The 72,089-nt window shown below is 39.2% G+C and overlaps 1 long non-coding RNA gene across 1 annotated transcript; it reads right to left on the bottom strand.

Annotated features, from left to right (window-relative positions):
* Positions 1-36,481: 36,481 nt before the first annotated feature.
* Positions 36,482-59,740, bottom strand: LOC148130024 (uncharacterized). Its single transcript, XR_015750343.1, has 3 exons — positions 58,410-59,740; positions 40,026-41,380; positions 36,482-37,085 (listed from the first exon to the last, which is right to left on the bottom strand). It is a non-coding gene; the product is annotated as an uncharacterized LOC148130024 (long non-coding RNA).
* Positions 59,741-72,089: the final 12,349 nt, after the last annotated feature.

Below are 72,089 nucleotides of genomic sequence, written 5' to 3'. Positions count from 1 at the left end.
CCATAGTCTATTCTATTCTATTCTATTCTATTCTATTCTATTCTATTCTATTCTATTCTATTCTATTCTATTCTATTCCATTCCATTCCATTCCCTTTTATCTCCTTTTCATCTTTGTATCTTTGCCATTAAGCTACAACTCTTCTTTGCATCTATCCCTCATTTCATTGCAGAACAGAAATGAGATCAGAGCACTGACAACCATATAATCATTTATCAGCATGCAGAAGGCTTGCTGCATTACTGTAATATTTACCCCCTGTCAAGGAATCCTTTGTTCTCATTTTTTAAAAGAATTTAATAATTGACTGATATTTTCATTCCTGCTTCAGAAAAAAAAACCCACAATACTTTGTCAGCATTTAAAGGCAGGCATAGGGGAAATTGACTCTGCAGGAAAAGAAAGCAGAAGCATAAAGTTGAAATATTGAACTATCTGAGTGCTGATAATAAAGATAAAGGAGGCTGAAACATTTCCTTGGTGGAAATAAGAACTCAGATTATTTGAGTTAGTTTGAGACAGGATGATTTTTCTGAGTGATTTAAGCTGTAAAAGTGAGGCAGTTTGCATTTGCACCTAGCCTGTCTTTTGAAAATGCTGATTTTATCGAATGAAGAAGCTGAGTGCTGAATACCAAGCAAATGGTTAATTTCTTGAAGGCCAGAAGCCAATTAAGGAAAAGAAGAAGTGATTTTATAACACCAAGAAGATACCAAGCAGACCGCATCAATGGAATGGAATGGAATGGAATGGAATGGAATGGAATGGAATAGAATAGAATAGAATAGAATAGAATAGAATAGAATAGAATAGAATAGAATAGAATAGAATAGAATAGAATAGAATAGAATAGAATAGAAAACAACCTTTCAAAGGTCAAACAGGGAGCTTAACTTGTACAAAACCTTATAAGCATGGTGAACTGTCAATTGCTCACTTGTCAAGGAATCTACAAATCATCTTCCATTTGGCCTGTGTGAATTCTTTAGGAACGTAAGCAAGCTGCATCCAGCATAGCATTCACTTTCCTTCTTGTCAGTGTTTTGTGTGGGGTCAAGTGGGAACTTTTGCTGCAGATACCAGAGATGAAACCTGTGACCGTTTCTATTCTGCCATTCAAAATGGCAAATCCAATAGAAGGACTGCATTCATTATATTTTCATTTTTATGATCCTAATTCTGAGACGATGTTCTGTTTTGTAAACATATGCTAATGAATTCTATGGGATATCAATCCAAACAGTACATGAAAATGGAAGTTGCTTGCTCATGCCATTTTTGTATCTTATTTTTGTATATTTTTGTATCTTATTTTTGAAGCGTGAATTGCAAACTTTGGGGAAAGATGCACAATCTGGAGGTTGATTGCTTTCCTCTCAGTTTCTGCAACTCAGAATACAATTTGATTCCAAAAGTAAACCAAACTCTAAACCAACATCTTAGAAGTGGGGTGGCTCAGGGGCTTAATGAAGCTGGAGATGGTCTCTGCTTCAGCGGTTTGAGCCCTACTACTGTATGGCAGGGTGAGCTTCAGTCACTCAGCTCAGCTTGTGTTTATCTAACAGTCTGTGTGAGTAGATAAATAGGTATCACTTCAGTGTGGAGATGAGCTGGTGCTCCATAAGGCAGTCAGATTCCTGAACCTCTGAACCTTCCTGGCTTCAGGGTCCATTTGTGAGGGGGCATAGGATGACGCTTCAGGAAGAGCTCTTTCTGATGTGAAACCAGCTCACCCTCTTGCAGTGCACCTTGGGAACACGCAAACATTTCCTACAACAGAGCTGGTAACTTGGCAGCCAAACTACTACCCTGCAATAGCATTGTGGTCTCCTGACTAATGTAACAATACCATACAACAAAAACAACAACAATAATAACCAACATCTTAATTTATATTACTTTCTACTCATCTTTGCAACCCACATATATTAAATTTGGGTCAGATGGTTTGCCTAAAACTAATGGGGTGGGATTCAATTATTTTACTACCAGTTTTGTGGGTGTGGCTTGGTGGGCATGGCAGGGGTAGGATACTGTAAAATCTCCATTCCTACCCCACTCCAGAGGAAAGATATTGCAAAATCTCCATTCTCCTGTGCAGGGCAATAAAAGAAGACCCAGCCAAATTACTAAAAAAACAAGAAATATAGTGAATACTACAAAGTTTGGAACTGTTGGTATGAATGGTTAAAGAAAAAGCAACATTTGACAACTGAATAAGTTATGAAACTATGAAGGTTGTGCGTTTAATCATAAAGCATTCTGTGAAATTAAAACATTAAAAGAATGAGGAAGGTATTGTAACAAGGTAGATCACGTCAATGTTATGGGGTAAAAGAAAAAAAGAAAAGAAAAATGTAACCAATGCTCAATACCTGCTGCAAAATGTATATGTGTATATATATATATTTGTTTATATGTTTGTTTGTTTCTTTTTAAATGTTTTGAATATATGAAACTTAAATAAACTTTATTTAAAACCTAAAAAAAAAAAAAAAGAAGACCCAGCCAAACAGCAGGGACTTGGGAGGCAAAAAATAGATGGGGGCGTGGCCAGTCAGAGGCAGTATTTGCCAGTTTTCCAAACTACTCAAAATGTCCAGAACTGGTCAGAACCTGCTGAATACCACCTCTGGTTCAGTTCACTTCCTGGAATGAAGAAATATTTTGAAAATAGAGACATCAGCTCCAGTTCCTTACACAGGCATAAGGAAACACGTTCACTTGTTTTTTACAATGGAATTAATTAGTGGTGATTAGTCAACCCTGAGTCAGACATTTCTGCAGCAGCCTGGACCTAGATACTAAAAGTTAAAATTGAAGTGAAATAAAAGATTGGACTTAGAGAACAAGGTGAGAACTGGAACAACAGCAAAACACCAAGCATCTGACTATAAATAGAATTCACTGCTGTTCAGAGCATTCTCTATCTGACTCGAAGGAAAACAAATATGCATTCAGTTCATTTGATCCAGCTTGTTTGTTGCTATGCCATTTTTTTTTGCACAACTCATTTGGTAATCATAATAATCTTATAAAATAGGTTATGCTTGTACAAATAGTCCAGTGGGTTTAATTGCTGAATAGAGATTTGAAATTGATTCTTTCCAGTCCTTTTATGTAATAACTACACTAAAAATACTTCAGGGGAATGTTAGAATATATGTGTCAGGGGAAAAGAAAAGTTTATTTAAAATTATATACATTAATTTCTCTCCCCTATATGTATATATTGTGCTAGCAGATAAGCAAAAGTAACTTGTTTGCATTGTTATGGGAGATGTTATTTGCTTGATTATTTGTTTTAACTTTGCTCATCAAGTCTGATGCAAATGTATCATGTTAGAGCAAATCTATACCAGTAGAACTTGGGTCATTCTACCACCACTGCAGCAATCTTCTAACTTGTTCATATCATATATCATATTATATATCATATCATATCATATCATATCATATCATATCATATCATATCATATCATATCATATCAAGAGCTGTGGTGGCGCAGTGATTAGAATGCAGTACTTCAGGCTACTTCTGCTGACTGCCAGCTGTCTGCAATTTAGCAGTTCGAATCTCACCAGACTCATGGTTGACTCAGTGTTTTATCTTTCCAAAGTCAGTAAAATGAGGAGCCAGATTGTTTAGGGGGGCAAGATGCTGAAAACCACTTAGAGAGGCCTATAAAGCACCATTAAACGGCATATAAGTCTAAGTACTATTGCTATTTAATGATTTCCATACTTCCCAGCCAGTGGTGGGATTCAAAATTTTTTACTACCGTTTCTTTGGGCATGGCTTGGTGGGCATGGCTTGGTGGGCATGGCTTGGTGGGCATGGCAGGGGAAGAATACTGTAAAATCTCCATTCCCTCCCCACTCCTAGGGGAAGGTTACCACCAGTTCTCCGAACTACTCAAAATCTCCACTACCAGTTCTCCAGAACTGGTCAGAACCTGCTGAACACCACTTCTGTTCCCAGCTATATATTGAGTTGAATTCTTGATAATGCTGAAAATACACATTCCAATCCAGTTCCTTCTGTCCTTAAATTCTGACAGCAAAATGACCTGGCCATATTCCGATTATAGGAGAATTAAGGGTGGAGAAATAAGACTAAGAACAGTCTAGCAAATGTCTAACTTTCATGGATTATAATGCCAATGTCCTAGCACTGAATTTAATGAAGGCCAATAAGATATTCCTGCTGAGAAAGCAAATGCAAAATGATCAGTAAGGGCAATGAGCAATTTTCTGGTTTTATCAGCATGAGTAAACAGTACAGAATGATAGTAGGCTAAAATGATAATAAAGGGGAAGATTTAATCTGTGCAATCATTAATTGCACTGGAAACTAATTTTCCAAGTATTGGGAATTACAAAAGAGAAAGGATAATGTTTTTTTAACTTTAAATTTTTTTTAGCTGTCATGATAAAAATGGTTGATTAAAAAGCAGAAGGAGAATAATCTTGCAGTTGTTTAATGCTATAAAGTATCCACAAGGTCTTTCAAAAGATACCAATTTGTATATTTTATTTTTATTTAAAATTGGGGGCCACTGACTAGCTCACACAGTGATTGTAGGCAGTTCATAACAACCAATAAAAACAAAAATAGACAAATAGGTGCCAGACCACACATATGACTCAATCTCATTGAAGCCCGATGCTCGAGGCAAGAGCCAGATCTTCAAATGGGAGATTATTCCAAATAGCTGGGCTCGCTACAGAGAAAGTACATCTCTAAAATTCTACCATATTATAGTTCATGAGGAAAAGGACCTGGAACATGCCTATCCTATCTGACTTATTGGGGTGAGCAGATACCCAAAGTGAGAAGTAGTCTAGAATTTCTATTAATTATTGGACCAACAATTTGTCAGTTGTTGGACCAATAGCTTATTTTTCTTACTTTTCCAACATTTTAATTTTCTTCATTTTATTTAAAGCATTGATTCTGATGCCCTGGGTATATTCAGGGATATAAAAGGGAAATAATGGAAAATAAAAGTTTATTTATTAAATTTATATGCTGCCGAACTCACTGTCAAGCGACCCAATCAAATATAAGGACATTATTTTTACTTGAAAGATATATTTCAATATCTAGCTCAAATAGAATATGAAGGGAATATTATAAACTTTATTTGTGCTTCTTATATATTTCAGAAAGGATGAATCCCTAAATGCAACTGTGGTGTGACACTGCATTGAACACCGCAAAGAAAAAGTTCTCTTATCAACTACTTTGTTTAGTCACCGTTCAAAGTCACAACAGTGCTGAAAAGATAACTTTACAACTAGTCTTCACAATTACAACCGTCACAACATCCCATCAGTTATGGCATTACTATCTGCATGTTTCACAGTCAGGGTTTCTGACAAGTAGAGTTAATGGAAAAGCTGACAGTAAAATCACAAGTTGTAGGCACAGTCTTGCTGAATAACTGCTGCAGAAGTAAGTCATAAGCCTTCCAGTAAAAGTGGCCTGGAATTTAGATGATCATCTCCTTCTCTGCCTTCTCCTTCTCTTTCTAATTTCTCCTTTTCCTTCTAGTCTTTCCAATTAGTCCTTTTCCTTCTCCTCTCCACATTCTCCACTCCCTCCCAGTCCTGATGCTGTTCCCTAGTCTGGTCATGAAATGTCTGCAAGAAAATAACTAACCTCAGGGAGCACCAAGGTCCCCACAGTTCTCCTTCTCCTTCTCCTCCAAGTTAGTCTGAGTTGCCTGGATAGGTCCCTGTAGTTGGTAAGATTTTGGAATTGATTTGCTTTCTCTCCTTCTCAGGGTTGAGAGAGAATGACTGGCTCATGGCCACCCAGGTGGCTTTGTTCCTAAGACAGGAATGGAACTCACAGTCTCTCAATTTTTAGCCTGGTGCCTTAATCACAATTCAGAACTGGCTCTCTAGATCTTCTTGGTCTTTTTTTAACCACTGCACTACTTTCATTCATTAATAAAAGACTACAGTAAGAAAGATTGTATACCACCCAAAGGTCTAGTAATTAAAAAAAAAAACTTTGAGTGCGCGGAAATGGATAAATTGACTATAGAACTAAAAGGTAAAGAAGATTCTGAATATTATGCAATATGGGAGAAATGGTACGATTGGATAGATAATAGAAACAAGAAAAGGAAATGTATACAATAGATATAGAAAGTATAGAAACAGAATGTATAGATTGTATTGGACATGAAATGTAGTTGTATAAAAATGTCACAGTATTGTTTAATGTGTGATTGAGATATGTAATAAGGAAACATCCAATAAAAATATTTTAAAAAAAACCCACTACAGTATGCTGCTTAAAAATTGAATATATTATTGCAACATCTTTTTCTGGGGTATGGTGTTTTACAGATGTGCTCATATTAGACCATCAAACAAAGATGATAATGAAGAAAAGGATCCGGCCCACTCTTTGTTTTTCTATATGCACCTGGGCTCTATTAAACGGCCTACCCACATATCTTGATATGACCAAACATAACATTACATAGACTTGTTTTAGGGGAAGCAGCTCTTCAAAATAGTATTATTGCACATAAACACACATGCACATCTATAAAAATATAAGCAAAATAATGTTGATCTAGTTACACAGGATGCATCAAGTTTAATGTTAAGATATAGGAGATGACCAAACTGAGCCCAGGGGAGGAGACAAGTACATCACAGTCTAAAGTCCTTTCATGCCCAGAAGAGATCAAAGTCCAGCCCACCTTGATTTCCATGGACTCTTATCTACCACCAAATTGCTTTGTCTGTTAGTAGTTCAAATTCTTGTAGTGAGTTTAACTTTGCAATAAATCTATATTATATATTCACTTAAATTGCCCTAATTTCTTGATTTCCTCAGCACCCGACAGGATTAAATAATACAACATTCTAAAATCAAGAGACAAACTTGAGCAAGGAACTTTCTGGAATCTTCCTTAGGATCTTGTATGATCTCCATCAATTTGGTTTGGAGCAGGTAAAGGAGAACCAAACTATTACCATCTTGAAAATGGATATGATTCTTTTAAAATATTCTTAGGAGAATGTTTGATTTATTTATCCTAAAAATATTCTTAGGAGAGCTATTTCATTTTTAGGAGATGTGACCACAAAACATTTAGTAAAGTGCTATTGATTAAATTATCATAAAAGGATTATAGAAACATATAGTTATACACATATGGGAATTGGGACTCATCAGGGTGGCTATAACTATATAAATGTGAGGAGGGACAATTATCTCCATTGTTGCTTTATGAGTACTAAAAAGTAATAAGACTTAGAATGAAAAAAAATGAGATAACCCACAGGCCAAAATTCCAAACTGATTTAGAATTATTCTTGAGATAAAGTAGAGTAATACTGTATTTCAGATCAATCCATTTCAGGAATAATCAAGCAGAGCTATTTTATAAAATATTCCACAAAATGCTGATGTTTGCTCTTTAGCGTCACACAGTTTTGGCAGTTGAACAAAATATATTATAGATTATATTTTTACAGCTCTCCCAAGGCTGCTCCCATGGAAAAGGCATATTCATCTGTCAATGCTCAGCACTGAAGTGGCTCAGCGTACAAAAAGAAAATGCAATCAATTTGCATTAAAAGGGTTAGACACCTGCTGCCTTGAACATAAGGCCACCACAGGTCTGCTCAGGAGGTGAAATGGTGAGCCAAGAGTTAAATGTCAGCCTGGAATCAAGCAAAAAATATTTTGCACGTTGCAAAACCTGGTACAACAAACATAGGAAAAACTGTCATAGTAAAAACATTGGCACTGATTGGCTGTTCATAACTACAGTTTTGACACAATAATCTTCATATTCTGCCTGAAATTCCATAGACTAAACTTCGGTAATTTCTAGTTACAAAAGAGGTATGCTCTTGCTAAGCCATTTAGGCTTATGACCAACGGTGGATAAATCAGCTTTTTCTGTTTCTGTTTTTTTTTGTTTTAATCTGAAATGTTTTTCCTTCCATTTATATTATGTGTGTGTGTGGGGGGGGGGTTGTGTTTGTGTGTATGGGCACCTTTGAGTCAGAGTCAATTCTGGGTGACTATTTGAACACATCCCTGCAGTTTTATTGGTAAGATATTAGAAGTGGTTTGCCATTACCACCTTTCCAGGACTGAAAGAAAGTGATTGGCCAAAATCATCCATAAGCCTTCATGACTAAAACAGAACTAGAACTCATGGTCTCCTGGATTCTAACTTGATTCCTTAACCTTAACCACTTGATTCCTTAACCACTACACCAAAGTGGCTCTCATATACACATATATGCAACCTGTTAAAGAAGAAGAATTTGCCAGGAAAATAAATAATAGAATAACAGAGTTGGAAGGGATCTTGAAGGTCATCTAGTCCAACCTCCTGCTCAAGTTGGACACCTTATACCATTTCTGACAAGCCTCTGCCCAGTCTCTTCTTGAAAGTTTCCAATGATAGGGAGCCCACCACCTCTGAATGCAAGCTGTTCTACACTGGTTGATTGTTCTCACTGTCAGACAATTTCTCCTTAGTTCTAGGTTGAATCTCTCCTTGATCGATTTCCACCTATTGTTTCTTTTTAAAGAGGGTGCAGATGAAGTTGACAAGGATGAAGCAATCATTCAATACAGCTTTTCAACATGGTTAAATAAAATAAACAGAATAAGTTCCTTATTATTGGCCTAAGGTTTAAATGAGAGTTGGTGTAAAATAGAAAGAAAACATAGAAGTTGCTAGTGACTGCAATGCTTTCCACTCACACTGGACCAAGCATCACTTAGCAGCTATCCATCTATTCAATGTTAGATGTGCTTGTCACATAAACCATCACTGTTACATCCAGCTAATGAATTATTTATTTATTTATTTATTTATTTGATTTGCCAATTGTTTACAAGATAATAAGTATAAGTGTATACATAGTTGTGAATACATGAAATGGGTACATATAAGAAAAATAAAAGAAGAATAAGAGAAACAATAGGACAGGGACGGTAGGCACGTTGGTGCGCTTATGCACACCCCCTACAGACCTCTTAGGAAAGGGGTGAGGTCAATAGTAGACAGTCTAAGGTTAAAGTTTTTGGGGTTTGGGGAAGAAACTACAGAGTCGGGTAGAGTATTCCAGACATTGACCACTCTATTGCTGAAGTCGTATTTCCTGCAATCAAGTTTGGTGCGGTTTACTTTGAGTTTGTATCTATTGTGTGCTCTTGTGTTGTTATGGTTGAAGCTGAAGAATTCATTGACAGGTAGGACATTGCAATGTATGATTTTATATACCATGCTTAAGTCAGACCGAAGACGGCGTAGTTCTAGGTTTTCTAGTTCTAGAATTTCAAGTCTGGTGGCATAAGGTATTCTACAACGAGTAGAGGAGTGGAGAACTCTTCTTGTGAAATATTTCTGGACTTTCTCAATTGTGCTAATATCAGATACGTAATGTGGGTTCCAGACTGATGAACTGTATTCGAGTATTGGTCTAGCAAATGTTTTGTATGCTCTGGTTAGTAGTGTGATATTACCAGAGAAAAAGCTACGTAGGATTAGGTTAACAACTCTTAATGCCTTTTTGGCTATGTAGTTGCAGTGGGCTCTAGCACTTAGATCATTAGAGGTGAGTATTCCAAGGTCTTTTACAGAGCTTGGGTCATCAGCAAGTTCTTGACTATTCAGCTTGTATTTTATTTTCTGATTTTTTTTGCCAATATGTAAGACAGAGCATTTATTTGTTGAGATTTGAAGTTGCCATTTGTTTGACCATTCTGATACATAGTCAAGATCTTTTTGTAGGGTAGCAGTATTGTCTGTGGTATTGAACAGCTTTACATCATCAGCGAAGAGAATGCAATTGCTCTTAATATGATCACAGAGGTCGTTTATGTAGAGTATGAAGAGAGTTGGTCCTAGAACACTGCCTTGGGGGACACCACTATTGACAGGTACTGGATTTGATAGGACGCTCCCGATTTTGACCATTTGTTGTCTGTTTGACAGGAATGCTTCTATCCAGTTATTCAGTTGTCCAGAGATACCATAGGATTTTATTTTTAGGAGTAGTTTGTCGTGTACCACTGAATCAAAGGCTTTACAGAAGTCTATGTAGATTGCGTCTATTGCTTTGCCCTGGTCGAGTTGTGTCGTCCATATGTTTTTGCAGTGTAAGAGTTGTAGATTACAGGATAGTTTTTTCTGAAACCAAATTGTTTATTGGAGAGTAGGTTATTTGTCTCTAAGTGGAGGATGATGGATTGGTTAATAATTGATTCCATGACTTTACAGGTGACGCAGCATAAGGAGATTGCCCTGTAATTTTCAACTAGGCTTGGGTCTCCTTTTTGAAGATGGGGATGACTGTGGCTTGTGACCATAGGTTAGGCAAGGAGCTGGTCCTGAAAGATTTTTCAAAGATTATGCTTAGAGGTTTGGCTATGGCAGTGGATAGCTTTCTTAAGAAGTAGGCACATATTCCATCCGGTCCAATAGATAGAGATGGTTTTAGATTGCGCAGTGATTTTTCAACATTGTCTTCTGTGAAATCGATATGTATTAAATCATTATTGTTATCTGTGGTACGGCTAGGAAATACTGGGCATGATCCATTGCTGTTTACAAATACTGAGCCGAAGAATGTGTTAAAGATGTTGGCTTTAATGGCGTCGTCGTTGCAGTCTTTACCATCAGGTCCTATCAAGGGAGGGACGGACCTTGAGTCTTTTAGTTTGTTGTTTACAAAATTGTAAAAAGCACGGGTGGAATTGGTGCTTAGAAGGTTTTCCTCTTGTTTAATGTGATAATTGGTGCATTCGGTCTTTATTTGGTGGCATAAATTTTTGTATCGGTCACAAATGCTTGCACAGAAATAGATTGATTTAGTTTATGTGAATAAACCTAAATCTTGTGGGTTTATTTTCTGTAAATGCACAGCAAAGTCCTGCCCTGTTGACATTTTTAATAGATTTCTTGAAGATCTATGAAAAAAGAATGCACACCCATTCTCATTTGCAAGCTTCAGTGGCTTACTGAAAATAACTTCCCTTAATATATACAGTTTTAATGTAAATCTCTTAAATAACACATTAATACAGATTTCATAATTGTTATGTCCATTTTCCCTAAAGTAAGTGCTTTTTAATGTATAAGTTTGCATTTTTTTTATGTAGATTTCAGAAACATCAGTTTCAGAAACATCTCTCATAAATCTGTGGGTATATAGATTTTTTTTTAACCAAAGAAAGATCAATGTAAACTGGGCCATTTCATGCTGACATCAGCAAATTTGCTGTCATTTAAATCTCTAGTCAAGTTCTCCATTTCTAGTCAAGAAAAAAAAATGTAGTCTCCAAATATAGAAAACAAAATTTAGAGAGGAATCCATTCATTGTTAGATGTTTATAAGGCTAGCACCATAGAATGTCCCCAGAGCTTTGTGTTTGCTGGTTGAATAAATTAAAAAAAAGCACCATCACCATTAATCAGCTGCAAACCTGCATAAATGATTAAGAAAAGCAAACTTTGCTAGGGTTGCAATTCTCCAGTAACTTTTGCATTGCAAATAGGTGTTGTCATTCTAATTATGGCTGTAAATTTGTTTATTCTTAGAATGATAAAGTGCAGCCCTTAATACCTGGGTCTAGAAATTGACCTTATCATGTATGGGATTTCATTTCCCCTAAAAGACAGCATCAAAAGGACAATGAAGCATGGAAAGGAAACTTTGGATGCCACCAAAAATACCAGACCTTTGATACAAATTCTGTGTATCTCCTGCCCAGCACATACAAGACAGAGTAAGTTATCTAAGACCTAACAGGCTAAATGTGATGCTCAGATTGCTAAAAGAATATTTGTAGCCTAGGGTTAAACTGAGTGGTCCTTGATGCCCCCTGAGCTTGGTTGTTTTCTTGCAGATGTTTCATGTGATGACCCGTAGTCTCTCAAAATAACCCAAAACATATATTAAAATCCTGTAAAGCCTTCAACTTAACTTCACTGTTTTATTAGGCACAGTTTAAAGTCACAAAAGTAAATAATGAGGCAAACAGAAAATCAAAACAAACCGCATTGATGAGAGTTCTGAAGAAAGCCGAGATAACTAATTATAAACTCCAGGAAAATAACCGAGAAAAGTCCATGGGAAGAACGCCAGCAAAGATAAGCCTCTTTCAAGGTGAACACTAATTGACTTCAGCAATTCTAACTGCGCAGTTGCAAACTTATATACATAGCTCCCACCTGCAAGCCACGAGGAGGATCATGGTAATCTCCTCTTGAGTAGACCTCACTTTTCCATGATCCTCTCCTCCCTGCATGACCTAGGATGGATAGGGGATGGCCCTGGATCCTCCTCTGACTGCTCAGCCGGCCTCTGCCCTTCCCCAGCCTCCTCCACCACCTCTGGAGCCACACTCCCACTCCCTGTTGGCTGTTCCTCCTCTTCCTCAGAGTCAGACTCCACCAGGGGCATGACATTTCATTACCATCAATGCACTGTTAAAAGGTAAAGATTTTCCTATTAGTCATGTGTGACTCTAGGGCAGTGGTGGTTAACCTTTTTGGCACCGAGAGCTGATACAGGCACACCGAAAAGGCACCAAGTGCCAAAACACATGCCTCAAGCAGCTCCCGTCCTGCAAATGCATGCCAGCCACCTAGTCTTCCAGTTTCTAACACACATGTGCATGCGGAGACCAGCTGGCCAGCATGAGCATATGTGCCGGAGAGCTGCTCTTCTGGTTTTCGGTGCTCCCGCACATGCAAAGACCAGCATGCACGCTGGAATCTGGAAGAGCAATGGGCGATGGCATGCACAGAGAGATGGCTCTGTGTGTCCCATAGGTTCGCCATCACAGATCTACGGTTGGGGCTCTTTTCCGTTTCTTGGCTGAGGGAGCCAGCATTGTCCAGAGACAATTTCTGTGATCATGTGGCCAGCATGGCTATATGCCAAAGATGCATGGAATGCTGTTACCTTCCCATTGTTATTTAATTTGATAATGAAATATCTGCAAGAAAACAATCAAGCTCAGAGAGCACCAAGGACTTGGATATTGATACACGCCTCTGCTTGCAACAGAATACCCTATATCACCAGGCTAGAAATTTTGGGCTTGGACAATCTAGAACTACTCTGCCTATGGTTGGACTTAAGTGTATTACACAAAATTATCTGCTACAATGTCCTCTCAGTCAATGACTACTTCAGCTTCAACCACAACAATACAAGAGCACACAACAGATACAAACTCAATGTAAACCGCTCCAAACTTGATTGCAGAAAGTACGACTTCATCAACAGAGTGGTCAATTTCTGGCATGCACTACCTGACTTGGTTGTTACATCCTCAAACCCTCACTTCTTTATCCTTAAACTATCTACTATTGACCTCACCCCATTCCTAAGAGGTCTGTAAAGGGTGTGCATAAGTGCACAATCGTGCCTACCATCCCTGTCCTATTGTTCCCATTTATCTGTACCTATTTCAGAGGTGAGATTCAAATTTTTTAACAGCCGGTTCTGTGGATATGGCTAGGTGGGCCTGGCTAGGTGGGTGTGGCCATGTGATTGGGTGGGCATGGCTTTCTTTCTTTTTTTGCAGCCCCCCCCCCCAGTTTTTTTGCCTCCTGGGCCTCAAGGAAGCCTCCTGAGGGAGGTGTTTTTGCTCCCAGAAGGCTTCCTTGGGGCCCAGAAAGGCAAGAAAAGGAGCCTAGAGGGGCCATACAGCACCTCCCCACACTCCATTTTTGGGCCTTTTGGGCCTCAGGGAAGCATCCTGGGGGGCGTTTTTGCTCCCAGAAGGCTTCCCTGAAGCAAAAAAGGAGTGTGGGGTGCAGCAACCCCCTCGCTCTCCCCCCATGCCCCTTTTTGCCTCCTAGGCCTCAGGGAAGCCTCCTGGGCAAAGCAGTAAGACAGCGAGGGGGATCCTGGCACAGCTGATGTCAGAACAGCTGATCGTCGGGAAGGGGGAAAAAAAAGAAATCCCGGGCAGGGGAGAATGCAGTCAGCAATGTCAGGCATGCATGCGAAGTTGCCCATGCACGATAAGAACTGACTAGGTGGGGAGGGGCGGGTGGAAAGGGGCGGGGCCAGCCAGGGGCAGAATTTGCCGGTTCTCAAAACTGTGCAGAATCATAACAAGCGGTTCTATAGAACCAGTCCGAACCAGTAGAATCCCACCCCTGACCTATTTCCTGTATTCATACTCATGTTTATTCTTATACCTATCATTTTGCAAGTGATTGACAAATCAAATAAAAATAAATAAATAAATAAATAAATAAATAAATAAATAAATAAATAAATAAATAAATAAAATAATAGATATCAGAACCCTGGAAAGAGCTGTTTGCTCTTCCTCTGGCCGTTTTCTGTAAATCAATCAAGGACAAAAGATGACATTCTAGTCCTGTTGCCATCTATAACCATTGATTACCACTAATTACAAAGTTTTTCCATTCCTCTGGGAGTCCTTGATGGACATGTTTGCCTATCTCTATGAATCTCTTATGCTTCAATATGCTGCTGCTGCTCACCGTAGTCCATCAATGTTATAAAGCTCTTTTGTTGTGTCAGGAATGGTCAAGCTGAAAATTGACAGTTACAATATATGCACATTCTCTCTGTTCCGAGCAATGCAGACAAGCTAGGAATTGAGCAATTTCTACATTTGGGAATAACTCTAGCTGTCCATGCTAACCACGTGTTCCTTCCAGATGAGTGAGAGTCACAAACAGCTCTAAATTGGGTCAACTTCTTTCTTAAGCAGCAGAATCTTGCTATTTCTGATGCATTCTAGTATATTCCTTGGAGTATTCTTTGCTCTTAGCTTCTGATCTGTTTGCTTCCAGGATCTGGCTCCCACCTTGTCTTCAGCCCAGATGCTTTCCTTGAGGTTTCATCTATTTTTTATAGTTCTTCATCAAATTCCTTGCCATTAGCTTCCTGGCTTCTGGCTCCCAGCTCCTAGTTCATCCCATATTCCTGATACAGAGAGACATTGTAATTGTGCCAAGAGAGTACAAACTAAATTGCAGAGATCCTTCTTGCTCAACCGAGTATCCTCCAAATGTATGGGGAGTGGAAAAGGCTGGTATCAGTGATCTCAGCACATTTGGGGTATACCAGGTAAGGAAACACTGATCTAAAATGATGGAAACACTGGTCTAAAATGATGGTGAACTGAGAGAAATAAAATCATAGGGCAAGAAAGAAGGGAAAAAAGCCTTTTTCATCCAAAGACCTGAGATTGAGCAAGATCTGCTAACTGGAGGGATTTATAAATTCTTCTGGTACAAAGCAGTTGTTCCATATTTTAACAAATCTTTGAAAGGGAATCAAACTATAGACAAATGTCAGAGAAAGATGGGTGACTTATCAGAAATGGAACTTTAAAAGGTTTGATATATTGAGATGATTGGAGTCAAATGGAGTTGATTTTATTTCAGGCAACTAGATTTGATAAAGTGTATACAGGTGCTATATGTGGTTTGTTTGTGTGTATGGGCAATGGGTCCATGGGTGCCTATTTAGTGAAAGGGTGCACTAAATCAATTTAGCCGTTAGATTTTAAGGAGTATATTTTTGCCTTCAGTTAAATATTTGAAACAAAGCTTTTCAACACTGTTAATTAAACCCCAAGCTATTAAATAGTTGGTTAAAGAAATTAAAGAGTTGTTCTTCTTTACATTTTTGTATGCAATGTGAAGTACAATCTTTTTGAACTGTTCTTAGGAAACTTGTTGTTATCATTGTCTTGGATCCAAAACTCACACCAGGCAAACATTTTATTTGAGGGTTGAGTGATCAAGAGAAGTTACTTTGCCCCATTCCTATTTCTACGTTGTCTCATCTCTCTCTGAAGAGAGAATATTTCTTGAATATTATTGAATGCTTCTCAGGATTCAGGGATTGTATCCTGCAACATTCAAAAGCTTTTCAACCAATGCATTTAACTGTTCTGTATGTGCATAATACAGGTAGTCCTGACTTACAACAATTTGTTTAGTGAGTGCTTGAAGTTACAATGATACTGAAAAAAAGTGATCTATGACCAGTCCTTGCACTTATGACTATTGCAGCATCCTAATGGTCATGTGATAAAAATTTGGATGGTCGGCAACCTGCATGTGTTTATAATGGTTGCAGTTCTAGGGTAACATAAAAGTCAGTGGGGAAAACTAGATTCACTTAATGTGATTCATTTAATTGCAGTGATTCACCAACATCCATGGAAAAAGATCATGAAATTGTGTGTGATTCATATAACTGCCTTTTCAATGGAAATTCTGTTCCCAATTGTGGTCATACATCAAGTGTTATCCATGCATACCATATAAAATGTATGGTTCTTGACAATTACTATCCTCCTCCTCCTCCTCCTCCTCCTCCTCCTCCTCCTCCTCCTCCTCCTCCTCCTCCTCCTCCTCCCTCCAATAAAATGAACCCTTGTTATATTTCAGTCTTTTTTCCTAAGGTAATGCATCTAAGAGGATTCAATTTTATTAATAGCTTGAAAGTTCCATAAAATTCAGGAACTAGTTAGCTGCAATTACGCTTTCATAGGATTTACCGGAGTAGTAAGCCTGACTTTTTTGCCTGAGTCAGGACACTGTTAGTGGCTTAAATGTTATTTTCTTTGAAACTGCTACTGCCAAAAGATTGCCTAATCATTCCATTGCTTGAATGCCTTGAAATAATTCTTGCTGCTAAGTCTCCAGGATGGTTGAATCTTAGATTTTTACTAAAGACTGTAGGTTTGCAAAATTTGCACAATTGTCAATTTGCATTGCATAATAGCTTACTTTTTTCCAGGGAGCAATAGAGGGCCATTCATTATATTTCCTTCTGCCAATCTGGCAGGATAAAAATTTGCCCTTAAATAAATGATGAGCCGGGATGCGCTTCTTTTGCTAATAACAATTTTTGCTCCCCCTCCCATCCCTCTTCAACCAAAGTGGCTGACAAAAGGCAGTGACACAAAGAATCTGTAAAAGGGGATTGTGATATATGCAGGAATCCTTCCTAGACACTCAGCAACCTTATCAGCCCCAAAACCTAGAACTAAGGAGAAATTTCTTGACAGTTAGAACAATTAATCAGTGGAATGGCTTGCCTTTAGAAGTTGCAGATGCTTCAGTACTGGAGGTTTTTAAAAAGAAATTGAACAACCATTTGTCTGAAATAGTACAGCATTTCCTGCCTGAACAGGTGGTTGGACTAAAAGCTCTCCAAGTTCCCTTTCTACTCTTTTATACTGTTACGCATGCCTCATTTTGAGGAAGAATAAGGGAAAAATGGAAAACCATCACTAAATATCATGGAGTTGCTCTGCGAGTGAGATGGGTGGTCTCTAAGTCTAAATTATCAGTCAATAATTATTCCTTTGAGTCTCCAAATGTATGGTAACTGCTTTCCCCTACTTACTGTTGCAAATTGGGGAATGCCATTTTGGAAGAGCACAAATTTGAAGTCACTACAGGTATTCCAGAAACAACTTTTTTCCATAAAGAGCAAAATGCCCTAACATTTAAAAAGGAAATATGGAGATATATATATTTTTTAAAAAAAAATCTTTTATAATACAGGTAGTCTTTGACTTATAACAGTGCATTTATTAATCGTTCAAAGTTACAATGGCACTGAAAAAAGTGATTTATGACTGTTTTTCACATTTACGAATATTGCAGCATGTCCATGGTCATATGATCAATCTTAAAATGCTGAGCAACTGACTCATATTTATGACGGTGGAAGTATCCTGGACAGAGGTGGTATTCAGCAGGTTCTGACCAGTTCTGGAGAACCGGTAGTGAAAATTTTGAGTCGTTCGGAGAACCGGCAATACCACCTCTGACTGGTCCCACCCCCATCTATTCTCTGCCACCCATTGAGTCCCAGCTGATCGTCTGGGTCTTCTTTGGTTGCCCTGCACAGGAGAAGGGAGCTGGAAAGCAGGTTAGTGGGGTGGGGAGGGAATGGGAATTTTGCAGAATCCTTCCCCTGCCACGCCCACCAAGCCATGTCCACCAAGCCACGCCCACAGAACCGGTAGTAAACTTTTGAATCCCACCACTGATCCTGGGGTCATGTGATCTCTTTTGTGACCTTCTGACAAGCAAAGTCAAGGGGGAAAACCAGATTCACGTAACAACCTAGCTACCAATTTAACAACCACAGTGATTCACTTAACCACTGTGGCAAGAAAAGTTGTAAAATGGAGCAAAACTCATGTAACAAACATCTTGCTTAGCAACATACATTTTGGATTTAATTGTGATCGTAAGTCGAGGACTATCTGTATTGGAAACTCCATTATAGCATCCAAATGATGACCTTTCCCTGGACAAATGAATCTCTTTAAATTAAACAGCCATCCTTCTGGCAATCAGCTTTCAGATGTCATCTCTGTAATAAAATTAGCTCCATTTTGATGGATCAATTTCTTTCAACTTGCATACACAAAGGTATTTTATTAATAACAAAAATGTAGAATAGGCCAACAAGTTCCATATCTTGCAATCTTTCTCCTTCCATTAGGGTTCCTGTGGCTTTGTTCTTGGACATACGGCAGGGCTGGCCGAAAAGAACAGGATATTTTATTTAAACACTGCCTTAAAGGAACAGCTCATTTTCATCTGACAGCTTAATGTTTGTGAGAGGCTACACTGATTGTAAGATGAATACAATTACTATGCGGTTTGCTTCTCTCAGCCATCCTTCTGGAGTGAAGTGGACAACTGTGGTCCACGAACAGCTCTTGCAGCTCCTAAGGATGGCAGTGCTGGTTTTCAAGGGGAAACAGAAGAAAATAGGTGCGTTAAGTCTCCAGTAGAGTTTTATCCTAAAAGCAGCCCTCAGAACTAAACAAACATTGATCCTACCATACGTGATGATATTATTTCATCAGCAGAGATATAATTTCCTTTTCAACTTGTGTATCAGTTAGCATTAAGCTTTGAGCAGAATAACAGAGTTGGAAATAACCTTGGAGATCTGCTCAAGCAGGAAACCCTATGCCGTTTCAGACAAATAGTTTTCCCTGTATTTTACAACACACAGTGTTGCATGTATGAGCATGACCCTTCCTTAGAAATAGCTTGGTGAAAATTCTTGAGATCTATGGTGTAGGTTTTACATTCAACTGCAAATGTACCTCTCCAATTAAAGCTTACATATGTTACTATTAAGGACTGTTTAAGGCTTTGCTGGTTAAAGTGTTGCCATAAATATAAAGGGATAAGACGGTACCTTCACTTGTACTGCTAGAATCCCCTGCTCTTGACTCAAAGTACATCTGACATAGTTTGTGAGGGTTTTCCCCATCTAATAGACCTAGATTAAAGCTTAGAATGGGATCAACCAGGGAATTGTGGATCTTCATATGAAAGGGACAGAATCAACACCTCACATCTCTGCTATAAAGAGCTCATGACCTGCCTTTCACAGTATTTGTCATATCACACAGCAGGCAACTTACACCCACACACTTAGATATTTTGTCCTCAATGCTCTTGATGGGGAGATATTAACCAAGAGTACCTACAAATATATTCATACCCTGAAACTACAGAACATGTCTGTTGAGGGACAAGAAGCTTCAAGAGAGCAGGTGGTTCCAATTCCTTTTATTGGTGAGATTCCCATGGATGGTATTGAAGCCTCCTTAAAGAAAGGAAAGAGAAAACTAAGATAAAGAGAGAAAAGGAATTCACAATTTCTGTCTTCTCTATCTCCATTTATAATAGAAGAAGCATGTATAATTGATATCCTCCAGCATTCACTGCTGGAACAAATCCAAGCAAGTATGAGAATGGAAAGCTTGCACGCAAGTTTGGTTTGGATATTAAGGGCATTCTGCTCTCTTTCGGCTATTGTGGTCATGGGCCATACATGATTAGAAAAATAAGAAAAGTTCCTGAAATAAACATTGACAGTGCCAGAGTAGAAGTTATTATATCTTACATCGATCCTTTTTAAAACTCTTACAATGCAATTACAGGGGAAAAAATCTCTATATTTAAGTGTTCGTTTAGTCAGAATTAGATGCAAAGATACTTGATTCCTCCTCTGATTTTCTCCAGACATAAAACCACTAAGCATAATTGCAACATATCATATATTAAAGCAACTGCAGAAGGGACTAGGGACTACACAAAGTGTCTAAAATAGTGTTAAATTAATTATTGATTTGATCTATCCAAACTTTTTCCTGCTGAGCTACTAGCCCCAAGTAATTAATATACTCAAATATGGTTACATGCCAAATTATTTAAGAGGCCCTAAGGGCTGATTAAAATGGAAATAAAATGGTGTTCTTAAAATAGTGTAGGTTTGGAAAGCCATTTCACCCATCTTTGATATCACTGATATCAAAATTGATGGTGCAGTTGGAGTTCCCAGACATCTAAAAGACACCTTGTATCCTTCATTAGGAACTTGTAAATTCTCCCATCAATATGGAAATGATTTCGACTGAATCAGATTCATCATGGATTCCAAAGATCTAAAATGTTCCAATCTCACATTCATGTGGCTGAAAGAGGATTTGGGTAGGGGAGACATGATTTAAACTGATTACATGTTTGCTTTAACTCTATTTCAGTCCACTGAATGCACTGGCAAAAATGTTTTAATTGAAAAAGAATGGAGAGATATATACATTTCTTCATTATTTCTATCCTAATAATTTCTGAGAGTCAGTTTGGTATAATGGTTAAGGCGCCAGGCTGGAAACTGGAAGATTATGAGTTCTAGTTCTGGTTTAGGCAAAAAGCCAGCTGGGTGATCTTGGGCCAGTCACTCGCTATCCACCCTAGGAGGGAGGCAATGGCAAATCACTTATGAAATCTTGCCAAGAATACTTCAGGGACATGTCTAGGCTGTTGTCAGGAGTTAAGATTCAAAGACAATAAATAATTATAATTTAAAAAGATAAAACTAATACAATATAAAACAAAAGAATAAAAAGAATAATAGAACATACAGAAAATAAAAAAAAATAGAAGCAAACATATGAAAGAAAAAAAAATAAGAATGTGACTTGTTTGTCTTTCATAACGTTTTTGAACATAATCTATATACAGAGGCAGGCACTTCTGGGTCTATTGTTCACAAATGTTCTTCAGTAAGTCCAATGTTAAAATATTTTGCTTCCTTCTGTATTTGCAAGATGAGTTTATGTGTAATTTTAATCTTATTCCTTTAACTGTAATCTTTTGTTCCTTTTAAAAGTCTTATTTTATTAGGTTTTTTTTTTAATCCAAACAAAAACATTTTCCCATGGGAAGGATTTTATATATGTAGGGAATATATAGTTCTTAAACTTCTATTTGAAGCATCTTTTGCTAAAGATTGAAAAGAAACTCACCCCCAGTTCTATAAAACATTGATGGAAACATTTCTTGTACCAGAAAAGCAGTTACCAACCGATTTATGGAAATGATTAGAAAAGAAACAAAATGAATTTAGAGTGCTTTCAAGATTGCTATCCCTAGTCTCTCATTTTAGAAAAATGTAAAAATAAATAAATAAAAAGGGTAAATATGGATACTCCTTGGGTAATTAATTATTTCCCAAACAATTAAACAAAAAACAGAATTTGGCCAAAAAATGAAAGTTTTGGAGTCCATATTCAACAGTTTGAATCAGAAGCAAGTAGTGTTTGATGGCTGGTGAATTATTTGTAAAAATAATAAGGCAGGAAATAAATGTGTCAGGGAATTGCACAGTCGGTATCCAAATGGAGTCAGAAATGCTGACAAAAATTGTAGTTTTATATAAATAAATGTATTTTACAACTATATATGTAGCAAACTAGATAGTCAGGCAAATTGGGGCATCATCAAGTAAATCAACATAGCAGGAACATCATGAGGTAAATTACGAGCTCACAGGGCACACAGAAGAAGAAGACAAGCCAAAAGGGAAACACCCCCTTTTCACCCACAGCAAACAATCACAGCTCAGATTGCCTCATGAACTGGCTAGGTCTCTTCAACCAATTAGTTGTAACTGTGTGTTGTTACTCGTTGTCCAATCCTTCACTGCTCCAGCTATTAAATTAAATATCTTAACAATATATATGTATGTGTGCATGCTTGGAAACAAAACCTAGTAAATTACCACCTTACTGGGTCACTAGGAGGATCAGTTAAATATTCATACAAATATCTATTCTTCTTATACCAATAAGATTTACATACCACTTTACAGTGCTTTACAGCTCTAAGTGGTTTTACAGAGTCAGCCTATTGCCCCCAACAATCTGGGTCCTCATTTTACCCACCTCAGAAGGATGGAAAGCTGAGTCAACCTTGAGCCTGGTGAGATTCAAACTGCCAAATTGCAAGCAGCTGATAGTCAGCAGAAGTGGCCTGCAGTACAGCACTCTAACAACTGCGCCACCGAGGTTCAAAGATGCCATAAGGAAAAGCAGTAAAGCAAATAAGTTAAATTTAGGAGGCCTGGAAGATAATACTAATTTTATTTCCATCTGGTTACAGCTAAATCTAAATTCAAATTTTGTTCTTACTAGGATCCTATCTACTATTATGGGGTTGTTTGATCCTCTGTTCTGGGACCTTGCAAAGCCTGGGGGAGGAAAATTCACTTCTCACCTGAACTAATAAAGTTCTTAAAATGCTGTTCTAGGATCAAGGAGCCGGGTTTTTGAAGTCCACTTTTGGAACTTGAGTTTTGCACCTTGACTTCCTAGTGGGTGAATCAGGAAAGTTTCAGTTAAAATATGAAATTTCACCAGTGAAAGTATTTCAGAGGAGAACCTGACTCACTGAATTTCTTCTATCGGGGAAGAAATCTAAAACTATATAAGAACAATCAGCAATCTTCTTATTATTGGAGATCCTTTTCCTTTCCTTTTTTCCTTTTTTTCTTTTATTTTACAGCAGAGTAAAATAGATCCCTTCAGCCAAACTTAAAAGCTTAATAACCTGGAAAGAAAATGAGCATACTGGGGATAGATTTGACTCTGGATATCCTAGGAAACCAGGTGCTGCTTTGCATAGGGCAAATGCAGTATTGGGTTTTACCTGCTCTAGCTTGTTCTTCAAACATGCAAACCAGCTTCAGCCTCACGCTACAGATTTGGTAAGTCTACCTGTCTGGTTATGGTTGCTGAGAGCTCATTGATAGTCTGGGGCTGCATGAATATAGAAATGCAATATCAAATGTCTTAGCTAGCAATGTTTTTCCCACCTCTTTTTAATGGTAGTGCAGTTGTGCTACTTTTAAATCTCTCCTGCAATGGCAGAAGGAGTAAGAAAAAGCAGCCTTAATTACTGCAGATGAGATAAATCAGACTTGTCTTGTTAGAAATGCAGCAGCTTCCTGAGTGATTCTGCCAATAAGGACTATTAATTTTAGACTTTGAGAGGCTGTCTACCTAAACAGAGATGCACACCATAGCACTGAAATGCTAAAAGCTTTTGGATCCACAAGACTTGGAAACCTTTGAAAAAAATGTCCATATCTTGTGGGTCGACTAGCCAGGAGCTATAGAAATGACTTGCTTGAAAGTCATTTGAAGTTTTTTGAAAGTCATTTGAAATTTGAAATTGAGATGATTAATTCTTCCATATTGATGGATAGGCTTTTTGGTTAGAAAAAAGTGATTTGGACTCAGAAGGATTCTGCAGCCATTGCTAAACTGGGAAGACTTTTTAAATGGGAAATCAAATTCAAAAAGTCTATCACAATATTTAAGAGAACTATAATCTAAAAGTCTAAATACATGAAGAGTTTACTCTCAGAGGAAATAATAATGGGATGGTCTGACTAATATGTCCTTTCCTCAAAAATGTCTAGAGATACATCTACTCTGTTACTCTATATCATCTATATCTACATGCCTGTCTGTCTTCATCTATTTATATCAAATATTGCATAATCGGGTAGTCATTCCAGGAAGTACTAATGAAAAGAAAATTCCTAGGAGAGTAATTTTCCAATGGGCTCTTAGATGTTTGACATGTTTTATTTTTCTTCAGTTCCTTACTTCCTGAACTAGAGGTGGGGGTATTGTCTCTCCTAATAATGCTGCACTCAATCTCCCAGCATTCCTCATAATTGGAAATAATGTTTGATGCCACTGAAATAATGCCTATGACTCCGGGACTGCGCATCTCTTGCTGAAATAAATGAAATGTAGCTTTGCTACAGGCCTATTGTGTAACATAGTGTGGTTATGAGTAGAAAAGAAAAGGAGATTTGTGATGTTCATAATTAACTACCCATGGGCATTCCAGGAACTGCAGTTGGGTCTATCTGTTTATATTATATCACATGGAAATAATGCAGAATAATCAATAACAAGCATGTTTCCTTACTATATTGACTTGTGTATAATTTACCATATATTGGTAGTTGACCTTTCTTCCCAAGAGCTTCCAAGCACTCTCATTTCTTTTTCATAGGCTTGCAGCTGTCTATTGATAATTTTCCACCTCTTTGAGTTCTATTGATTTTTAAACAGAGCTTGAGCACAAGGTCTCCAATATGTACATATCTGTCCACCCTTCACCAAACAGTTAAAAGTAAAGATTTATGAATGTTTGCTGATATAAGCTGAAAGCAAGAGATGTTCAGTAGGCAGGAACCACACTTTCAATTTTTAAGAGAGGAACAGCCATGATCAGGAGGGTGATAATAATGTAAAATGGACGGAATCATATCTTGGAAACCTGATAGATTGTGAGAGAGTCTGCTCAATATGTTCCTGGTAGATGGCAGGACCATGGACATCCATGAATATTAGTCCTAAAAACTCTGGTAGGGCTTTTGCCCACAGAAGGAGAAGAGGCAGGTCTTTTAAACTGGCATTCTGGAGCTCCACCATACCACAAACCTATAAATGGAAGTTCTGCTCCGCCAGTATCTGTTATATTTCTCTGGTATCTGTTGTCTGGTACAGAGTCACAGGAAGCAAAGTTAAATTGTATCAGTGAATGCAATTACCCTTGGGCAGATAAACCTGGCCAGGTCTGTCTGTAACAAAACCATATCCATTCATGATTTGGGGATGGACAAATAGGTATGCTTGGTGTATATTACCAAAATTTGGCTGAACCAGGGCAGCAATCCACTTAGCAGGGGGTTTCAGCTCACACAAAAAGCTTTGAGATCAGGGCTGGAGAAGAGGTGACTTGGAGATCCCACTGGATTCACAGTTCTTGCAGGAACTGTGCAGAGTATGGTAAATGGGATCTTGCTCAAGTTCAGTTGGCACATCATGTGGGCTCTACCTCAGAGTGAGATGATATGGTGGTATTGTGGCTTATGCCCCTTTTACTTCCATCTGAGACTATTCTAAATGGAGCTGCTTGTAAAGATCACTCAAAAACTTCAGATGGTCCAATGTGCAGTGACTTCCAGTGTTAGGTGGAAGTTGCTGATGGAAGAGCATTGCACTAGTGCTCTAGTTAGCATTAGGTTTTTTGGGGGGAAATTGAAACGGCTGCTCTTGATCTCCAAGGCACTTTTATGTTATGGGACCAAGGAAGCTTCAAGATGACTACATTCTCATGCTGAAATCAGTCTGATAATTTCATCTTCCTTCCTGTGGTTCCTCACTTCAGAGAGGCTGAGGCGCCAAGATGCTGAAATTTTGGAATGGCCTCCCAATGGAATTAGGCTAATTTTCACTTTAATAGATTTTTGGAAGTAGCTGAAAATGGATTCCTCCAGATGGCGTTTGGGGCATGGTGCTATCTTGGATGGAATTTTATAAATCAATGGCTGCTGATCATGTTTTATTCAATTTTATATGTTTATAATTTTCAACTAACCACTATGTTTGGCTATTATTGTAAATCCAGTGAACCACCATAAGTCTTTTGGGATTGTGGTGGGATATACATAAAATTAAATAAATGAACTAATTAGTTAATTAGTTGAAAATCATGTATGTAGGCAGGATTGCAATTTTTCATTTCTGAAAGTTAGGTATATTTTAGGGCACATGTTATAGGTGCCCAAGGACCACAAAATCATGACTTGTACATCTCTAGTCAGGAGTGATTACAGGAGTGATTTTGAAAGTAGGGGAAAGCTTCATTTGTCAAAATCAAAGTAAATCAATGTACAATGGATTTTCCTTGTGTTGGTTTCTATTAGTGGATGAGTAGGGGTTTGTTAGGGGGGAAAAATCAAACAGGAACATTTTCGTATAGACCTGTGAACATAAAACAATAATGTAAGATAATGATGAGACTATTGAGGCTAATTTTAAATCATTCAAATATTTCACTAAGAGCTTTTTACAAAATTTTGTAAAGAGACCCTTAATTACAGATTGGGCAGACTGAAGCTAATGTGGAGACCAGCCAGTTTATTCCCAATTGTTTTGTGTTGAGAATTTCATTTGCATCTTTGTTTTGTTTTATTATTCACAAAATGATTGGCAAAAAAGAAAGGTGGGAAGAAGACAAAAAATAAATGCAAAACAAAAGGAGGGAAACATTTCAACTAGAGTCTTGGGAGATGAGGGGACTTTAAAGAAATTGATGGACTGAATTTGGTGGCATCCTTGCTTTAACATGATGTAATGCTTTAATTATAGTCCTGAAAAGAAGATTGAATTTTGTGTAATGTCTTTCTGAATATGATACCCTGCAAAGCTATGTAATGTTAAGAGTCTAAGTAGCGCAAGACTAATTTTTGAAGCAAGTCATTTATGTATGTATGTATTTATTTATTTATTTATTTATTTATTTATTTATTTATTTATTTATCTTATATGGTGCCTATTTCCCAATAAGGTGACTTTGAGAGACTTACAAAACATAAAAAGATAAATAAAAAACAATTAAAATTTTAAGAACTACAACTCCCCCCCACCCAAACTTAGGACCAAGGAGATGGATGGCACAAGGATGAGTTCTTTTGAAAAACCAAATTTTCTAAAACTGAATGGAAATTCATACTTCTTAAATCCTTATTTAGAACCCTAAACAAGGATATGCCACACATTGTAAGGTTGTTTGAACTATAGTAGTAGAGTAAGAAATGTTAAGTTGGGAACAGACTAGAAATGATTCTGAGTGATGAAGAGATTTTTAAGTTGGATTTTATTTGGATTGGGAAAAATTAGCTGGTCACAGAAAAAGATTGCTTCTTCATTTATTTATTTTGTTTATTTTTTATTTTTTATGTGATTATTATTATTTTGTATTCCTTGTTGCCTGGCCCAGTTGGTTATGGCTTTTGGTGATGAATAACATCAGTTGGACTCTGTTGTCCTCTTTGTTTAACTGTTTTGACTTGGAATGAATGAAGAAATAGTGCTTTGAATAACAACAAACAATATGTGCAATGATCCTGGATCATGGCCAGTCACATTGTGTCCTGAGGTAAGTCACCCAGTAATAACCATTCCTCAAAACATCTTTCTTTCCACTTACTTCCAAAGCCTACATTGAATTATCTCATAAACTAAGAATTCTAACAGGACTGAAATTCTGAGATCTTCTTAACATGAAGAAAATGCGTTGCTGAAGTCTACCCAAATGGAATTGAAATCTATGGGAGCCAGTCTTTGCAGACTTCTGTGTGACAAACATTTATCAAATTTAGATACCACCCATCTCATTATCAGCACCAAAGCACATTAAATAAACTGTAACTTCATACCACCATTTCTGTCTTCTCTTCAGGCTTTATCCAATTCCTTCAACAATTTCTCATAAGACTTTTTGTTTTATTGTTAACCATTTTTGTCTTCCTGAAACCTAGACCAAGCACTGGACACAATATATCCCAAAGAGCTTGGATACAATTCTTCTTGGATACAAGCCAATTGTGTTATTTTTTAATCACACTGGACTCACAAACCATGTTCAGTTTGTGATCAAATATAGTTTAGGATCTTCTTTGGCAAGTTTGACTGATATACTCCCATGCCTCTATTTTATTGCTTCTTTCAATGCCTCTGCATTTTTATATTCATAATTCCCCTTTACTAACTTGGGTGCAATTTTCCTATTAGAGATTTTCATTTTTGGATTCAGATGTGGATTCTTGTTTGTTTTACATAAAATTCATAGATTGCAAAAGTCAGCTCTTTTTCTTGCAGAGTCTTCATTTGCACTTTTTTCCCTTTTTTCTTTACTATGGATTATCCTTGGGTATTGACACTTGACCTGCAAAATGGGCTTTCTTTTTCGTAGATGTCATGCAAAAATATCCCAAGATACAATAGATGCTGGCAAAAGCAAAATGAAAGCAGGATCTAATTGTGGACATCATTCTAGGTGACACTTTCTGTCTTCTACCAGCTTTTTGCTGTGGCTTATGCAGACAGTGAATAATTTGCTCTGAAATCCAGATATGACGTAACGCCTGCAGTGGAACCCTTTGGGCCTTGAACTCAAAAGGAAAGAATACATATTCTGAATCTGTATCAGAACAAGTGGAGATTAAATGAAATGGCACATTTTATAGTGCTGAGTCACTGAGCCTTTGAGAATCAATGTTATGGTGATAGAGCATTTGAACATCTCTCCTCCTTCGGGATTTTTAACTCTTTCTTCCCTTCCTTCTAAAGATCTTCCTTTTCTCTCTGTAGTTTTGCTTCCAGGGGGATTCCAAGCCATGCTTTTAAATAGTATTCAAATCAAGACTAATTATTTTAGTGTCTGCCAGGCCAACAATGGATCATCATAACACCTTTTCTTCTGAATGTAGGCAATTTAAGCTGTTCCAATATATCAGATGAATCATTTTGGTACAAGCTAGGCTAAGCCATTGGGGTTTAACTTCCTGGATGTTTTCCAAAAGGAATTGGCAAAAATGGCTGAAATGACCATTTGGAATGAAACTGGAGAGGTTGCATCATACATAAATGCTGAGAACATAACTTTGCCTATCACTGACTTGCTGCCCTCCAAATTAGTCTTTCAGCTGATAACCCCCTCCTTTCTCTCTTCTCAGTTGCTATAATTAAAAACAAAACAAAACAAAACAAAACAGGGTGGGCAATCCATAGCCTATTGGCTGCTTGCAGCTCTACGAGCAATTCCAGATCATGCCTAGGAGAAGGAATGGCAGAATCTTCAGGCAGGGTTAAAAAAGGGATCAGCTTAGAATACATACATAGCCATAAGTATACTAAGCTCAGAACCCCCCACCCTCCAAATTCAAAGGACCCAATTAATTCCAAGCACTGCTAACCATTAGGTAAGAAGATACTTGTGCATACGCTGTTTAGCAGTAAATCAGTTTAATTGGACCTTCATGTAGTGGTGCAATTCAACCGGTGTAACAACAGCATTAAAAAAAGACCATTTTTAGCTATAATACTTACCTTTTGCTGCAGCCCTGGTGAGTAAAACAGCTGACCACTCTCCACGTGAATCAGCTGTGCTCAAAAACAAGGAAATAAAGCACAGGAAAAGGGCTGGGGTGGGTGGACAGGGCCAAATGATCACTGGAACTACAGGTTCGCCCAAACCAGTAGAATCCTACCCCTGCCTTCACGTGTGGCCCTGGTCTTTCACCCCTGACATTACTCCACTATATTTCTGCAACACCCATTTTTCAACTTCCTTTTATGCCTTCAGAAGATGCAAAATATTATAGGTATACTAAATGAGGGAGATTGGAAGGTGAATTTCCGTAGTGTGGACATATTCCAAGAAATCATAAGCTTTACTCTAGCTTGGATATTAAACCTAATTAGGAAAAAAAGCCCTGAGGATTTGAAAGCATGATTATAATTTAGGAGAGATTCATGAGGCCTTCTGGTTAATTTTATCATTGCATTGATCATGTGAATAAGATATTTACATTGCTGGCAATATAATCTCTTGGAACTCTTTCTTTTTTAAGTAGGATTTTTGTTTGGATCTACCAAGCAAATAGGGAAAAAAGGTGAAATGCTCTTGCTCTAATGAAACTGTTTTGTTTCTTCTGCATAATGGGCTGTTGTTTAAAAAAATATCTCTTTGAAAATATTGAGGTCTTTCACTGATGATGGGGAAGAGGAGATTTAAAAAAGAATGTTTGCCTCTTTAAATACCTCAGTCTTTCAGTCTGATTTTTTCCCCAAAATATCTAAAGCCCCACCCTGCTTTCTGCAGTATCTGCCGTATCGTTTTAAAAAGTCTTCTGAGTCAGGAATGAGCAGATCTGACATCAGTCTGCAGCACATGCCCACATAAAAACATGCTGCAGATATCTTGCAGAGCCACTTCCTATAGAGAAGAAAATCCCATTTTCCTTTTCTCAGTGCAATTAGAACTACAGAATGCAGTTTTCTGGAAGGATGTTCCATGCTCCAAGTTCCTATGGATTTAAGCCTCTCCCTGGGTTGGACCATTTCCAATTCCAGGGACAGAAATTCATATAATGGAATGTCCCATCTCTGCATAAATGAATAAGTAAAAAACAAAAGCAACCGAAAAAAGTTTACGAATGAAGGCAAATATACATGTCCCAGGATAATGTCGCAGGATCCAATCTGGGTCTGTCTCCAGGACCAGAGGTTTAGTCTTCTGAGCTTTTTGGACTCACACTGGAGTCCATCTCCAGGGAACGCCTCTCTCCCAGAATATACCAGATGTTCTCTGGAGATGGGCTCCAGCACAAGCACATTCTGATAGAGAGGAGTTCCCTGAGGCTTGGCTCCAGCACAAGTCTGAAAGCTTGGAAGACTAAACCTCTGGTCTCAGTGACCAACCCAAATTGCATCTTGCCAAAAAAAAAAAAAAATTAACCTAGAGAACCAAAGGTGCTTTTTCAGGAGGCAACTGGACTTTCTTGTTTTTTCCTTTGAAGACATTTCACTTCTCATCCAAGAAGCAGGAGCACTACTCAGGTGACCCTGAGGACACAGATAAACCTCCAAGTGCTTCAACGACCCTCTAAAAGGATGCAAATGACCAGGTCTCTGCAAGGAATATAAATCCTTCCATTCCCCACTATGCTGTCAGAGCTGAAGAAGCTTCTTGGATGAGAAGTGAAATGTCTTCAAAAGAAAAAACAAGACAGTCCAGTTGCATCCTGAAAAAGCACCTTTGGGACAACCATGACCTGGAGGACTGAGAATCTCTACAGACTTTTAACCTAGAGACCTTTTTTAGACCATGGAAGGGTATAGTAGCTCTAGATGTCCATGATAGAGAGGGATGGACTTTTCCCCTTCAATCGAAAAGAATGAACTTCTGAAAGCTAGGTATTTCAAAAGGAATTCTTTATTGAAAGGAAGTGATCTCAGCACTAGTCAAAGCAGAATCTAAGAGGCTTCCAGGCATACAGTAATAGATAAAGGGAGTTAGAACCCCTTCCCTTGTTTATATGTGGATTTAGTCAAACAAAGAACCAACATGTTAATTTTCCCCCTCCCCTTCTCTGGGAACTTATCTTAGAAGAGTTTCCCAGAGCTGGAATTTTTATGGTCCCTTCTCCTCTTGCTATCTCTCCAAGAGGTGACAAGTTTCTAGACATCTGGCTCCAGTCTTCTAGTTGTATATCATGTACAAGTTATACAGATTCAATATAAGATTTAATATAGTCAGGTTACATAAAAAAGGATTACTTGTACCTACTTCCCCCCTCCCTTCTTCTTCCATTGAAGAATGGTAGATACATGGATCTGACAGATGCAACTTTTGTTGTGAGAATTAACATCTAGTGAAACAAATAAAAGCAAATATGACAGAACCTTCCAAATCCTTGGTTTGAGTACTGTACAGCCTTCAGAAAATTTCCTTACATCCTTATCCATTTCCTCCTTTTGACTGTAGAGCTAAAAGCATCTCCCTCAACTCAGCAATAAAGAACATTGCGTTGCATATATGGGTATCTGGTCTGTTTTAAGGACATAGATTGGGGCAGACAGTAAGGCAAGAAGGTTTAAGAATTCATCACTGTATCCAGAACATATTTGTAGATGTGCAATTTGCAATGGAAGGGAGCAATCTCACTAAAAAAGGGTGTCAAGCCCGAAATTGTCATAAGTGAAGCCATTTTAGTTTGTCTTAGTATATATTCTTTTTCTTATTTTCCCTGTGGTAGTCATGGGGGGGAAAGTTGCAGGTTTGACACATTCCTAGGGTGGGAGGAGTGGAGATAAAGAGAGTATTAAGGCTAGGTGATCTTCTTTCCCATGGGAAATGAGCTTTCTAGGTTTGGGGGCCTGGAGGTGGAGATTTATGACATCAAGCAACGTATTACTTCTATTGGAGAATGTGACTTTTGGGGGTTGTTTCTAACTTCTAATATTGTGGGGTAATTCCGGGTTGGGTCAGATCTGGAATTACCATGGACTTTGCCAATTTGATGTTTTCCTAAATAAAAGAAATATTTTTTAAGATGAACTTTGTTATTTTTCTTTTAACATGGATTTCATTACTTGGAAACCTGACAAAGGGATCGGCAAGCAATAATGTGTTCTACACAGCCCAGTAGCACTTTGAAAAATGACCGTCAAAAGCCCCCGTCCTTCCATATTGCACTTTTAAACCAAAAGACCAACTGCTGCCTTTTATTAAAGAAAGAGCTGAACTAATGTCTACATTTTCAGTACCCTTGATGTATTTTATCAAAAAACAAATATGTGCAGAAATGTAAATCTGCACTTTGCCTTCTATGAATGCCCTTCCTGCAGCCTTTCAAGATTGGAACCCCAATGTATAGACCAGTGTCTTTCCAACTTGGCAACTTTAAGATGTGTGGATTTCAACTCCCAGAATTTCTGGCTAGGGAATCCCTGGCTAGGGAATTCTGGGAATTGAAGTTCACAGATCATAATGTTGTCAAGTTGGACAAAGACTCTGTAGAGGGACATTGGGAAATATTGATAGAGTTTCGATTATAAGACCTCCAAGATCCCTTCCAGCCCTAGGATTCTATGAGTTCAAATCCTTCTTTTTATAGCCACTTATGTTCAGTTCCCACTATGGTTGCCCATTGTCACTTTATAGGAGAGATGAAAGACATAAACATTACAATTAATTAATTAATCAATCAAATAATAAAATAAACCTTGTACTGTAGATGGAACTGTCTGAAAATACAAGGAGAATCTATTTCCCATCTTTGTATGGTCCTCCTATGGTGGGATCCTATTAATTGATAAAATGCCACATCAATTGTGTTGTCCATTGAATGGCTCTTTTCATGCAGCTCACAAGACTGAATCTATCATGACCTGAAATCAAAACTTAAATCAATTGTAATGATAAGCCTCTCTGACTGACAAGGCTATAGCAACCTTTAGTATCAGCAGACAAAACATGACTTTTTTACATGGATCATCTGTAATGACTATGTTTACTGCACTAATATGTTTCTGGGTGTTAATAATATGTTGAACAATAAGCTAACCAAATAGATATAATAGACATGGTTAAATCACTAATGGAGCCAAACCTAAGTTGTCTAAATGGTGTTTTGGATGAACTAGTTTCTCGCACATTTTTATATACAACACTATGTTTGCTCTTGATACTAAATCATAACGTTTATGTGGTTTTAGCCTGACGTTTTCCCATGACCTCCGATGGAGTGGCCTTTAGACCATGCTTATGGTTTAGGGTTATGCAAATACAATCCATTATATTTAATTCCACAATACCTGACAAAGCAAACCCTGCTCTAGACTAATGCATGAACTGCTATTGCAATTGTCATTGTAAACCTCCTTGTTTGGATACGAAGAAGCAGCTTTCCATTTATGATGTTTGAGGATTGACCGCCAGAATGCCTTTGGCAGAAACAAAATTGCTTTGTAAATGAAGCCTAAATTTCTGGAGATTTACACCTGCATCTATGAAAAAATATAACAAGGGAGGGACACTGCAGAGAATCCCCAACTCTTAATCTTCTGCTTCCTTTAAAATTTTCACAGCAACTTCCAAAGGCCTTCCTTTTCTTTTTCTTAAACATCTGTATACTGTACTTCCTTGCTGCTCAGCATAGGAGTGGCCTCAAATTTGCAAGCACGTCTGCCTGCATTGCAGCTAAAGGAAGCTGGAACTGGATAGCAAGTGAAAAAAAGTCTCTGGTGCCTGTAAAAGTGGCCAACTACTTTTGGGGGGGATGGAGGAGGGTTGTATAAATTTTATTAAAATTATAAAGAAAAGAACATAAAAACTAAAATTAATAAAGAGTAAAACAAGTGATGAAAGAAGGGAAGCAAAAGGGAAGAGTGTAAAAAAAGCACTGCAAAAAAAGATCCCAAAGAATTTTCTGATTTCTTCATCAGCAAATATACAAGTATGATTATGGTATTAATTCTTACACTATGATTACAAAACAATTTCATTTTAGTACTTTTTTTTCTAATCATCAAAACCACAAAACCTGAGTGCACATATTTTTGTTTCATGCCAAAAGTTCATAAGGGTTTGCAGTTAGCCATAAATATACATACTGGTTTTTTTTTCTCAAATCAAAGATGCTAATTTAGCCATCTTGGGAGCCTGATAATAGTATAAATTAATTAATTAAACTGGTATGGCTGCCCATCTCAACATGCTGGTTAGGAGCTGAAGTCCACCTACTATATCTTAAAGTGTTTGAAAAACTCTTATTTAGGCAATGGCTCAATGCGTTCTCATTGTGGGTTAATTTAGCAGCCACTGTCAATGTGGGGTAGAACTGCATCCATTGGAAGACAAATTTTCTGGGTTCAAGCGTTCTTTCTTTTATTTGCTCTATTTTCCATCACAACACAGTGTCTTAGCTAGTTACATAGGTTGAATATCTTTTAAGAAAGGTTTCATTTTTAAAAAATTAAATGTTTGATTCTCTAACCTTGAGGGCCAAAGTGGGACTCTTGGTGCATGTGTGTTTTAAACAAGGGAATGGATCTCTTTCCTGAAAGCCCCAGTTGCTGTGACCACAATTTGAGCAGCTTAGCAAACCATTTGCTTGAATTCTAAAAGCCTCTAATCACAGCCTTCCCTTAAAAAATGCTGATGAAATGGGCTCCACTGCAGAATAGTTTACACAAAGCTGCAGACAAGCAGTCTTGGCATGCACACCTGGCTGATATTCAGAAGAGCAATTAATAATGGGAAATGGAGATGACAGGTGCTTGCAAATAATTATTCTTTCAGACTCTTACCTCACTTTTGGAAGAGCCAATGCAAATGTTCTAAAAATGTCCTGGGATAGCTCTCTTAAGACAAACTCCTTTGGACTTCTGTAGTGATCACCATAACTGAACTACAATGACCCCTTGGGCAACAGTTTTCATTTGCTTTTGTATTCATTCTGCCCAGTGTATTCCCAATTGCCAGGAGAGAAGATGGGTGAAAAATGAAGGGTCATCAGGCTGTAGTCCAAAAAAGAATGTGTAAACAGCTGTTAAACCAGCCTGTTTTATATTAACCTTGCAGGTTATTTCTTCTCAAACAGATTAATGATCAACTTTATCATGGAATATCTTTACAACAACATATCCAGAGATAATATTCCAGTCCATTTTGGGACATGGGAGATGGTTCCTTATTTCTGTAAAGGTATTCTGGGTTTTACACTTGGTTTTTATTTTATTTTCACAGTGAAAGTTACAAAGAGTACCGTCCTTTCTGACACTTCTGGAATGATTTTGTAGTTACAAAATATCACATGTTCATTCCAGAAAGTGCTACAAGAATGAATCAGCCTGACAATGCAACACGGTTGCAGATCATTTTTATATTCATAACTGAACTGATTTGGGGGGGGGTTTTGCATGTAATTACATAGATACATATAGATATATAAATATGTACATATTTATATGTATATACATGTGTTCTATGTATAGGCATTTGTATAGTATTTGCTGTTCTACATTTATATTATACAATATATAACATTAAAATAATGTTATTTTAAATTTCTTCTTGTATATTTGTATGCTGAACAAGCCTTCTAGCATAGTTTATTTAATACTGTTTTGAATAAAATAGTTTCTTAACTGTCCTGGCATTGTCAATTTAATTTTGGATATTTTGAATATCTGAATGTCAGTTCTCTCGTGCTGGTTGATGACTGCAATAACGTTTATTTTTTAAAAGGTAAGAATGGAGAATCTGGACTGTTGGTTTTTTAAAGATAATTCCATTTCTACAGCAGGTGCATTGAAGCAGATCCATTTTGCAATTTCTTATCATAATGCCTGCTCTGACCCTAATCCAGCTGAATTTCAATGTATTAATTAGCTTTGACCTTGGCAGAGGACAACTTATGATATTGCAGATGTTGTTGGTTCATGACTTCCAGCATCCCTCACTATTATTTTGATAAAAAATGAAAGGTGAGGATGGGTGGAGGTTGCCCATCTCATCCATAGCTCAGCATTCTCTAACTTGATAGCAAATTTCCCCAAATCTTCAATTAACATATCTAGAAGGATTAGACTGGAGACAGATGCTTTTGGTATCTTAAAGCCTCTTGGCACTTTCTCTCTTCCTAAAAGTGCTTTTTGACTGACAAAGAGGCACGCACACGCGTGTGTGCGTGCATGCACACACACACACACACACAATCTGTGTAGCCAAGACACTTTTCATTCCTTATAATCAAGAGCAGACTCATTAAAGAAAAAGTAATCATGCATTCACTCCACAATTTTCTGTCCCCAAAATAATGAAGTTGGAACACTTATTTACTTATTTTGCAATGTGTGAAAAAAGAGTATTTCATGGTCACTTCAAAAGTACTTGCAGTTTCATGAGATAGTCATCTCTATCTGGAATGTGCTATTAGTACAATCTGCAAATTTAGGATACATTTTAAAACATTTTTAAAATGATGCTCATGTCTGACTTAGGAGGAATGAGTGATATCTATCATAAATGAAATCTCTAAGATGAATTATAAATTCTGGCTTTTCTTTTGCCCATACTAGGAAGTTGACTTAAATGACAAATCACAGATACTAATTTTACATTGCACCAAATGGAATGCTTTCTAAACATGTATGTAGTTTGAATAAGTCATCATAAAATTTCAGAGATTCCCTTTAGCAGATGTCTATGTCTTGGTCCAGGCTGGAGAGATTGAAGCATCTCACATTCAGATCAGTTATCCATTCCCCAAAGATGCCACAGCCTTCTGACTTTAAGAAGTGGACCTCAGATTCCTTGACTCGAAAAAAAAAAAAAAAGACCTCATGGAGTATTCTCCAGTGTGCTTAGAGAAGCCAGAATCCACATGAAAAGGACAAATATTTGTGATAGAAATTAAGATGACAGAGTTTCTAGGCAGTGGCTATTAAAAGGAGTGGCTATTAAAAGGAGCACAAGCTCCAGACTCACAAGTCTGTGCCTTCAAACCTTGGTAGAACTTCCAAAGCTAACCTCAAAGTAGTAAGATAGGAAGGGGACAGACAAAAAAAAATACTAAGGAAATTGCTTTAATTTTAATAAAAGTCTCTGTTTTAACATGCCATTTACTTAGCCTAAAAAGATTATTATTAATATCTAATGTAAACTGTCCAAGCAACAACTGACTTAGTGCTCTCTGTGGTCCTGAAGCCTTCACCTCAATACTTATAAACTGGATCACTATCTCCATGTCCAGATTTTAGTTATGACAGTAGTTATGCAACTTCTGTGTTTTTCCAAGTCCCTGCTGGTTGCATTAGAGTTATGCAAAATCACAGAGCTTGTTGTAAGGTCAAACAAGTACACTTCACAATAAAAACTACTGAAGTGTTGCCATTTTTTGAAAGTGAAAGCAGCAACTTTTATAGAGTGTAGATTCTAGTCATGGATTTTTCTCTTCATTGAAACCAGGCTTAAAAATAAGTCTACTTTGATTCTCTTCTTGTCTGGTTAGAAACCTATTCCATTTATTATTTGAAAGAAAGATGATTGCACCCTTCACCTTTTCCAAAAGGCCAATTGATAACCCTCAGTGATTAAGATACTGCCTGCCTACAAAACAGGGACAGTGTAATAGTTGATGCTGTGGACTGGCTGTGGGGAGATCCATGTTCAATTCCATTTTTAGGCTTCAAAAACACATTTCGTGGGAGAGTCACTTTCTCCCAGTCCTACAAACAGTACCTTGCAGGACTGGTCTTGTGGGGAATAATAGAAAACAGAAGCACACTAAGTGGAATTCTATTTCTGGACAAGATTTTCCAGTGATTCAATGTCATGCAACAGTATTCCATGACCAATAGTTAGCAATCAAAGAGAGTATTTATCCAACAAGCTTTATGTAGTTATTAAGTGAATACATTTTCTGGGGTTACATAATACAATGAATCATAAAATAGCCAAATAGACTGAGTTCATGTAACTTGCAAATGCAACACACTCTCTCTCTCACACACACACACTCCTATGTGATTTTACAAATGTCTAAGTACATTGTGCAATGCAATTACTATCTTTTTAATTGCATCAGTCAACTGTATTAAAAAGTATGGAAAAAGATTATTTTTTGGAAATATACTGTATAACCATGATAACTATTTTTTTGTGAGTGGAAAAAGACGGTTAGGTGATCTAACAAAATACTTGAAAATTGGTAAATCTTTTGCAGGAAGAACCTCAATATGATGATGACTTGTATAGGCATAAAATGAATCTTGGCACTTTGGGTACTATTTTAATAATCCATTAAAATGTCTATTGGCAAAGATAGGATGAATATGTGAATACATTGAGAGGGAAAATATCATTGACAAGTTAATGCCTCTTTGCTGCTGTGTACAAGGTTAAAAAATATGAGAGGGATAAACAGGATATAATTTGTATTCTGGAAGAAAACCAGCTAATTTAAAACTAGGAGAGTATTTTAGAATTTAATAATATTGTAGACTGGAAAATATAAACTAGAAGTCTGATTTAAAGTAAACACTTTCATAGGTTTATACAATGGTGTTATCTGAAGATCTTGATGCCATCTGAAAAACTGCTAGAATAAAGTTAAGGCAATATTCTACTAAAACAGCATTTTTGCATTAGCATTTAATCTGAATGAGTATCACAGACCTATCTAGGCCATTCTTATTAATTGTTGTAAAATAATCACTTATTTAACAACATAGAATGTTGCTGTTTGAATACATCTGTAGGTCACTGGGCAGGAGAAGGTGACATAAGTCATAGTCCAAACAGTTGGTTTATTGTTTCACTATTACCTTTGAGTGAAATATAGTTTTCACCCATCAAAAGGCTCAATTCTTCAATAATGTCCATTTTTGTTTGTGCTGGAAAGCTCTCTATAAAGTATGGTAATTTTAAAGCAGTATTTCTCAGCTTTGGCCCTTTTAAGATGTCTGGACTTCAACTCCCAGAATTCCCCAGCCAGCATAGCTAGGGTGATAATAGGAAGCATATTACAAAGTTTAAATCATGTGTTTATTAAAGGACAATTGGGAATTATTTTCAAACCAAAACAGCCACACCTTTAGTTTTTGTTGAAATATTTGTGAGATAGACCTGTCCCACTCATTTTTTTTAATAGTGATGTATCCTGTTCCATTAAATAAGTCTCCTATAGATAAGCAATATCTGCCCTTAATTATAATAAATATGCTAAGATTACATTTGTTCCCTTGGGTTCTTACAATCATTTTACATTAAGGCTAAGTATCTTCATTCTCAGTTGGATCTGAATTTGGAGGCTGGGCCTAAAGTAGTAGACAGTATAGAACAGCTTCATTAATTAAGCTTAATTAATAAATTAATTAAGTCCCTTGTAATAACACAAGGGACACAGTGGCTCAATGGCTAAGATGCTGAGCTTGTTGATCTGAAAGGTTGGCAGTTCGGTGGTTCGAATTCCTAGCACTGCATAACAGAGTGAGCTCCTGTTACTTATTCCAGCTTCTGCCAATCTAGTAGTTCAAAAGCATGTAAAAATGCAAGTAGAAAAATAGGGATCACTTTGGTGGGAAGGTAACAGTGTTCTGTGCACCTTTGGCATTTAGTCATGCCGGTTACATGAGGAGATGTTTTCAGACAGCACTTTGTAACAGAGATAAGCACTGCCCCCCCCCCCCCGCCCAGATCTGGAAACAACTAGCACATATGTGCAAGGGGAACCTTGACTTTTAATAGCTTACCTCACAATATCTCCCAATTTTTCCATCCATTTCCTATCAGTTCAGTTGTTGATAATGAACTGCACTCTAAATTAATACAAAGATAAAACATGCTGTAAAATATTTAATGCCCTTCAAAACACAAAGATGGTAAGTGAATCAACGAGCTCTAATAGTCATGTCATCTTGTTGAAGTCTATGAGATAATTATAAATCATATTCAATTAATACGAGCCATCTTTGGAGACGCTGTTATCAGCATGTCTGTGCATGTTCACAATTAATTCTGCTTGTACATGGTTTAGAAAACACTGATGTTGCTTCATGAGACAGTACTTAATCTTTCTGATTCTTCCATGACAGTAGCAAAATTATCTCTTGGATCAGGACAAAAAAAATATAGGAAGAAATGAATTGACATTGAGAAGCAAAGACAAACTGAATTTTTAAGGAGAAAAACTGGAAAAATTTCAGTAGTACCCCTGATCTCATCCATCTTCTATCTAAGGGGCTGCCACAAAGAGGGGGTCAACCTGTTCTCCATAGCACCTAAAGGCAGAACAAGAAGCAATAGATGGAAACCAATAAAGGACAGAACCAACCTAGAACAAAGGAGAAATTTCTGACAGTTAGAACAATTAATCAGTGGAACAACCTGCTCCAGAAGTTGTGGGCGCTCGAACACTGGAGGTTTCTAAGAGGAGATCGGACAACCATTTGCTGCTTGAGCAGGGATTTGGAATAGAAGACCATCCAACTCTGTTATATTCTGTTATTTTTCGATTTTTTCTCTTTTTCAACTTATGCCAACCTTTCCCAGGATCAACAATTTTTCTCATATGTTTTCTGCTCATGTTGCTTGCCCCAAATGCATGAACTTTTTGCTTCAACCCCTTAAGCAAAAAAAAAAAAAAAAAAAGCAATCATACATTTTTCCAAAATTCACTGATCAGTGCTTCTTGCAATAACTCTCAGCAACCATCTCCAATTTCATATTTTGAAGAGATATTCTCTCATGCTCATGTCGAGCTTTCATAGCCATACACAAAAAATCACTGCTATAGTTTGTTGTCACATAAATGTCCTGTATAGGCTTATGTAAATCTGCTATCAGCTTTCTCTGAAGGATTAATGTTATCTTTATTTTCTAGCATGCTGTTCATTACTTTATTCTTGAAAACAAGAAAACAAAGCTATCTGCCACCTTCTGTTCCTTCCCATTACCTTAATGAGAATTCGCTAAGCAGGCTGCTTCAAATTAACATTACCACATTTCTATTTCACTTTGAGGCCATCTTCTTTACTTTCATCTTGCAAAGTGGTATAACCTGCAGCATTATTTTTTGTTCAGTTGTCTTTTTATCCAAATTGCCATTCTAGATTAGACAGATGGGGAAAAAAACATACTGGTTAAACAAATATGAGGGCAATAGGTTTCTTTTTATTTTTTCTTTTCTTTTCTTTCATTTGATTTGTCAATAGCTTACAAGATAATAGAGATAAGAGTAAACATAAGTATAAATACAGGAAATAGGTATCAATAATTGGGAACAACAGGACAGGAACAGTAGCAGAGGGGGGATGCTACCAGTTCAGTCCAGTTCTGCCGAGCCGGTAGCTCCAAAGATCGTCTGAGACTAAGCTGGTTCTCTTTGATCTGCTGTTGGGCCCATCCATCCACATGGGCTGCCATACTGGGAGCCTTTATTTCCTGGTTTTGAAGCACAGCTATTTTGTGCGGCACAGCAGATTGCCCCACATTGAAGACACAAGAGAGTGCAGGAGTACAGGTGAGCAGGAAAGCCTCTGTGCGTGCACAAAGCACACATTCGGCCTGTGCATGCATGCAAAGTGTGTGCGCATGCACAAAGCGTGCCCACCAAGCCACACCTACTGAACCAGTGGTAAACCACTTTGAAACCCACCATTGGATGGTAGGCATGATTGTGTGCTTATGCCTCTTACATACATCTTAGGAATGGGGTGAGGTCAATAGGAGTGGGGGTTTGGGGATGTAACAACAGAGTCAGGTAGTGTGTTCCAGGCATTAACCACTCAGTTGCTGAAGTCATACTTTCTGCAATCAAGTTGGAAGTGGGTTACATTTACTTTACATCTGTTGTGTGCTTTAGTATTGTTGCGGTTAAAGTTGAAAAGTCATTGACGGGCAGATTATGGCAGATAATTTTATATACTATGCTTAAGTCAAATCATAGGCAGCATAGTTTTAAGAGGTTATTCTGAAATTCATTATGTTAACATCTCCAGCTCTTCCGCACATTAATTGGATAGATCTTGAGAACATCCATCAAAAGCTTTTGAGTGAACTTAGCAAATAAATGGATGGGTGTTTTTGCTGTAGAAACAATAGTGAAAATATTTAGGAGATTAAAGCCTTTTTCATATGAGGGAAAACTACAATCCTTGGGGAAGAGTGGAATATACTTGTATAATTCTATAATGAGTAGAATATTTTTTCTCTTCCTTTCTTAATCTACATTTAAATACATTGGAAACAACTCAAGTCAAGGAAGAAGCAGTCTATCACTTAATGAATATATTGGATTTGCTGGATTTAGAAGTGACAGTGCTCATATAGCTTGAAAAGAAAAAAATAGAGAAACATGATGGGTTGTCTATCAGTCAACCTTTGGCTAGTGGGGTATCTCTCATCTTCTAGTTCTGTGGGACCATTGGTGCTCTCTGAGCTTGGGTCTTTTCTTGCAGACATTTCATGAACCAACTAGGTATCATCATCAGTACTAGTAGGGAGTGGGGTTTGTTCTCCTTTTGTATTCTAGCTTTCCCTGTCAGTTTTGGTGTGAGTTGTCTTGGTGGTTTCTTGATTGGGCTGTTGTTTACTATTAGTTGATTTGACAATTCTTTGATAAGGGTATTTTTGCTTCTTTTTTAATTTATTTATTTTGTCAAATGCTTACAATATAATAGAAATAAGAATAAACATAAGTTTAAATACATGACACAGGAACTAATAATTGGGGACCATGGGACAAGGACAGTAGGCACGATTGTGCGCTTATGCACGCCCCTTACAGACCTCTTAGGAATGGGGTGAGGTCGATAGAGGTTAGTTTGAGGGTAAAGGAGTGGAGGTTTGAGCAGGTGACAACAGAATCAGGTAGTGGGTTCCAGACATTGACCACTCTGTTGCTGAAATCATACTTCCTGCAATCAAGTTTGGAGTGGTTTACATTTAGTTTATATCTGTTGTGTGTTCTTGTGTTGTTGTGGTTAAAGCTGAAATATTCATTAACTTTTAAGACATTGTAACATATGATTTTATGTACTATGCTTAAGTCCAATCTTAGCCAGTGTAGTTCAAGGTTGTTTAAGCCTAGAATCTCAAGCCTGGTGGTTTTGCGAACAGAGGAGTGTAGTACTCTTCTTGTGAAATATTTCTGGACATGCTCAATTGTATCAATGTCTGATATACAGTGTGGATTCCAGACAGCTGAGCTGTTTTCAAGTATTGGTCTAGCAAAGGTTTTGTATGCCCTAGTTAGTAATTCAGTAAAATCCTTCTCTTGCTCCAGGTCCTATTCGTAAACACCCTTCTTCCCTAAACTCAATTCTTCCTTGTTCTTCCAGAAAAGATCCTTAGCAGAATATTTGCCTTACTATTTTAACAAGTTGACATGATGCAGCCAAAAATGTTGGTGTAGCCAAATTCTCCTTTTATTCTCTTGTTCTATTCCTTATGCATCAGATTTCCTCTTCTGTTGTCTTTTCTGCAAACTGTGATTTAATTTGGCATTCCTCTGATAATGTATGCCTCTATGTTTCTTTGTAGAGTCTAAGCAAAATTTTGCTTGACTAAGGAATTAGCTTGATAATTTGCAGAAATTTTTTTCCTCTAGCCCCTTTCTTCAATATTTTTTCCACATACAGTAGCTTGGGTCATAATTCCTGACAAAGAACTGTTAACACTTTAATTGCCTCTTCAGCCTTCATTTGTGTCTGGTGTTTTTATATTTGATAATTGATTGCCTCTCGTCTTTCATTTTAATGGTGTAATTTCCTAAACAGGTTTCTATCACTCTATAATTCCATTTGTAAAGTGTCTCAGTACAGTGTTTCCATCTTCCTTCAAACTTATTTGACTCTATAATGTCCCTTCCATTATTATTTTTGAATAGTCACAACCACGCCTTTAAAAATGTATTTTATATTGTTGGAGTGGTTTTCCTCTGTTAATGATATTTTCCTTTCTCCTTTCTTGTTTGGAAATCAAAAATGTGGATTCAGGAAGCATAAATCGTTCAAGGTTTTCATCTTCACTCTGACCCTGGTTACTGTAATAGTTGGTTTTGGAAGCACTCAGAATTTTTCTCCTATGATATTTTTGGAATATTTTTTTTGCTTTCCCTTTTACCATTTGATTAGGAGACATTTATCCATCTTCCATTTCTGTTATTGAAAATGGATGTTGCCTAATATACAGTCCTTGACCTACGACTGAAGTTGAGACCCAAATTTCTGTTGCTAAATGAGACACTTGTTAAGTGAATTTAGCCCAATTTTATGACCTTCCTTGCTACAGTTGGTAAATGAATCACTCCCCTTGTAAATTTAGTAACATGGTTGAGAAGTGAATCCGGCTTCCCCATTGACTTTGCTTGTCAGAAAGTTGCAAAAGGGGATCACACAACCCTGGGAGGCTATAATTGTCATAACTATGAATCAGTTGCCAACCATTTGAATTTTGATCAGGTGACTATAAAAATGCTGCAACAGTTGTAAATATTTTTTAAAAATGGTCTTAAGTCACTTTTTTCAGTGGCTTTGTAACTTCGAATGGTCACTAAATGAATGGCTATAAGTCGAGGACTGCACAGGTCTAAATCTTCATTTACATTGTATAAGGAGAAGGTCTTTTAACCTAATCCTGGCTGTGTTGCATTTGCACAATCAAAAGGGAATTGCACAGTCCAAATAGAGATGATGACAGAAACTTGTAGTTTTATATAAATAAATGTATTTCACAAATATATATGCAGCAAACTAGATAGTTAGTCAAACAGGTAAATCAACATAGCTGGAACATCATGAGGTAAATTATGGAGCTCACAAGGCACACAGAAGAAAAAGGCGGGAAAAATAGAAACTCCCCCTCCCCCTCCCCAGCAACCAATCACAGTGCAGATTGCCTCACGCAGAAGCCAGCACTATGGTACTAACCAAACACACATCTGTGTGTTCTGGCTCACCACAGAACCCCACTGCTCTAACTACTAAATTTAAATATCTTAACAAAATAATCCTACCATTTCAAACTCTACCCTTAAAAAAAAAAACTTTGGTATTCCAATCACCTATTTCTAGTTTAATATTCTTTCTAGCGGTAGCATTTACTAGCTGCTGCACCTATGTTGGTAGTAAAAGCAGAGCCTCATGTAAGTGATATGAACTTGTCATTTGTTAGGATATAGCAATATCATTTTAAAATACCACTTTCTAGCAAATCTTATCTACTTAGATATGCCAATAAATATCACTTAAAACAAAAATTCTCTTTGAATAAAATCTCCAAAGAAGTCAACAACACTAGGTAAAAGAGCTGCTAGCTGTGATTTCACATTGTTGTGTATATAATTATAATAATAGGCTGGTGTTGCTGTTTAACCTGGGATTGAACAATAATATCCATTTATTTCAGGTCCTTAGGTAGAACTCTAAAAGTGGCTAAATTACCATATCCAATTTAAACATCTGGTGGACTGCGCACCAATCAGGTGTTTTCAATGACAGTTACAACATTGTTCAAAGAAGCTTTTATCTGCCAAATTCTAAATTGCTATTGGGTTGGATCCAACTTAGTCATGCTGAATATATGGCAACTAATGAAACTTAAATTAGCTATAACTAACAGAAGTCTTGAAATTCTAATGAATTTAGAAACAGAGAAAAATGGCCAACATGGCATCAAACTTTTTCACCCAATATTCTATGCATGTTGCCAGAGATTAAGGCAATGAATGTTCTTGCCCTATTTGGCAGAGACTGAACCTGGGACAAAATCTCTTGAATTTTGTGGCAGGTCCAAAGGTTCCTGATTGGGAGGAATCCATTCTCTTGTAACCGGGGGTGGGGGGTGGGTGGGTGGGGGATTTAAATGCACTCCATAGCTTTGTGCAGACAAACCACTGCCAATTCTTTACCAACACTGGAGTTCTATTTATTTTCAAAACATCTACAAAGCAGTGGTGAGATTCAAATTTTTTCACTACCGGTTCTGTGGACATGGGTTGGTGGGTGTGGCAGGAGAAGGATACTGTAAAATCTCCAGTCAGAGGTGGTATTTTCTGGTTCTCTGAAGTACTCAACATTTCTGCTACCGGTTCTCCAGAACTGGTCAGAACCTGCTGAATACCACCTCTGCTTTAAAGCTTTGCATTATGCATCTTTGTTAGAATCAATAACATTATTCTAGGTTTGTTAGAATCAATAACATTATTCCAGGTTTAATAACATCACCATTAAACAATTTAACAAAATTATTTATCCTGAATTCTTTTTAAAATCATAGGAATCATCAAGCACCCGCTCCCCCACCATTAAGCTGTGGTTAACAAGTGTATTAAGTGTATGAAAAAATAGGTCATTTCCATTGCCTATGTGCTCATTGACAGTTTAAAATGAGGAGCAGAGTCCCCCTTATACAAAGTAAACTTAGAAGAAGAGGATTTTTTAAAAGCTGCCAATGTACAGCCTAGCTTACTTCTGCGATTTCATGGCCAGTGACAGGAACATGGCCAATTTTTGATGCATCCCTAGTCAATATTAGAGTGAGTGACATTGCAATTTGGACATAGTAGTGGTACAAAGCAAAACTTTTTTGCATGCAAAACTTTTTTGTAGGGTTGAAAATGATCTGACAAAAAAGCAAAATGTAAAATTCTTTCATAAGATTTGGATGGTCCTCAGAAAGAAAAAAAATACAAAAGTACTGTTCAGAAGAACCCTGGACTTTTCAGCCAGTACTTGTATAACTTGGAATGGACCCTCTTGAAATCAGTAAGGTAGATTTTTGAGTAAACATATATAGGATTGTACAATGAGCTTTAGCAGACTAATCTTCTCCCATCTAATGTGTTGGACAAGAATTTTCAACTACTATAGATTCTTACCCTGCTGGTTGGAGTTCTAGAAGGTACCAGTGTACCTTGAGGCACTACTTGTAAAGGGAATAATAAGCCTTCAAAATGTCAGACATCCATTATCTTGACTATAGTTTTATATTAAAAAACTACAAAATTTGTATCCTTCTTAAGGCACACATATTCCAAAATTAATGAAAGCTGCCTAATAGAGCTAGCCTAATGAAGACTCAGGTGGCCTAAAGATCTGTGTAAATGTACGTATTCCTCCACTTACAATCACAACTGGGATCAGAATTTCTATTTGCACTGACTCTGTGAAATTATTCATTGTGAGGGTAGCAATAGCATTTAGACTTATATACTGCTTTACAGTGCTTTACAGCTCTCTTTAATCGGTTTACAGATATATTGCCCCCAACAATCTGGGTCCACATTTTACTGATCTTGGAAGGATGGAAGGATGAGTTAACGTTGAGTTGGTGAGACTCAAACTGCTGAACTGCTGGCAGCCAACAATCAGCAGAAGTAGCCTGCAGTACTGCATTCTAACCACTGTGCCACCATGGCACGAGTATCTGACCTTCCGATCAAAAGTGCATCAAGCAATAATTCATCTTTGGTAAGTGCTTGTGTGATTGCAATTTTATTTCAGAATGTCTGGTTTAAGTCACTGCAACACTTGTTTTTCAGCTGTTTTTATGGTATTTTTTTAAAAGTTTGGATACTATTTGTTAGCAGATTGTTAGTTTACATGGACTGATTGCTTGGATTTATCCACAATTATCTATGCAATTTACTAGTACTCTACACAATCTACCTTAAGTACTAGACTGGAGTTTCCTCTGGGAAGAGATTAGAGGTTGTGCAAATGTTTGGCTGCACTTGTGCAGAAATAATACTGCTATTATATATACTATCTTTTTTGAATCTTGTTGCAAGAATTAAGTATTATAGAAATTCAGTACTGTTCAGGAACAAGCCCTGACCAATTATCTATCTTCCTTGCAAGCAATCAGGAATGAATGAAGAAATTAGAAGAGAAGTAGCCATTTCTTTTCCTCTTCCTGAGGTTGCTGTTCCAGGAGATGTTGCCATTTTGACATGTCAATCAGTTACTTGTCATAGGACTTAGAGTTGACAAAGCAATTACAATTTCTAACAGAAAATGTTGACTGTTGTGATGACATTTCTTGTACCACAAGTAGAAAATACTCTGCTAAAATTGCTCTGCGTGACTGCAAGTTATCCAGCAGCTGAATCCCTTAATTTTTAATGCTGTGAGGTTTTTTTTAGTGAATTTTAGTGCACTAGTTCTGCATATTTTCCCAGCAGCAACTCCCATATTATTTAATCAAACATTTTCCCCAGCAAATATATTAAAGGATTAGTGCATAATTGTTCTAAGGATGAGGGGGGAAAATTGTAGAGAAGCAATGGATATCCTATAGGAGCAACATATTCATTTTCTTATTTTTTTCTGACTCTTTTGCTTTCTCTTGGTTTTGTACTAAAGCCATAGTTTAGTTCAGAAAAACTTAATTTTTGAAAGTCTTGTTCATGGTGAAGTATTTACCCTTATGTATATGCTTACTTGGAGGTAGGATACATTGAATTGAACATGGATATGATTTATTTTTCATCCTATAATTAGAACTGTTTGGCTTACTTTCAACAAGAATTTAAGAAAATTTACATAACTGTGACAAATGAGATTTTTCTTCTTCTTTTCAAAAAATTACCTCTAGAAGAAAGGCAATGGTCCCAAAATCATCCATGCCTTCCAACCAATTTTGCCATAGGTCAGTCACTGATTCTCAAAATAACCTGAGGACACTTTGGGGAAAAAGCATAAAGCAGGAAAAAAAGGAGAAGCTATATTTTCCAACCTGAAGGGTAGCTGTCTAGAAATGAAATAAACATATCAATGGGCTCAAGTGTTCTATTTTGGTTTCGTGTGTTTCATGTGTTCCTCAAACGAATGACTTTGGCAGTGAATCTTATTAGTGAAATCCAATCCTTCACTTGGGTCTTTAGGAAAAAGAATTTTGTCAAATCAGCTTCAGACAATCCTAGAAGGGTCTCAAGGAAGTATTTTTGTTCTGCTCTAGAGAGTAAATGACCCAGATCAAAGAGAGAAACTTTTCAATATCTCTTATTTCCCATGACAACATCCTACTTTATCGACATTTTTCATCCTACAGTGGAAAACAAACCTGTGCTGTCTAAGGGCATTGTGAGCATTTGTAATGTATCTCTTTTATAGGTTGGCCAAGAATTGTCCTGAAGGACAGTGTAGACAGTGTTCCTTGGCAGGGCTAGTGTTCCTACTGACAGCTGCATTGAATTTTAATAAAAAAAGGAGGCAAAAACATTACTCACATTTTAGCAAGGAAGAATAAGGGGCAAATAAATGTCTGAGGAGTAAGAAATAGGGAAATAATTCCCAAAGGGTATGTTTCTTTCCTCCATTATTGAGAGATACAGTGATGGTATGTTACATGGCATTTTTGCCAAATGAAAGCCCTGGCATTCATTGCCTTTGTGGCCAGGAGGAATTGAGATGTTGGTGTGTATTGAATTGTATTGTTCCCATCATGCTGTTTTATGCTGGAAACAAGCATCCTGCTTGGTCAGGTTCATTTTATTTACTGTACTTATTGATGTTGGAGAGCCATTTTGGTGTGGTAGTTAAAATATCAGGCTAGAAACTAGGTGATTGTGAGTTCTAGTCCTATCTTGGGCACAAAGCCAGCTGTATGACCTTGATACAGTCATTCCAAAGGTGCCTTTCCAAAAGGCAACTGGACTTTCCGAACTGAAAAAGATTCTTGGATAAGAAGAGAAACATTTTCAAAGAAAAGAACCCAAGAACATCCAATTGCCATTTGGAAGAAGCATCTTTGGGACAATCATGACCTGGATGATTGAGAATCTCCATTGACACTTGGTCCAGCCACTGTCTCTCAGCCCTAGGAAAGAGGCAATGGCAAACCCAATTCCTGGAAAAAAAAATCTTGTGCAGAAAACTTTAGGGAATTGTCTAGGCCAGGGGTGGGCAAACTACAGCCCGTGGGCCACATCCGGCCCGTTGGTCTGTCCAATCCGGCCCGCCCCTGAAAAAAATCGCTGTGCCGCGTGGCCCCCAAAGCTGCAAAACAGTGCAGAGCGCTCTCGGGTAGGAAAGAAAAGAACTTTGCAAAGGCCTCGGCTGGGAGTTCGAAATCACCTTCGAGTGCGACCTCTCCGAAGGTGAGTCCCCGCCGATCCCCTTTTTTTCCGGGGCTTCCAGGCTTAAACTTTGCAAAGGCAAAGTTTGCAGGCTGGAGCGTCTTCCGCTGAGGAGCGGGAAGGGTTCCGCCCGGTGGGCGGGCGGGCTGCTTAAACTTTGCTCAGGCGGCACTTTAAAAGCCTGCTCCCAGCACCCGAGCAACTTCCCAGCAACTTTCGGCTTCCTTTTTCCTCGTGGCGTCTCGCGCCTGGCCCCGAGCCACGCGGCAGAGGGGAAACCTGGAGCGCCGCCGGTCGCCTCCTCCAAGCAGCCCGCCCGCCCGCCGGGCGGAACCCTTCCCGCCCCTCGTCGGGAAGACGCTCCTCCTGCAAACTTTGCCTGTGCAAAGTTTAAGCCTGGAAGCCCCGGAAACCTGAGCAACTTCCCAGCAACTTGCGGCTTCCTTTTTCCTCACGGGCGCTCGCGCCTGGCCCCAAGCCGCGCGGCGGGATGGGAAGCCCGGCGGGCGGGTGGGCGAGCTGCTTGGAGGAGGCTCCGGGCTTCCCCTCCGCCAGGCGTGACCGCCTGCGAGTTAAAGGAAGCCGAAAGTTGCTGGGAAGTTGCTCGGGTTTCCGGGGCTTCCAGGCTTAAACTTTGCAAAGGCAAAGTTTGCAGGCTGGAGCGTCTTCCGACGAGGAGCGGGAAGGTTCCGCCCGCGGGCGGGCGGGCTGCTTAAACTTTGCTCGGGCGGCACTTTAAAAGCCTGCTCCCAGCACCCGAGCAACTTCCCAGCAACTTTCGGCTTCCTTTTACTCGCGGGCGCTCGCTTGGCCCCGAGCCGTGGCGGGAGGGAAGCCCGGCGGGCGGGTGGGCTGCTTGGAGGAGGCGACCCGCGCGTGCTCCGGCAGCAGCAACAGGCATCCGCCCGGGCTCCGCTCAGGTGTCCGGCTGGGGCTGTCAGGAGTTGCTACCGCCGGCGCAGCTCCGTGCGGCTCCAGTCCTGCGTTGCCTTGGGAAGGAAAAGGCAAAACCAGGAGCCGCTGAGCCTGAGCCTCCGGTGCTGCTGCTCCCGTTGCAAAGCACCGCCGCGGCTCTTCCTTTTTGCCTTTCTCTTCCCGAGGCAACGCGGGACTGGAGCCGTGCGAGCCGCGCGGCGGTAGCAACTCCTGACTCAGGGGGCCCAAGGGGAGGGAAGGAGAAGAAGAGGGGGAAGGGGGGTGATTCCCAAAAAATCTTGTGCTGACCTGGCCCGTCTGTCAAATTTTAAAAGTCAATGCGGCCCCGAGCCAAAAAGTTTGCCCACCCCTGGTCTAGGCACTCTGAAAATTGGACACGATTGAACAGAAGAAGAAAAAAAATGCTGTCTGAGCAATCTGACTCTGTCTCAATAAATGTAATTAAATACAGTTTTTAAATTTTGGGCAAAAAATCTGCTTACTTCTTTTAGTTTTATCCTTTCATTTTTAATTAGTCAGCCATACATAGCTTTTATAGTTCAGTATATTACTGTTTATTCTCATGGCCAACTAATGGGAATTGTATGTTTTAATTCTGAACTGATTTTGATCTGATTTGTGCTTGTAATAAACTAAACTAAATTTAACTGAACTGACTTTCGATAGGAGAGAGAGCCCCTTCCAATCCTAAAGAAGATAACTGAAACAATTTATAGACTCTGGTACCTCAGAGAATAGCTTGCTAACAGTGATGGCTGGTAGTTCCAATAAATTAGCATTAGTTTGATGTTGCAAACACAGTACAGACAGCCTGTCCAGACTTTGGCACCAGATCTGGCCTTGGCAGTCTCCATGTCTCAAGGTAGAACAGCCCAGTTTCACACTATGTATGAATAACTTCCCTACAGGAGCAAACAAGCACATAAATTATCCCACCTTCTTACAGTTCTACCTGATGGGAATCCTTCTGCTGCCAAAATTTAAATAGTCTTCCATCAGACTCCAGTTACTTCAGATTTTAATTTCTGTAAAAGTAAGTCCATTGTGTTTTTAGGCTACAACTTATCTATGCACGATAGAGCTCCAGATATTTTCAAACAATTCTTGATAAATTATCAGGGATCCTTAGCAATTTCAGGGAATTTGTCAAGTGCAAAGGAAATCAAGAGATTCAGGCAGTTAAAATGGGTGTAAAGATTTAATGCAAGCTTAAGCTCTCTACAAGAATCTGACCAACTGGCAGTCAAGATAAATGCTTGGGAGGCATTCAGGATGGCTGGACTTAGATCTCTTGAAGATGCACAGAGACTTGTGACTTATGAAATGTTTGACCCCTCCTTCAGGCTCAATCTGGTCATCTACTACAGAATTAACTCTACTTCAGGGATGTGTGTCACTCCAGATATTGCCACATTGCAGCTTCCAACATTATTTATCATTATCCTTTTGGCTAAGATATCTGGAACTGTAATTCAGCAACATTACTAGGCTCCATCTTAATTAACAACTACGTAAAAGCTACACACCCAACTAGGAACCATATAAATACAATGTGTAGAACAGTCCAGTGCACATATTCTGGAGAGAGAGAGGTTCCCTGATGATGGGCTCCAGTATGAGCCTGAAAGCTTGGAAGAATAAACCTTTAGTCCTGGTGACTGACTCAGATTGGATCCTGCAACATTATCCTGGGATATGTATATTTGCCTTCATTCACCCAGATTTTAAAAAACTTTATTCCTTTTTTTATAATAGATATATACCCCTAAATTCATACAAATTCAGGTGGATCTTCATATCAATTCTTTAGCCAGGTTACATCAGGCATAAAAATGAAGAAAGGATATGAGTATAAATGGCCACTCCAAATCTCCTCATCAGTCCCTCACTTTCCTGTTTTGAGTGAAAAGTTATGGAGAGGCACATACATGTCTCAGGGTGGTATACAAAATTGTTTTCCTCTGGATAAATGCGTAAAAATAAAACCTAATCATATTTAGGCATGAGTTGGTTCCAGAGCTTTCTGTGTATTTTGCTACCCAGTCAGTATTCACTGATTAATATTTGCACTTAACTTTTCTAGGACACAGTGATGTAAAAAAAGTTCGGACATTTTGCTGACTCTATTTCCATATATTGAGTTCCCCAAGAAAGCTTGTTCTATTCATATTAACAACTAATTATGAAAGCCCTAGCATCTTCCTTCAGTGACAACCAAAGAAAAAACCTTCCAAAATATAGTTACGGGTATTTGATTAAGATATCTTGCTGGTAGGATTGGATGAGAAACTGTTCAGAAAGACATTTTAGGTAGGAGCAAATGAGCTCCAAATCCAGAGTGTCCTATTTAGGGTGGTAAGCACAAGTTCATAGGCCATTCAAAGAGTAGCTGCCAAGGAGAGACCTAAAGATTTTAGTTTCTTGTCCTAGTCCAAGAAGAGCTAAAGAGTCCGCCTAACTGGAAATAATAACAGTTTGTACCAATAAGAAAGAATGCAAAACTAGGCAGAAGTTTCTGCTTTGGAAGGACCAACTTAATAGTGTAAGACTATGCTGGGTATGCAGTGGGGAAATCAGTCTTCAGAAATTGGAACTGAAGACTTCCTCACAGAAAGTGACCTATATGGGTCCAATTGGGCTTGGCTAAGCCCTCCCACATAAAGAGTAACATAATGAATATATGTTAAGTCCTTTTGTGGAATAGAAAGTCTAGAGAGCTGAAACATGTTTTTGAGTCTTGAGCATAACACAGCTGGGTTATGCAGAATATGTGTTTGTGTTTGTCAGGGGCATGTAGAGCAATAGCTAAATATTTCAAGGACCAAATTTGTACAATCAGATGGTTGCTGGGTCTGAGAACGTTTCGTAAAACTTAGTTTAAAAAAATGTTTTCAAGCCTTTCTTCATGGAAGTACTCAGTAAGAATATTGTAGTAAGTGCTTTCCTCAAACTGATCTCTTCCTGTGTGGGAAATATTACATCTTCTCACAATGACATGGAGGAGGATTAAAACATATCTACTATAATTATGGGGGATGAATGGATGGATATTTCAATTTGGCTAAAAGAGATTAATGAGCAAATTAAATCATGAAGATGCCAAAATGCACCCTTGTCCGATACCCTTGTCTGCCCATATGGAAAGTCATGGATGGATGTTTAAGATTAAGGAATAGAGCATTCTATGAATCCATGCAAAGCAATTTTGACATGGATGATTACAAGCTGAATGACCTTGAGAGGGGGAGTTTGATTTGTTCGCTGTTGGAAACAATTTTTTGCATCTTAGTTTATTATACAAAGGCATATTTTCCCACTAGAAAATGGAATCATAAATATTATGAAAATGTGAGTTTTGAGGTAGGAATTTGTTTCAAAAAACTTAACTTTTTAAGGAAAACTGCACAGTTATCCTGTTGCCAGAACTCAGCTTATTGCTTTAGCTTAGCCCAATATGACACAGCCATGACTTTCCAGCCCATAGGAAAGGGTGTCCCATCCTTATGTGGGATTTGATATCTCCCTTCTTAATGGAGATATCAAAGCCCAAATTATGTGCAGGGGACTGCCATTTATGAGCCAAGTCTTATTCTCTGCATCTGGGTGCAATTTCAGTTTATTAGTTTGAGAAATTGAGAAGCTGCCAATCGATCTATATTTCCCATAGGACAGAATATCTGTATCTGTACTGGTGTTTTTCTGAGCTTGGTTGTTTGCTTGCAGTGATGTTTCCCAGTCAGGGAATGAAACATCTGCAAGCAAATAACCAAAACTAGTGAGCACCAAGGACTGCAAAGATCCATGTCTTTAGGAGGATCTAAGGCAGGGGTGTCAACCTCACATTGTCACGGCGATGTCATGTGATGTATAGGCACAATTTTCCCTTTGGCTAAACTAGGTGGGGGCATGGCCAGCACATGATGCATCTGATCCAGAGGCTGTGGAGTTTGACAGCCCTGATCTAAGGTGTTAATTTTATTAGCTTGGCTTCTAGAAGTGTAACTTTCATTAGAGATATGTCTTGTTAGTTTCATTTTCCTAGCACTGTTTCATGCTCATTGTCACCTCAGAGCTTGTATGTCATACAATATATCTTTCTTGAAAAGATGCTAACAACAAGAGGCAGGAAAGAAAGCAACATCTCCTACCTCTCACCTCCCCATTGTCTCTTTGGTCAAATAAATTAACTTTCTTTCCTTGCCAATCCCATTATGTGGTTTGGCATGATGGACTTTCTTTTTTTATAAAGTGAATATTAGAGGATGTAGGTTGATAAAAGACATGTCACATTTGATCGTCGCTAATGAAGATGAAAGTTTCTGGGCTTTGATGTCCAGCCTAGAGCTTAAATGTGAAATTGCTTACTCGCCATCATTCTTAATCTTGGCTCCAGGTGTCTGAAAATTATACGAGGATTTCAGAATAGTTTATTCCAAAGCTCCTTTTATTTCCAGGACAACAATGCCATGGTATGTCTTACCCATCAATTTTTTTCCTCTATCATTAGGAGTGATAGCACAGGAACTTCTGTTTTTACAATAACAGAGTTGGGAGGGACCTTGGAGGTCATCTACTCTAACCCCCTGCTTGAGCAGGAGAATCTATTCCAAATATCCTCTACCTAGGATCGAACTCACAGCCTCCTGACTGTGAGGTGAGAGGTCCATCTCTAGAGAGAGAGAGAAAGAAAGAAAAGAAAAGAAAAGAAAAGAAAGGAAAAGAAAGAAAGAAAGGAAAGAAGGAAGGAAGGAAGGAAGGAAGGAAGGAAGGAAGGAAGGAAGGAAGGAAGGAAGGAAGGAAGGAAGGAAGGAAGAGGTTTCACTAGGTACAGGTGCAGCCTTGTATGCCTGAAAATGAAAAAGGAGATAGCAATAGCATTAGCACTTAGACTTGCATACTGCCCCGTAGAACTTTACAGCACTGTCTGAGCAGTTACAGTGTCAGCATATTGCCCCTGACAATCTGGGTCCTCTTTTACCGACTGCAGAAGGATGGAAGACCGAGTCAATCACGAGCTCTATCAAGATCAAACTCCAGGCTATGGACAGTGTTAGCTTGCAATACTGCATTCCAACCACTGCACCACCAGGGCTCCATCCTAAGTAAGGAAGGAAGCCAATTAGAGTTATTATTATGAGAAACTACATTATTTATTTGATTCCCCCATTGACTTCAAGAAGCCAGCTGAGAAGATTGCAAATGGTGTTCATATGAACCTAGGACACTGCAACCGTCATAAATACATGTTAGTCGCCAACTGCCCAAATTTTGATCACATGACCATGAAACTGCTGCAACGATTGTAAATGTGTGAATCAGTCTTAAGTCATTTTTTTCAGTGCTGCTGATAAATGAATGGTTGTAGATCAAGGACTATCTTACAACTTTCTAGATTAAAACTTACTATTGGCTTTTGAATGAGGTGCTGAGACAGGGATGGGATTCAAAAATCCCAGCAACCAGTTCTCTGCCTGGTTGCTGGGTGGGCATGGCCATGGTGGCCATGGCCTACCGGAACTTTTAGGAGGGCCATTTTTTTGCCTTCCCAAGGGTCTGGAGGCCTCTCCTGGGCTCTGGAAGCCCACTGGAAGCCAGAACCAGGCCTGGTACTTCTGGGAGGGCCATTTTTCACCCTCCCAAGGGTCAGAAGGCCTCCCCTGGGCCTCTGGGAGGATGAAAATGGCCTTCCCTGGGCTCTGGAGCCCTTCCAGAAGCCAGAAACAGGCCCGTTTCTGGAGTTCCAGAAGACATGTTTTTCCCCCTCCCGGAGCCTTTGCACAGACCCTGCACTTACCTGCATCACATAGAGACTCCTGGGAGGGGAGGGGATGGGTGGCCGGGGCCAGCCGGTTGGTTGAAATATCAGTTCGGTGAACCAGATGAAAACTTAACATCCAGTTTGCCAAAACCAGTCCAAACCAGCAGTGGCGTGCTTCAAACAGTAATAGGCAGGGTCAGGAAAAAAACCTAAATTGGATTCTGGATTGTTGCATATACTTCAGTTTGTCTAAAAATTAAATATAATTAGTATGATTTATCTCCAATATCCCCCCTTTTGTCTCATTAAATATAACAATGTTATGACTTCTAGAGGCCTCTGTGAGCCACACTCAAGGCAGCATCAAGTGTGTGTTTGTGAATATGTGTGTGCCTACAGAAGCTTTAGTTCTACATACAGTATCTATCCTGATATATTTAAGTAACTCTGCAAAAATCCCACTGAAGGCACAGTGGCTAGATAAATGATATTTTCAGTGAATGATTTACTATATTTCCAAACGAGTGGCTTGGTGGCCTAGAGGTGTGGACTCTCACCTCACACACAGGGGGTTGAGAGTTCAATCTTAGACAGTGACAGATGTTCCTCTATCTGGGCACAAAGAGGAATTATCTGTTGTAAACTCCATGTAGTCACCAGGAACGGCACCTGGTCAGTAAACACTCAGCTATATTCAGTCGCTCTGACCCCATCCCAATACAAGGGATTACAGGGACATTCAAAGGAAAAAAAATACTATATTCCCAAATATTTTCACTGGTTAATTTTAAATACTTTAAGTCCCTTAATTAATATGCTTGTGGGTCAGAGGTGGCATTCAGCAGGTTCTGTCCAGTTCTGGAGAACCTGTAGTGGAAATTTTGAGTAGTCCGGAGAACTGGCAAATCCTACCTCTGACTAGTCTCAACCCCATCTATTCTCTGCCTCCAGAGTCCCAGCTGATCAGCTGGGTCTTCTTTGGTTGCCCTGCACAGGAGAAGGGAACTAGAAAGCAGGATAATAGGGTGGGGAGGGAATGGGATTTTGCAGTATCCTTCCCCTAGAGTGGGGTGGAAATGGAGATTTTACAGTATCTTTCCCCTGCCACACCCACCAAGCCATGCCATGCCATGCCCACCAAGCCATGCACACAGAACTGGTAGTAAAATTTTTTTGAATCCCACCAGTATTGTGGGTGTCTACCCATGGATATATGCAAGGTGGAGTCATTGCTTTTCCCAATAAATATTATTTTTGTATTTCATTTTTACATGCAAACTTATGAAAAAAATCACCACTGTTAAAAACCATTTGACTATCTTAGATTTTCATTGCTAGCTTTTCTGGAAACTAGAAGCCTACCTTCAGAAAGTTATCTTTGATTTTTGCATAATATCAGTGTTCTCCCTTTTTTTCAACACAATACATTTGGGACTCTCTGCAGCATTATTTCTGACAACAATATTTGGATTGGCTCCTCCTGTCCATAAGCACAAACAAGATTTTGCACAAGCAAGCTTTAAGAAGGTTGTTACTTTGCAATAAAATGTTAATTTTCTGCTTCTTTTTCCTTTTCAAAAAATATATTGATTTCCATAAGTAAAATCTATTCATATTGTTTCCCCCCCATCTTAAGACCTTATCCAGTGGATTGAATGCCATTCAAGATGCCTTCTTTTAAGTTTGCTCAGCACAAAAAGAAACTGCAAAGAAAGTAGAATCATATTATTTAATATTTAGTCCAAATACTGGCACAGAATGCAAGTAGATTTCATGGTATCTGGGAAGGATAATTAAATTCCAACAACCAGATACATTAAATGTTTAATTTAAAAGTAAGTCTCCAAAAAAATTAACATCCATGAATTGGTCCCATTAACACTGAGTATAACTCAGAGAAGATGAGTTGTATCAATCTCATTGACTTGCCTCATTTGTTTTGAATTTTATCTAGGGTGGCTTATCACTGCTAGAGAGAAAGGACAAAATGCCATTGTTTCATTATGCAAACCGTTCAGACTTGTTCTTGATTTTCCTTTAACACAGGCGGTGCACCTACATCCTCTATTGCAGTAGCTAAGAGGTGGAAAGCTGACCATACACATAGCTTCAGTCTCCAGTGTCTGTGGCTACTATTGTGAGCATCCTTCCCCCATCTGCAGCCTTAATCTTACAGAATAACAGAGTTGGAAGGGACTTTGGAGGTTTTCTAGCCCTCAGACATCAGGCAGTTATTTCCTTGCATAAGTAATTGTTGTGGCTCCGATTCGCGAGCCTGTGCTGTTAGAGGAAGAGGACTTGGAAGATGAGGAGGAGGAACTGGGAATGCCTTCCTCCCCAGGACCTTCCTCTCTGGCAATGCCTTCCTCCCTGATAATGCCTCAGGTTTCATCAGACAACCGAGAGGAACAGCCTGAGATTAATCAGGAGGAAGGCATATCGGAGCAGCCCCTGACAGGGAGTCAAGAGGAAGAATGTTGGCTTGATCCTAGGCAGCGTCGTAGGGAGAAATGTGAGCAGCAACGTAGGAGGCGTGGGAGGGTCAGAGAGTGAGCTGAGTCATTGAGCCACACCCCACAGGGGATAAAAGTGGGTGTGTTGTCGGCTGGAACTTTGTACGGGACAAAGTTTGATCTTACTTCAGGTTTTCTTTGTGAACGATTTTTGTGGTCTGCCTTGTAATTCTCTGTGAGTAACTTTTTACTTGTTATCAATTCGGACTTGGTAGGAGAGCATGTTGGAATGCCAAGGACGTTATCAGTTCCAAAGAATTAACTCTGTGAAGTCCGAGCCAGCCTGCCTGCCTGTGTTTGTGTGAGTTTGTACTCTTTCATCTTTTGAGAAAGAAGAAAGGTGAGACAGAACAAGTAATAAGCCCTAGCAACTGAAAAATAATACATATCCCCACTGACATTTGCTGTAAGAAATGTTCTGTACACCAATGTCTCAGTCATCCAGGTCATAGTTATCTCAAAGGTACTTTTTCAAAAGACAATTGGGCTGTTTTTTTCCTTAAGGAAGAAGAATTGTTTTGCTTCTCATCCAAGAAGCTTCATCAGTTCAACATCTTCTTTTTTTTTCCTCAGGGAAAAAACAGTCCACTTGTCTTTTGAGTTCTATTCATCACTGTGGTGAATCCTTATTTGCAGGAAATTTTATTATTCTATATTCATGTTTTATCTTCCTCTCCTCTCCTCTCCTCTCCCAATCCTTTGCATGGGACAATCTCAGTAGAATATATCATTCTGAAAGTTGAACACTGTTCTCTAGAGGCAGTGTGTGGAAAGCACATGGTTATTTTATAATAAACTCTTGCTGCACTCAGTGGTGTGAATGAGGCCTGAAGTTTTCAACCCAATACAGGTGTTAGCTGAGCAGGAGAAAACTATCTTTCAGGTTTCAAAGTGTGCATATATGTTAATATTGCACAACCTTTTCTCAGTTGTAATTTAAGAGTACAAAAGATTGTGATCAAACATTGTTAGGAGTCCCAAGAGAACCTGAGAAATCAGGAATGGGAAATTTGATGCCACAATTTCTGAAAGTTGGAATTTCAGTTTAGCAATATTCTGAAAACCACACAAGTCCCCCAAGCCCTGTCATAAATAATGACTCAATAACCATCATAGAAGAAATACTGAATAGAAGCAAGTTTCAGTAATTATATTCTTACTAGTCTTCTTGACATGAACATATGCAAAATAATAATTTCAAGCAATTAAAAATATTCAAGGTTTTTGTAATCCATTGGAGGTAGCAAGGATGAAAGCAAAGAGCTTCTTAAAAATTTTAGAGGTATCTTCCATAGTCAAGGCTGAGAAATTAATGCAAGAAATCCATTTATCACACAAGATCAAGTGAAATAATGAAAACTGATATAAATGTGGATTGATTCCTAGACCCTACCATAGCTGATTTCTGTTGATTGACTTACCTTCTGATCAATTGACTTACCTTCTTTAGCTTAATGAGAACATCAGATTTTTCATAAAAGTTATGATTAGTAATTATTACTTCTACTACTCTATCATCTCTCACAAATCTTGACAGAGGTGCTCATTGTTGGAGGAGGTGGGTACATGAAGAAGCTGTCCTCATATTGATCATAGGCTGAAAAAGCAACTTATTTCTCCAAGCTTTCTGTCAGCCTTCAAGGATCCTCCTTCTGCTTATCTTTCCGGCTGCCATAGAAATGGAGGGGGGGAGGGAAGATTAATTGGGCTATGTGAGGGAGGGGAGAGTGCTGGAGGCTTGAGAGGGTGAACTGTAAAACTTGGGAAAACTGCCTTGAATATGCTTATTTGCTTACTGCTCAGCTGCAACTTCTTATCTATCCAGGCCAAGGTCAACCGCCATGGCAAGCCAGATGTTTGAAGCACCACCTGAAGATGCCCCACATGACATTATGCACACATCAGACTGGATGGCCATTTTGAATTATTATGGCCATTGGCATAACTTTCTATATGTGATTTTTGCGCCTATTGCCTCAGATCTTGTATTCCTCTGATGCTACCATATCAATTTTCAGTGAAAGCCCTTTTCTCTAAAACAATGGAGTCTAAGGTTTTCTTTCTTGGATTTTGAATGGAGCCTCACCTGACATTATACAAGATCTCTGTTTTACCAGCTCACCTGGAGATTAATTTCTTTTATCTTCCGAGGGGGTCTGAAAACAATGTCTAACTCAGCCAGCGATCAAGAAGATCTGGGGGCTGCTGGACACACCACCTCATTGCTTCTCGATGCAGAGGAAGAGGCCAAACTGCTTGGAGGGCTGCAGATCAGAGAGAAACAAAATATTAAATAATCGGAGAGAAACTATCCATCTGACCCAAATGGTCAGATGGAAAGTACTGGAAGAAACCCCTTCGGGGTGATGACTACCAGACACCATCAGGGAGAGAAGGCTTGGCAGGAAGAAAACCGAAAAGATCTTCTGCTAGCACAAGCTTTGCATCTCTTAAATGAGGTTATGGAGGAACACAGACTTGAAGAAAGGTATGAATTGCTGACCCGTGAAGAAGCTGAGAGAGAGAGGAGGGAGTCAGAAGCAATGGACATTCAGTCAGCCATCCCCTTAACTCAGCCCTGGCCAGTTCAAATGGCAGCTGCCACCAAGCCCCCACCCCCACCCCCGTGGGGAAGCAGCCCCATGGAGGTGTCGAATTCCAAAGGTTCTTCCACTGGAACCAAAATACAGGGGAGATCCCAAAGAGTTAGGATTCTTCCTAGCCCAAATTTGGAACCATATGGAGGAATATGGTGATGATTTTGCGTCAGCTAAAGTGAGATGTATCACCAGGGCTTTAGAAGGAACTGCTGCAAAGTGGATGGTGACATTACATAATGATAATGCCCCTCAATTGATGAACTATAACCTGTTTATGGCAACCTTGCGCACCCACTTTGAAGATCCTCTTACTGAATGCAAGGCTAGAAATTATAAACCAGGGGTGGAGGTTGGTGGCTGAATACACTCAAGAATTTAGAGAGCTGGTATGCCATATTCAAGGGTGGTCTCAAGAAACCCTGATAGAAGCTTTCAAGGATGGGCTGAATCAGAGGTGGTATTCAGCAGGTTCTGACCAGTTCTGGAGAACTGGTAGTGGAAATTTTGAGTAGTTCAGAGAACCGGCAAATACCACCTCTGAATGGAGATTTTACAGTATCCTTCCTCTGCCATGCCCACCAAGCCATGCTCACAGAACCGGTAGTAAAAAAATTTGAATCCCACCACTGGGCTGAATGAAGATGTTTATCTGTAAGGACCAGACTCTTTCCTCTTCAACTGATAAGAATGAACTTCTGAAAGCTAGGTACTTCAAAAGTAATTCTTTATTGAAAGGAAGTGATCCAGGTACTAGCCAGAGCAGGGTTTAATATGCCTCCAGGCGTACAGCATAGATAAAGGGGATTAGAACCCCTCCCCTATTCTGATGTGGATTTAGTCAATACAAAGAAGGGACATATTAATCCCCCTCTTTTTTTCTGGGAACGTAACTTAGAAAGTTTCCCAGGAAGTTTCTTTCGGAGCTGGAATTTTTATGGCCCCTTCTCCTCTTGCTATCTGTCCAAGAGGTGACAAGTTTCCAGGCATCTGGTCTCCAGTCCCCAGTTGTATATCATATGCAAGTTATATAGATTCAATACAAGAATTAAGATATTCCAGTTACATCAAAAAGGATTACTTGTATCAACTCCCCCCACCCCCGCTTTCTTCTTCCATTGAAGAATGGCAGATACATGGATCTGACATATTGCCCTCCTCAAAAAATTGAGAAATCCACCTGGAAAACATAAAACATGTGTTATACTTACAACTTAGGATGGTTTGTGAGGGTATTTCAGGTGGAACTTCCATAGTAATGTGGGTGCTTTTACATGTCATTTGGCTACCCACTCATTTTCTGAGGAGGGAAAGTGTTTCCAAGCTACTAAATATTGTGTGGATCCATGGTGAGTGCACAAATCAAGGATATCTTTAATTTCAAAATATTGTTCCCTGTGTACCATAATGGGAGTTGGAGTTGTGGGAAGGCGGGGTCTACGTTTTGAAATGATCTCTGGTTTGAGTAGGCTGCAGTGAAATACTGGATGAACCTGTCTAAGTGTTTTGGGAAGTAGAAGCTCTACAGTAACAGGGTTGATAATTCTGGAGATGGAAAAATGGGCCAATGAATTTTGGTCCCAGTTTCTTAGAGGGTTGCAATGATTTTAGGAACTTTGTAGACAAATACACGCAATCCCCAACTTTGAATGGTTTAGGATCACAGTGTTTTTTTGTCTGCTTGAGCTTTAAAAGCTGCTCTAGCCTCTTGTAAGGCTAGTCTGACCACTGGCCAAGAGGTTTGCAAGTTATTTAATGGAAGGTTTGGGCATTTTGCTTTTAAATTTGCTGCATTGGACATAAATGTGTACAGAACTTCTTTAATTCCTGGTGAACAACCTCACTCATAAAAATTGCAGCTTGCAAATTAGGCTTTTGAGGTGGGAGATCTTCCTTCCCAAGCACATTCATTCAAATTGTCTCACCGCAACAATGAGAATAGGGAAGAGATTCCCACATATCTAAGAAGAGAAGATGGGATCCATTTCAGATTGTATGGAATAGGAATAAAACACTATTTTCATTGCTTTCCTAAGGAAATTTTATAGCTCAAGGGCTAAAATGTACCCAGAAGCCAGCCAGCCAAACAAACGGAAACAAAATTGGCTTCTACCCTTTCAATTAGTAATCAAGAACATTCCATGGCATGTACGGATCCAAGCATTTCTTCCAAAGCAGGCTTAAAAACAAGTTTTTATATTGGAACTGAAGGGTAGGAAAAGGGAGAACAAGAAAATGAAGAAGTTTGCCAAACCCATGAAAATACTGTGCTTGGAAAAACTGTTCACAATTAATTTATATTACTTCATTTTATTATGGTGTATATTATGACCACTTCTTATTCCTCACTTTAAATCAAACCCATAATTTGTAACTGTAGGATTAATGCTTTCATTCCTTTGTGGCTGTCTCCTTCATTTTCCTTCCTAAATAATTCATACTTATTTCTTCAAGTTTATATATGCCTAATATTTCTGCTGATAAACTTAAGGAAGTAATTCTATCCACTAAGCATCACTCAATGGGCAAGAAAGTTCTGCAGTCAGAATTGGCTATCTAGTAGTCATATGGAGAAGAAGCAAAGTCACTGAGATTGTGGACAAACAATGGGGTGGCAATGAATAAGCCAATAATTTCATTTGGATTTTCCTAATTAAATTTCCCCTCTTCTGTCTCTGTCTCATCTTTGTAGTGTATTTTACAGTATTGTGTGATGAAGTATAGTTACAAAAAATACATTCTGGTTCTAAAAAAGCAAATACTTGTAACACAACACATTTCTCCTCACCCCTTACCCCCCCCCCAAAAAAAAAAAAAGAATAGGGGGCAAAAAAGGGATTGATGAATGATGAAATGATGAATGGTAAATATTATTTGTTTATTTATTATTTTGCAATACTTATCACCTTGTCCAGACCCAAATATATTTGTCAGTACAAAGACAAATACATTATAATAACTACAGAAAGAATAATGTCACAACCCAAGCATAATCATAAAAAGTAAAAATAAATTCCCATTTAGAGATAATTCAACCTGTTTCATGAATAGCAGAAAAGAGGTATGTTTATGTGTGTCTGTGTTTGTGTTGAATGGACTGCAGTATCTACACTGCTCAAAAAAATAAAGGGAACACAAAAATAAGACATCCTAGAACTGAATGAATGAAATATTCTTATTAAATACTTTGTTCATTACATAGTTGAATGTGCTGACAACAAAATCACACAAAAATTATCAATGGAAGTCAAATTTAGCAACCCATGAAGGTCTGGATTTGGAGTTACACCCAAAATTAAAGTGGAAAAAAACACTACAGGCTGATCCAACTTTGATGTAATGTCCTTAAAACAAGTCAAAATGAGGCTCAGTAGTGTGTGTGGCCTCCACGTGCCTGTATGACCTCCCTACAACGCCTGGGCATGCTCCTGATGAGGTGGCGGATGGTCTCCTGAGGGATCTCCTCCCACACCTGGACTGCAGCATCCCCCAACTCCTGGACAGTCTGTGGTGCAACGTGGCGTTGGTGAATGAAGCGAGACATGATGTCCCAGATGTGCTCAATTGGATTCAGGTCTGGGGAATGGGCGGGCCAGTCCATAGCATCAATGCCTTCGTCTTGCAGGAACTGCTGACACACTCCGGCCACATGGGGTCTAGCATTGTCATGCATTAGTAGGAACCCAGGGCCAACCGCACCAGTATATGGTCTCACAAGGGGTCTGAGGATCTCATCTCGGTACCTAATGGCAGTCAGGCTACCTCTGGCGAGCACATGGAGGGCTGTGCGGCCTCCTAAAGAAATGCCACCCCACACCATTATTGATCCACTGCCAAAGTGGTCATGCTGGAGGATGTTGCAGGCAGCAGAACGTTCTCCACGGCGTCTCCAGACCCTGTCACGACTGTCACATGTGCTCAGTGTGAACCTGCTTTCATCTGTGAAGAGCACAGGGTGCCAGTGGCGAATTTGCCAATCTTGGTGTTCTCTGGCAAATGCCAAACATCCTGCATGGTGTTGGGCTGTAAGCACAACCCCCACCTATGGATGTTGGACCCTCATACCACCCTCATGGAGTCTGTTTCTGACCGTTTGAGCAGCCACATGCACATTTGTGACCCACTGGAGGTCATTTTGCAGGGCTCTGGCAGTGCTCCTGTCCCTCCTTGCACAAAGGCGGAGGTAGCGGTCCTGATGCTGGGTTGTTGCCCTCCTACGGCCTCCTCCACATCTCCTGATGTACTGGCCTGTCTCCTGGTAGCGCCTCCATGCTCTGGACACTACGCTGACAGACACAGCAAACCTTCTTGCCACAGCTCGCATTGATGTGCCATCCTGGATGAGCTGCACTACCGGAGCCACTTGTGTGGGTTGTAGACTCCGTCTCATGCTGCCACTAGAGTGAAAGCACCGCCAGCATTCAAAAGTGACCAAATCATCAGCCAGAAAGCATAGGAACTGAGAAGTGGTCTGTGGTCACCGCCTGCAGAACCACTCCTTTATTGGGGATGTCTTGCTAACTGCCTATGCTTTCCACCTGTTGTCTATTCCATTTGCACAACAGCATGTGAAATTGATTGTCAATCAGTGTTGCTACCTAAGTGGACAGTTTGATTTCACAGAAGTGTGATTGACTTGGAGTTACATTGTGTTGTTTAAGTGTTCCCTTTATTTTTTTGAGCAGTGTATAATGGAATATGAGAATGACCTTGGGAGTGGGGGTTGGGGAGGAGAGATGCTGCATAGGGAATGATCAGAGAAAAGGAATAGGAAACCACAATTGAATAACAGCAGAGAAAGAAACTTATCAGTTTATCAGGTAGTAAAAGGAGACAATGGAAGATTTGTATTTTCAGACTTTCAAGATGCTGTTAATGTAGCCTTGCAATAAAGTAGAATTAGCTCATTTGATTGTGTTTCCTGTCTGGTCTATCTGGGAAGTTGACGGTATCCCATAAGGTAGAGGCCCTTATAGAGAAGTCCTGCTGCTTGATTCATGTAGTATGTGGAGGTAATATTAGCAAATCTTTAGCCAATCACTAGACTGGATAAGCAGATTCAACATTGAAAGGTGTTGTCTGACTTATCTCAGAGCAGCACTGTCTGGATTTTAACATTAAAGAACTGGACCTCATAGCCTACTAGCAACTAATAGGGTAGCTTTAGCATGAATAGATGGTACTGTTTAATATATAGTACCAGGACCATGTCCACCTTGTCAGAAACAATTGGAAAAAGGCAGCCCCACAAACAGAAGTCATCCGTAGAAGTCTTTATGAAAGCAAATATAAGGAATTGGAGTTCAGTAGAGAAATCCAAACTAATGCATCTCTGAGAGCTGCCTACATAAAGAAGCATACTGCAATGCTAAGAAACTTGCAAAATTTATGATTTCTTTAATTTTATTATGTGCTTCATTTAAAATAATCCAAGCATTAAAAGAAGAGTTGAGGGAGGCTCAACTGCAGAGAATATGAGTGGTAAGATTTTATCCATAAAAGTAAATTACAGGAGCAAATTGGATCACTGGAAATTTGGCTTACACACCTCTTATTAGCTATTTTGTAAGGCCTAATTTCTCAGCCATTAAGATTTTTTTAGAAATCCTCCCCTACAAATCTACAGTTGCTATCATATAGATTTTATATTTGTTTTTTCCCCAAACTATATTTTCTATACAATTTTCATGATTCTTCTAATGCATTAGACATTACATTTAATGTCTATCTAATTTTCCTAATTGACCTTATTTCTCTCCAATTTTTCTCCAATACGGGCTTTATTAAATGCATTTTACCTCTAATGTATTAAAATCATTTCCTAAAACAGATCTTGATTTTTTTCCCCAATTTTCATTATTTTCTATGAACTTTTAAAAAGCCAGAGTGACAATCAAGAAAGGTTGCTTTTCACTAATATTCTCTGTGATAGAGTCGTTAAGGTCACATGTTTCAGAGGAAAAAAACATGAAGGGTTTCTTTTTTTGTCTTAAGCTTCCATTCCTGTTTTTAGGTTCTTTCTTCTTGCCAGTGGTGGACCAAGTTTGGGTGGCTTGTAGTTGCAATGAACATGAGAAGAACAACTTTTTTGCATTAAATATATAGAAGAGAGTTAATAAGCTGTTTTAAGAATTATACTCTAGGGGGTCATGCATTTCTCCATTAAGTTGGTAGAAAAATATACTTCTGATATTTTCAGTGGCACAATGCAAAGTGTTCTAGAGACTGCATAAAAGGGAGGTTCAGGGGCCATATATTGTCCTGGCATACAAGATGTCCACTCCTTTTCCTAGCCAAGAAATCTTGCCATATTTGCAATCTGAGAAACCCCCCACCCTTGTTTCAAGAAAATCCAGGGAACTAAAGAAACGTCACACAATACAGACTGAAGAACAGTCGAAGGGTAGAGTTCAGATTGAACTATTTTGACTCCGAAGCATACTGAGGGTTTTTCTCTGGATTAACCCATAATTTTGGGGCTGCAATATGTTACTATTGTACCTGTCACATTTCCTAATGGATCAGTGGAAGATCAAAAAAGTCTGATTTTTCAGAGCAGAAGAGAGAGACAAAGAGACAGAAATCCTATCAGAACATAGATGGCTTTTTCTCTCTCCAAAAGCAATTACAAATACATTCATCCTTGTCCCAACCTATGGTTTCCTCCCTCTAGACTCTTAGATCACTGAGGTCATGCATATCTGGGGAATTTTTTTATGGTTCTAATCTCAAGTAGAATATGTCAGTATGCTAGTCTTTGTTCTGAAGATTGGTCTAAGCATATGTGTGGTTCCATCACTGTTCTTCACATTTCTGCCTTTGATTGCAAAAGCAGTTCCTAGAATGCAAGAGAGACATTGCATGAAGCAACCTGAGGGAACCTGTCAATCAGCAATCCAATCATCTCCTTTTCATACTAATAATGCAAAGGTGTGGGCTGAGATGAGTGTGTGTGTGTGTGTGTGTGTGTGGAGAGAGAGGGGGGAGGGAGGGATATGCACGCACACACACCATGTTTTCCTGAAAATAAGACCCACCCTGAAAACAAGCCCTAGCCTGATTTTTAGGGAGGGTCTAATATAAGCCCTACCCTGAAAATAAGTCTGGGAGGTATGGGCATGGCCAGCATGTTTCTATGTATGTATTTATTTATTTATTTATTTATTTATTATTTAATTTAATTTGTCAAACATGTAAATGATAACAAGTATAGGTATGAACATAAACATCAACTAAGTAAGTAAATACAGATAGATGGGGACAATAAGACAGGGACAGTAGACAAGCTGGTGTACTTATGGACCTCTTTAAGGACCTCTTAAGAATGGGATGAGGTTCATGGTAGACAGCTTGAGAGTGAAGCTGTGAGGGTTTGAGACTGTAACAACAGAGTTGGGTAGAGCATTCCAGGCATTGACCACTCTGTTGCTGAGGTCATATTCTCCACCATGCTGCTTCGAGAGTCTAGTATTGGGATATGACTCCACACTCTGATGTCATAGAGCTGAGTCTGCCTCTATAAAAAGCCAGCCTCTGCTGAGAGCCCCAGCTTTTTGACTCAGCTCTTTTGATATAAAGAGCTATTGTCTCTGGAGCTAATAGTAGAGCGATCTTCTTCTTAGCTACAAAAAAAAAGGGAAAAAGTGAACAAGATAACATCAGCACAGCTCCCGGGGACCCGGTAGAGCTACGCTCACAGGGAGAGTAGGGACACACTCTCCTGCGCTGGTCAGCTGTCCCAGCAGGGTGCTGACCATTAACAGCAAGTGCGGCCTGGGAGAGAGCCACGGAGGCTCCCACATTGCTTCTATGAAGCGCGTCACTTGCTGCAGAGCCTCGCCTCCCACGCCATTCTTTGATGTGCAGCTCACATACAAGTCTCCAAGCCAGGAGACCAACCATATGGGTATTCTGAGGTGTACGTCTCCCAGTGTGCAATTTGGGCCTCAGGAAGGAGGAGGAACCGACAGGTCTCCCATGCGGTCCCTCAGCGAGCTAAGCCCGATTCCTATCGTGCCTCCCAGCTGACATTCGGGAAGCTGAGGGGCAAATCCCCAACATGAAGGCAGACTAAGGCCTGCAACTGCCAGCCCTCAAGTTAACTAGCCTGACAGCTACCCCTCAGAGTGGGGCCTCAAGATCCAGGCCTGCAACTGTCATTCCTCAAAAGCCTCCTACCTCGTGGCTGGTGGCCATTTTAGGATCAAATTCTTTTGGGCATCATTTTGATTGGGCCTCAAAGCAGTGACCCATTCAGCCTGGCCTCCATCTCAGAAGACACCCTATTGAGGAGCTGACAGCACCTTTGGTGTACTTTCTTGAGAAATGGAAAATGATTGAGCCCAGCCAGGACCATCAGGCTTGCAGGCTACCCAAGGCCCTGAGGTGTCAAGAAGGCCTCTCAAGAGAAGGCGTCCAAGAGTCTTTTCAGCCAATAGGGGAGCAGCAGCGAAGATCAGGGCCAAGGCCTGTTGTGAATCAATAAAAGTTAATAACTTAAATGCAAATCAGGGTTTGAAAACCTGCACACTTGATTGGTCCTTATACAACAACTTTGGATTGGGCCAGAACTAGTCCCTGATTGGCCACTATTTGGACTATTCTTATTGGTTATTAGTTTAAACTTGTTGCTCATCTCATTGGGTAATAAGGTAGCAGCTAACCCTATAAAAGGGTTACTGCTACCCATAGCCTTGCTCTGTTCTGTTCTATTTACTGTTATTAAAGAGTTGAAGTCACTGGTCAGATGTCTGGTCTCCATTATTCTCCATACTTAACACTGGCGACGAGGATGGGATACGGAGACCGAAGAGCTGACTAACCTACAGAGCAACCAACAGAGCACGTGGTCGAACACGCACCATCAACGGCAACATGGCCAGCGGTGCCGTACCACCCGCTCCATTCAACCCAGAAACCGAAGACTGGGAGGCATACATGGATCGGTTCCAGATGTTTCTGGAGACCAACAATTTGAAAGATGCGACAACTGGCAAAAAAAGAGCTATCTTTCTAACTCACTGCGGGCCTACCGTGTTTAAAATGGCAAAGTCACTTGCCAAGCCAGCAGAGGTAAAAGAGATGGACTGGGACGTCCTCGAGCCTTTACTACGGGCTCACTACGCGCCCACCGTGCCAACCTTAGTCAGAAGACACGAATATTACCAGAGGGATCAACAGAAAGGCGAAAGCCTTGCCAATTACATCGTGGACCTCCGCAACCTTGGAGGCCTCTGCGGATTCGCAGACTTAGAAGAAGCCCTCCGGGACCGCCTGGTTCTGGGCCTAGAAGACGGCACGATCCAGAGCAAAATCATGGCTAAGGGGGACATCAGCCTCACCGATGCCCTTAAAGAAGCCTCAGCAGCGGAAGCGACCAAGGTCGGCAGCCCGAATGCGCCGCACCAACGCACCGCTACGCAAACTCGCCACTGATACCTCGCCTCGCTCAGAGAGACACCCGGTATCAACTCACCACGAAGACCTAGAGTCCCCGTCCGACAGCGATGAGGAAGAGGTCAACCGACTTCGAACGGAGCGAGACCAGTCCACACAACACTCATTTCGACCGTGTGCCGGCTGTGGAGCCAATCACCCACGATCCGGCTGCAAATTCCTCGACGCACTCTGCCGCAATTGCGGGAGACGAGGTCACATCGCAAAGGTTTGCAGAAGCAAACAGAACTCCAAACCCCGACAGGCGAATGCCAATCTTCAGGATTCTTCGGCACACACCGAGAAAAATTGAACCACCAATGGGAAACCACTCCTACAGAAACAAACCGTCCACCACTTCCACCAGGCGCGAAGAAACCCGGCGGGGAAGAGACCCACCAAACAATCACCATAGGCCACGCTACATCCCTTGATGCCGGGAAAATCCGAGTAAAGGTCGCCATCGAAAACAAACCTTGTGTGATGGAAGTGGACTC

Source organism: Notechis scutatus, chromosome 7 (assembly GCF_049901735.1).
Source record: "Notechis scutatus isolate UNSWTSFEM ecotype Mainland chromosome 7, rNotScu1.2, whole genome shotgun sequence".
NCBI classification, from domain to species: Eukaryota; Metazoa; Chordata; class Lepidosauria; order Squamata; family Elapidae; genus Notechis; species Notechis scutatus.
The sequence above is the reverse complement of the archived record's forward strand: the minus strand, read 5'-3'. Positions and strand labels throughout refer to the sequence as shown.